Raw genomic sequence first — 72,089 nt, 5'->3', positions numbered from 1 at the left:
AATTTGTCTGTTTTCTTATTTTGATACCTAGTTCTTGTGGAGTGTCCACCAGATAAGACTGCTTAGACATGGATTTAAGGCAGTAGAAAGTCTTCATTCACCAGTTTGGGATCCTACTGTAGCACAGGGCCTTTCTCACGGTGAACTTTTAAGGAAAAAATTAAAATCTCGTTGACATGTTTCAGTTAGTAAGAACAGTTAGCCAGAGGTGGAACTACAGAAGCCAAAAGGCAAGGTTAGAGGCCTGAAGAACTATGTATGCTCTTTGTTTCCATTTTAGCTGCTAGTGCTACCTTTTCAATGTGTTGAATTTTACGGTCCAAATAGTACATCATCCTGGAGACAGTTGTGCTAGGGGACCTACTAAGATCTGGGGCCCCATTTATACAAAGCTTCAAACATCTGGGTCATGTAGGACATAAACTTCAAAAGGTAGATGAGGCGCTTGCCTCCCGTTTGCTGACTCATCAATAAACACTCTGTCTCTCTTTTAACATTACCAAGGTATTATGCCATAAAACTTTTAGGTTATTGCTGATATCATAGATGAAAAACAGTATCTTAAACCCATCATGCATCTGCTTGGGGGAATGGTCCACATGTCCACATTTTTATATAACTTGAAGATTGAGATTGTGAGCATTTTTTTTTTTTTTTTTATGCTCTGTAGAAGTATCACAACACTAGCCTGACCTGAGCTGTTTGGCATTTCATGACCCCACTGCCAGTGGAATTTCCCATTTCTTAATGCCACAGGGTGCTTTTCCCGCCTGCCCCACAATTTTAATCACCACTACAATGGACATCATTAAGACACTCACTGTCTAACTTCTTTAGCGATATGAACAAATATTTGCATTTCCATGTCTATTAGAAATAGCAGGGAAGGGGGTTGAAGAGATGGCTTAGTGGTTAAGAGTACTTGCTGCAGCCGGGCGTGGTGGCACACACCTTTAATCCCAGCCCTCGCTGTGGGTTTGAAGCCAGCCTAGTCTACAAAGCCAGTTCAGGACAGCCAAGGTTACACAGAGAAACCTTGTCTCGAAAAACCAAAATAATAATAATAATAATAATAATAATAATAATAATAATAATAATAATAATAATGATTTTAAAAATTTTTAAAAGACCAAAAAAAAAAAAAAAAAAAGAAAGAAAGAAAGAAAGAAAGAAAAAGAAAAGAAAAAGTGTACTTGCTGTTCTTTCAGAAGTCCTGAGTTCAATTCCCAGCAACCACCTGGTGGCTCACAACCGTCTGCAGTACGATCTGGTGTCCTCTCTTGGTGTGCATGAAGACAGTGTACTCATCTACATAAAATAAACAAATCTTTAAAAATAAAAAAATTAATTTAAAAAATAAAAAGAGCAGGGAAGGTTTCAAAGTGGCAATTATATTTAAAGGCACTGGTTGCAGCCAGCCAGCTAAAGATGCCACTCTCAGCATGCCACAGCAGATAATACTGAGCCCAGTATTATGTACACACTTGGGACCTGGAACAGTGCTATAGGACATCTCAGGGAAAGCAAGAAAGTACATTGTAGGCTGGCCTCGGCGCCTGTACAGGTCAGTGTGTTAGCTATTGGTGCAAACTCAAGCACTTCCCCGCCTTTGTTACCTTTGTAAATACTTTGCAGGAAAAGTGTCCTGGCCCTGCCTGAGGAGCTTCAGCAACCAGGCCTTTACCTTCTGTAAAGGGTATTTAAACCCACTGCTTTGGCTACTCAGGGTCCCGGGACTCTTTAGAGCTTGGCGGACCCTGGCGCAGAACTCTTCTGAGCTTGGCGGACCGTGGTGCATTGGCTCAATAAAATTCCTTTGCTTTTGCATCTTCTCTGGACTCTAGACTACCTGATGGCCATTTATCTCTAAATGTTTTCTTCTTTTGGAACAGTTGTTCTTTCCTTTTATCCTGAGAAGGTGCACACACCTGTGCTAGCTTGGGAGTGTGTTGTGTTTTCTTTGGGTCAGATGTTTGGGGTAGGGTGGGTGGGGTGGGGTCAGGAATGAAAATGAAGCAACTTCCTCTCTGAGTACCTTGACCAAGACTTGAGTCTACCTTTAAATTGTCTTGGGTCTGTAGTTTGTGGTTACGAGTCTGTAGGTTGTCTGCTTGTTGTTTGTGTCTGACCTGTCTGTCCCTGTTGCCTGTGTGTGGTGGCCTTATCTGTCCCATGTCTGTCTGTGCCTGGATGTCTGTCTGTGCCTGTGCATGCAATTATGAGTATGGCTGTGAGTGTGCCTGTCCCTAACAAAGGGCAAAGGGCTTTTCTCTGCAGTTACTTAAGTGCACAGAAAACACAATATGGGGAAAGATAAAGTTTTTGTTTGTTTGTTTGTTGTACAAGAAATACTTTTTTGTTGTTTGTTTGTTTTTTGAGACAGGGTTTCTCTGTGTAGCCTTGGCTCTCCTAGACTCACTTTGTAGACTAGGCTGGCCTCAAACTCACAATGATCCACCTGGCTCTACCTCCCAAGTGCTGCGATTAAAGGCATATACCACCATGCCTGGCTACAAGAAATTCTTTACAGAAATCTACAAGAAAATTTACTTCACTGACCTCAACTCTCCTCCCCCCTCCTTTCTGACAGCTCTCTTCTCCCTCTCACCCCCTCCCCTCTCATTCCTCTTTCTCTTTTAAAAAATAATTTATTTATTTTAATGTTATGAGCACTGGCCTTTTGTCTGCATGTATTTCTATGTGAATGTACCCAGTCCTCTGGAGCTAGAGATACAGAGTTGTAAGGTGCCATGAGGGGGCTGTGAATTGTACCCTGGTTCTCTGGAAGAACAATCAGTGCTCTTAGCCAGTGAACCCTCTCTCTACCCATCCACCCCCGCCATTTTTCTCTTCTTTAGAGGATTTTTTTTAAACCAACAAGAGGAAGGGGAGTTAAGAAAAAAGAGAACCTGTGTCCTCAAAGACCTAGATGGCGGTTTACACAGAAGCTCTCAAAACCACAGCATTAGCATAGAGACTTCAGAAATACCAGAAGAGTTGGGTACCATCCCAAACCTATTAAACTAGATTCTCTTAGAGAGAAGCCAGAAATAAGTGGTTGGACGCCTTCGTGGGAACCGCATAGAATCCAGAACCCAGGAGAAGTGTCTAAGGCTGTCAGTTCAAGCCTGTATAACATGTACAATCACATGGGAACAGTGACCCAGATGGGGCTGACCTCCGGCCTCTGCTCAGCAGAGCACTATGACACTCTTCATTTTCAGGCTTCCTGATTGTCTCATGTGTGCCTACTGATCTTCTGTACTCTGTGTTGTTTCCTCGACCTTTTCACGGGGACACGAAAGTTATTCAAAAAGTTGTATAGCAATATAGAAGATTAAAATATTGGGGTCGTGGTCTTCTGAAGCACAGATCGCGTTACTATCGTGGCTTTATCTCTCTTGCTACAGCTGTACTGGAGTGCAGCATCATAAAATCCAGCTGGGTAACCTGGCCCTCTCTTTCACTGGTTTTTAGAGCGTTCATAGCCGGATAGAACGACTACAGTACATTTCAGAACTTTTTTTTTTATCACCAGTGGAGGAAACTGGGTACCCCTTGTTTCCTCCTGAATCCTCCTCCAAGGCTACTGCTTATCTATTTTCTGTTTCTATAAATCAAATGTTGGCCAGGACACTTCATGTGAAGTCACACTCAGGTGTTTTGTGACCGGCTTCTTTTACTCGGGGTTCTGCTTCCAAGGCTCATGCACACTTCAGTATAGACAACTACCACTTTCCTTTGGTTATTTAATATTCTATTGTGTGAACGTAATACATTTTGTTTATCTATTGATTGAAGGACACTAGATCACACACATACACACACACACACACACACACACACACACACACACACACACACAATTTTGCCCAGTGTAAACACTGCTACCATGGCTAGGCACGGTGGTGAACAACTGTAGTCCCAGCATTGAGGGCGGGAGAGGCAGGCTGGTCTCTATGAGTTCGAGGCCAGCCTGGGCCCACAAAGCAAGTCCAGGACAGCCAAGGCTACACAGAGAAACCCTGTCTCAAAAAACCAAACCAAAACAAAAACAATGCTACCATGAACAATTGTGTACAAGTTTTGTGTTTACCCATTTTTTTTATTTTATGTGTGTGTGTGTGTGTGTGTGTGTGTGTGTGTGTGTGTGTGTGTATTATATGTACACACTAAGGATGATAGCTACATTTGCCTTTCAAATAAATACATCATTTTCCAAAGTGATTGTACTTTCCTGGCAATACTATGTGAGAGTTTGAATTTTGTGATATCCCCACCAAAATTTGCTAATGCCTGAATTTTAAGAGATAATCAGTATCATGTGTGTGAAGTGGTATCTCTTGTTTGTTTCTGGTTTTTTTTGTTGTTGTTTTGTTTTTGTTTTTTAAGATTCATTTATTTATTATGTATACAGTATTCCACCTGCATGTCAGAAGAGGGCATCAGATCTCATTGTAGATGGTTGTGAGCCACCATGTGGTTGCTGGGAATTGAACTCAGGACCTTTAGAAGAGCAGCAGTGCTCTTAACCTCTGAGCCATCTCTCTAGCCCTTGTTTCTGTTTTTCTGTGTTGTTGTTTTTTGTTTCTCAAGACAGGGTTTCTCTGTGTAGCCTTGGCTGTCCTGGACTGGTTTTGTAGACCTGGTTGGCCTCAAACTCACAAAGATCCATTAAAAGCATGCGTCAATGACTTTTTTGCAGCCTCCCAATTTTTGCATGGTGGTTGGGTGGTGGATTCTCCGGGAATGTTGGTTTGACCTGACCTTCAAGGGTTAACAATGTTAACAATCATCTTTTGGTTTTGGTTTTGGTTTTTCGAGACAGGGTTTCTCTGTGTAGCCTTGACTGTCCTAGACTCCCTTGGTAGACCAGGCTGGCCTCGAACTCACAGCAATCTGCCTGCTTCTGCCTCCCTTAATGATCAGTGGTTTTTTTGTTGTTGTTGTTTGGTTTTTTTGTGGCATTGGCAAATTTGTAATATGTAAGAGTTTCCTAGGCATGAAGGCATCATAGAGAGAACTGTTGATGCCTGGCACTGTGTATCAGGATCAGAGTCCCTACGAGAGCCCAGGAGAGGCAACTGCTGAAGGTACAGCCCGAATGGAGGGCTCCTTTGGTCAGCAAGCTTCCTATTTTCTGCCTGGGGAGCATGGATCCTCAAACTCTTTACCTGAGGAATGTCAGGTAGTCCTTATGGAATGTAGAGATTCAGCTCTCCTGATGAGAACCTGCCCAGCCAGCACCTGGCATTCCTGTAATACCTTTCCGTGTAAAGGAGACAACACTACCTTACACCTTCAGGCAGTGATCTATACGCACCATTGCTCACCCCAAATACAACTGATCTGCCTCCCTGAAGCCGGGCCCAGAAGTCATCATTTTTGTCCATACTAGAGGGGCTTCCAAACCCCCCTTACATCACCCCTGTTCCCTTTGCTTTTGTAGACCAGGGATAGGGAGGGTCCCAGGCCAGTTACAGTGGAGACCCCAGCATTTTGGGATGTCCATGCAATAGGTTGGCTCACCACCAATGACAGCAGTGACTGCGGCGTGAGCCTGACCCGACCCTAATTTTTCATTTAAAAATAAGATGCCAGGCAACAGATATTAGACAAGGAGTTTATTAAGTAGCATGGGGAGAGAAGGAAAGGAGGGGAAGGGTACCCCAGAGAGAAACAGAGACAGAGAAATTGAGGAAGAGAGAGGAGGAGGGAGAGGTAAGAGAGAGAAAGGGAAGAGATGAGAAGAAGGAAGAGGGGGTGAGAGAGGAAAAAGGGGTAAGATGTGAATGGGGTAGGAAGAAGAGAGGTAACAGGGAGGGGTGAGAGAGAGGCAGCGGTGGAGGGGGTCGGGGGGGGGAGAGGTGAAAAAGGTAGAAAGAAGATCGGTAAGTGAGCCACAAGGAGGGTCTGCCCTTTTATAATCTTGGGCAGGGCCACACCCAGTGGGAGGTAGGCAATGACATCACAGGTAGGCAGACTGCTGCAGAATCCTAACACAAAGAGTCCAGCCGGGAGCCGGGCAGTGGCGGTGCACGCCTTTAATCCCAGCACTCGGGAGGCAGAGGCAGGCAGATCTCTGTGAGTTCGAGGCCAGCCTGGTCTACAAAGCAAGTCCAGGACAGCCAAGGCTACACAGAGAAACCCTGTCTTGGAAAAAAAAAGGCCAGCCGGACAAGCTGCCGAGGACAGAGCTGAAGGACGGGCCATTTTCAGGGACTCAGAGTGGACTTCAGACATCAAACACTGAAGTTTTTATACCGTTGAATTTGGTTTTACCATAACTGTGTCCTGGTTCTTCCCTCTTGGGGTAAGAAAATGCCTAATTTATTTTTAATTTTTCAGGAGCTCACAATCAAGGGACTTTGAATGTTCTAGAGAAATTTTGGACGTTTAAGAGGCAAATGTTTTAAAGAGTCTGAAATACCAAATGTTTGAATTTTTAAAGACTGTAGGACTTTTTAAACATTATTTATGTTTTATATTGTGATACGAATATTAATACAAGATCTTTGGGATGAACAGGAAAGGAAAAGTTATGACTTAACACTAATGCTTTTGTGTGTCAAGTTGGCACAGGATCAATCATCCTGGCTAGTTCTATGTCACCTTGACACAAGCTGGAGTCATTTGGGAAAAGAGAGCCTCAGTTGAGAAACATGCTTCCATGGATGTACCTGTAGGCAAGACTGTGGTGCTTTCGAAAAAAATATATTATTGATAACTGATTTGAGAGGGCCCAGTCCACTGGGCACTGGTCCTGGATTATATAAGAAGGCAGGTTGAAGCCAGGTGTGGTGGCACACGCCTTTAATCCCAGCACTCAGAGGGTAGAAGCAGGTGGATCGCTGTGAGTTCGAGGCCAGTCTGGTCTGCAAAGTGAGTCCAGGCCATCCAAAGGCTACACAGAGAAACCCTGTCTCAAGAGAAAAAAGAAAAGAAAAGAAAAGAAAAGAAAAGAAAAGAAAAGAAAAGAAAAGAAAAGAAGGCAGGTTGAACAAACCATCAGGAACAGGACAATGAGCAGCATCCCTCCAAGGCTTTGGCTTCAGGTTCCTACCTTAGCTTCTTGCGCTGTAATAGAGAATTGTAAACTGAAATAAACCCTTTTCTCGCAGATTGCTTTTGGCCAGGGTGTCTTATTGCAACAATAGAACTCCAAACTAAGACAATCCCTTGTAGCCAAATTAACAATACGCCTTGAGATCATTTAATAAGATGCATTCAGTCTGCTATCATACCATCTACTTGGTCTGTTTACATTTAACTTGCCCATTCTTCCTATTCCTTGGATTTCCCATGTAATTAACTTTTACCAACTAAGTTAAACACACAGCTTTAATCTTAAGGGGTGTAGTCTTCCACACCCCAGCCCAGAATAATGTACGTGTATATTGTGGTAATCGTTGCTACAAGAAGCTAACAGGTTTAAAAGCAGCCTTAAGGAAAACAAATGCACCACAAATGTTGAAAGCAGTGTGTGGATATAGTTTGATAGCATCTGGCTGTGGTTTTCTCTCTCATCTGAAGTTTGTAGCTCCAAGCCTTCATGTTGGGGACAGTAGGCCATATGGCCAGTGTTCAGCCATCTTGTCAGAGCCTGCACCTTTAGGCTTCTATTTCTCCAGCAGTCTGTCATTTACCAGAAACCAACTGACCCTGTCATGGTTCGGCAGTTAGACACCTGTTGTGGTTTATTGTGGGGGACGGTCACTCTAAGACCCCCAAGCTCATAGTAAGAGCTACTCCATTCTGGCTATAAACTAGCTTTTCCAGTAAGAGTACTGGTAAAATCAGATTAAAGGCCAGCTACCTGCAAGCAGCAGTTCCGGGAACTTTTTCCTGACTAACCAGATCTTTTATAACTTCCTTTTCTCTCTGGAATTTCTCCCTCTTCTGGGATTATAGCAGCAGTAAAGGTAGACACCTGCTGGATCATTCCAGAGTTAGGTATCCATAGCAACCTTCACTTACACAAATACCCATGCCCCCATGCCTATAAAAATTCTGTGAAATTTTTCAATAAACAGGGCTTGATCAGAATCCAGAGTTGCCCTCATTTCTTTGTGTCTCCCCACTTGTCTGCCCCCTCCACAGGTACTCATTGAAGACCCCGTGGGCCGGGACACCTTCAGATGTGAGAACATATCCTGGAATAACTGCAGAAACCAGAAGAGTAAACTCTTTTTATTTTGAGACAAGATTTTTCTGTGTAGCCTTGGCTGTCCAGGACTCACTTTGTAGACCAAGCTGGCCTTGAACTCACAAAGATCCGCCTGCCTCTGCCTCCCTGAGTGCTGGGGTTAAAAGTGTGAGCCACCATGCCCAGCAAAACCAGAAAAATAGAAGAGACCCTTGCTGGAGTGGGAGGTGGGAGTGCACTAGGGAAAAGAGTAGCAGGGGAAGTGGTGAGTGAGGCACAAATTTGGGAGAGGAAAGGGAGATCAAAGAAAGAGAAGGGTAAAATAACAGTAAGGATGTCTGGAAAAGTCATAAATAATCATAGTACTAAGTAAGAATCTACCCCCCCCAAAAAAAACCTCAACATAAATATTTGTATAAATATACATATACAATTTAAATAAATATTTCCCACCTGGGCTGATGATGCTCCCTCCAGGAGCCAAAGATCATCTAAGAAAAACCTCAACACCAAACATGATAAACCTTCTTTTAAGTTGTTGGTCAGGGTTGTCCAAGAAACCCACCCCCAAACATTACAGACCATTGTGCTTGCCCTGAGTTCCCCAGAGAGGTGGACTGTAAGTCTCTAGTGCTGAAGACATCACATCCCCGGGCTGGAACTGATTTAAAAGCCACCACCCTGACGACTGCCTTTCATGGTACCAGAAGGTGTCCTACAAGCTTCCGAAGGAGAGAAAGAACAGCTGTACCCAGCTTTGATGCCTATGAACCACCACATGACCAGCCTGGCACAATGGCTATAGTACGGCACACATACCTTGGCAGTAACCAACTGTTTTCTAATCGTACTTAAGACCCATTCAACAAAAGGGAGGTCACACTTGAAACTGAAAACCTAAATCTGGTGAGGTCATGAATCTTGAAGGAAAAGCTATACCTATCCCTTTAATAAACCAGCATAATCCTTAACTACATTCTAAACACGTGTCTTTATACCCTGTGGTGGTTTGAATAGGTATGGTCCCCATAGGTTCATGTGTTTGAATGATTGGCACTTAGGGAGGGAGCACTATTAGGAGATGCGGCCTTGTTGGAGTAGCTGTGCCTTGCTGGAGGAAGTGTGTCACTGTGGGGGTGGACGTTGAGGTCTCCTATGCTCAATCTATGCTCACAGTGGCACACAGTCCCTTCTGCTGCCTGAGGATCAAGATGTTGAGCTCTCAGCTCCTTCTCCAGCACCGTGTCTGCCTGCACGCTGCCATGCTTCCCACCATGATGATAATGAATTAAATTCTGGAACCGTAAGCCAGCACCAATGAAATGTTTTCCTTTATAAGAGTTGCCTTGGTCATGGTGTCACTACAGCAATAAAAACCAGGCTAAGAACCGGATGTGGTGGCACACACCTGAAATCCCAGCACTCTGGGAAGCAGAGGCAGGAGGATCTCTATGAGTTCGAGGCCAGCCTGGCCTACAAAGTGAGTCCAGGACAGCTAAGGCTACACACAGAAACCCTGTCTCAAAAAACCCAAAAAACAAACAAATTAAGTAAGAAATACCCACAGGTGAGGGTAGTCCTGACCTCCCTTCAAGGAAACTTGTCTTTGTAGCAGATGAAGACCATTACAGAAACCCACAACCAACCAAACATACAGTTATGGAGTCCAGTCCCAGCGAATACATCCACAAAATAATTCCTACACCTAATGTCCAGGGAACACAGCAGAAGACAGCGCAGAAAGCTTGTAAGAGCCAGAGGATCAGGGAGTTCACTGTGAGATTGTGTCTCCTAGTGATGGCAGAAGCTACACCCACCAAGTCTCAGCCACAGGACTACCCAAACATGAGCTGAACTAGGACAGCAGCAGCAGACGATGCTAACTTGCATGCAGGAAGCCTGTGAGGCCTCACCCCTACAGGAAGAAAACTGCAGACAACTAGGCAACGCTGAGAGTGGGAGGGAAAGTCTTCTCCGGGGAAGAGTATACAAATTGGTTGTTCAGTACCGAATAGCCAGCCTCCAAAACATACACACAAGCAACATTTACAGGTTGTACGTAGAAATCTATATCTATATACATATGTGCATGTAACAATAATTAGTTGGGGGGGGAAGCCCATGAATTTGAAAGAAAGCAAGGAAGGATATATGGGAGTATTTGAAGGGAGAAGATTAAAAGGGGATGTGATTTAATTATATTTTGTTTTATTTATCCTTGGGTTTTCGAGACAGGGTTTCTCTGTGTAGCCTTGGCTGTCCTAGACTCACTTTGTAGACCAGGCTGGCCTTGAACTCACAGAGATCTGCCTGCCTCTGCCTCCTGAGTGCTGGGATTCATTATATTTTAATCTTAAAAAAAAAGAATTTCTCTTAATCTTCTAAAGAAAAGGAAGAGAAAGAGAGATGGAAGGAAAGAAGGGGAAGGAGAAGGAGGTAGGGAGGGGGAAGGGAGAGGAGGGGAGGAAAAGGAGAAGAGGAGGAAAAGCAGAAGAGATGGGAGAGGGAGGGAGAGAGAAGGAGTTGGAGGAAGAGAAGCCCTCTAGATTTCGGGGAAGTTGAGGCCTTGCATCAGGCAGGCTTGCTAGCTAAGGCACTGAACAGCCCCCACCCCCACCCCCCAGCAGAGGACTAGCCAGAGAGAGCAAGACCCTTTCTGCACACTTTTGTTTTTATCAACCTTTTAAGATAATTTCTTCCTGTAATCCAGAATGGCTTCGAATTCCAGATCCTCTTGTTTCAGCCTCTCAGTGCTGGGATTACAGGTGTACAACACCATGCCTCAGCTCTCTCCGGATTTTTTTTTTTTAACAAAATATGCATTGTTATATGGTGTGAGGGTGTCAGATCCCCTGGAACTGGAGTTACAGACAGTTGTAAGCAGCAATGTTGGTGCTGGGAATTGAACCCAGGTCCTCTGGAAGAGCAGCTGGTGCACTTAACCACTGAGCTACCTCTCTAGCCCCCTTCCCCTAGCATTTTAAGGATCTGTCTTATAACCTTGTTGCTTCTTACAGCAGCAATGGCCCCTGCAGTTTTGCTTGACTTTCCTTTTATTGCATCCAAAAAAAAAATCCTTCTTGACTTATTTTTCTCTATGAGCCCTCCTTGAGAGTAAGGGAAAGAGTATATCATTAGCTGTAGGTCACACAACTCTTTTACAGGGGTCATCTATCAGATGTTTACATTCCAGCCCATAACAGCGACACAATTACAGTTATGAAGTAGCAATGAAAATAATTTTCTGGTTAGGGGTCCCCACACCACAAGAAACACATGAGGGTCACATAGGTAGGAAGGTTGAGAACCACTGCTGTGGCATCCAGTTCTTGAAGAATGTTTCTCAGAAGGGCGTCCTTGAAGAGAAAGGGGCATGGTTATCACCTACAACGTCAACTCTGAAAGAAATCTTGTTTTATACCCACAGCGCTCAGTGATCCCCGATCACGCACGCATGCACACACACACAGGTACATGTGTGCCCACTAAATCAGTTTTTTCTCTCCAGATTTCAAGTATATCGAACTTTTCCTTTTTGCCTTCCACACAATGCTGATTAGTGAACTACTTTCTCACTTACCTGGATCTTTGCTAAATGATGCTTTGTTCGCATATTTCTACTCCAGGACACAAGGATGCTGACATTCTGCTTTGCGATTTAGAATAGAATTAAAACTAACCTTGTTTGTTTGTTTGTTTGAGACAGGGTTTCTCTGTGTGTCCCTGCCTATCCTGGACTCACTTTGTAGACCAGGCTGGCCTTGAATTCACAGAGATTTACCTGCCTCTGCCTCCAGAGTGCTGGACTTACAGATGTGTACCACCATGCCCAGTCTCGCTTTTTTTTTTAAGCCCATATTTATTCCTATTTCAGAAAGCCTTGGGATCACCATTCCCCAACTCCTTGAATGTTTTAGAATGGTTTGAATGCTTTAGAAAGCTTGTTGTTTATTTGTATTTGCCCTGCAAGTTTAAGATTAGCTTCTTCAGCCCAATAAATCATTATTATTGTTTTTCCTTTTGATTTTCAATAGGATTTTGCTATGCAATTCAGGCTGACTTCATTCCTAAGATTTTTCATATCCTGGGATCACAGGAATATGTTGTGGAGGTTTGGGGTTATATGTAAACATGTTTCTGTTTTAATCCCAGGTGTGGGATATGGGATTGTTCCAGTTTGTCCACAGCTGATAACCTGAGAGGGCACATGATGTTCATCAGGTGTGAACTACCTCATTCAAGGTTGTGGTCTTTGTCAGTGGAGATAAAAGCCAGACCCAGAGAAAGAAAACGGGAGCTTCGAGAAAGAAAGATGCCCCAACCAGGGGGGGGTTCAATTAAAGCTCGGGAGTAGAATCACCTGAATTAAGGAAAAAACACAAGACACAAAGAAGGAGAGCAAGTCTGAATATTGATCAAACCCTCAAACTTTATTTTTCAAGCAGCAGTTTTTATAAGGCAGGAGACAGGGAAGCATATTGTTATGGCAACCCAGGTGGAGGCTACCTCAAGACACGGGGAATTCCAAGCAGGTCATAACATTCTGCCACACCAAATATTTTGCTCTATCTTTACCTAGTCTAACTGATAAACCACAACAGGGTGGCTCCATCTTAATCTTTTTTTTTTTTTTTTTTTTCATTTTTCCGAGACAGGGTTTCTCTGTGTAGCCTTGGCTGTCCTGGACTCGCTTTGTAGACCAGGCTGGCCTCGAACTCACAGAGATCCGCCTCCCTCTGCTTCCCAAGTTCTGGGATTAAAGGCGTGTGCTGCCACCATTAAGCTTATCTTAATCTTACATGTAGTCTAACCGCGGAACCACAAATGGGTCAGCTGGCTTCTGGTAAGTGACAGACTGCTAGAGAAATAGAAACCTGAAGGTGCAGGCTCTGACAAGATGGCTGAACATTGGCCATATGGCCTGCTGTCCCCAACATCAAGAGGTGCCTGGTGCTTCTCCCTGATGCTCTGGTTGCTGTTGATGCAGTGTGAAAAGAAGGCAGAGATATCTTGAAAGGAAGACTGGACTTTCCCCAAGGTACCAGAGGACCCTAAACAGCAGAAAGCAACTGAGGAAAACTACGCCCCCTCTCCCCACTAACAATCTTTCTCCCCTGCCTGGTATTGGGGCGCTGGAAGGGATTGGGGAGAAGCAGGGAGAAAGAGATTTAAAGAACCCAAAATAAGGTCGGGCGTGGTGACGCATGCCTTTAATCCCAGCACTTGGGAGGCAGAGGCAGGTGGATCTCTGTGAATTCGAGGCCAGTCTGGTCTACAAAGCAAGTCTAGGACCCCAAAGGCTACACAGAGAAACCTTATCTCAAAAAAACCAAAAAAATAAAAAATTAAAAAAACAAAAATAGTTGGTTAAAAGTACACCAACAGGTATATGCCACCAGCCCAACTGTTAAATCTGTATTTGTCTTGACTGTGTGCTCTTTTATTTCTTTGGGCAAAATGTATGCTGTTTTTAAATTGCTGTTTTAGTAGGATCTGTAGAAAGAAAAGAGAAGACATATGTGCATTCATTCTACCATGTTTAATCAAAATGTATACATATTTTCCCCTAAGATGTGTACGCATATATAATGACACTAAGTCACTGAATCTGTACCTATAACCTTAGGTCACTATTTTATATTATTATATAATTCTGTACATTTTAGTCATATAATATTTTATGCACATGTTGGATTCATCCAAATTTTGCTTTATCAAAACAATATTTCTATGAAAATTCGTACATCTGTCACCCTGTGTAAAGCTGTCTGTGTGAGCCGGGTGGTGATGGGCACGCCTATAATACCAGCACTTTGGAGACAGGGGCAGGCAGATCTGAGTTCAAGGCCAGCCTGGTCTACAAAGCAAATCCCGGACAGCGAAGTCTACACAGAGAAACCCTGTCTCAAAAAATGAAAAAAAGGGGGAGAGGGGCTGCAGAGATGGCTCAGAGGTTAAGAGCACTGCCTGCTCTTCCAAAGGTCCTGAGTTCAATTCCCAGAAACCACATGGTGGCTCACAACCATCTATAGTGAGATCTGGTGCCCTCTTCTGGTGTGCAGGCATATATGAAGGTGAAACACTGTAAACTTAAATAAATAAATCTTTTTTAAAAAGCTCTCTGCGTGACTTTCTCTTAAGAAGGTGAAAGAGGAACAGTCATTAAATGTGCTTTCTTCAGTGCTACAAATAACAAGCTGATTTCCAATAGGGTTGAGCAATTCATAATACCAGCAATGGGTAAAGGCCCAACCACCTTTATACTTTTATTAACCACCACCCCACCCCCCGCGGTACTATCAATGCTTAAAATTTATGACAATCTAGTTGGTTTAAAATGGTATCTCAACCCCCAGGAAACATGTGGCTCTGGCACAAATCATCAATGATGCCAAAGCCATTGCAAATACATCAAGATGAAAGAAAAAAAAAAACTGTATGCTCACTGTAGAAAGATCCAGGAGTCACCACCTTGTCTCACTGACTAAGTTTGGCATCATCGACTATTGGGCAGTTGGGAATTACAATCGCCCTTGTATTGTATGCTATGCTATGCTATGCTATGCTATGATATGATATGACATGACATGATATGACATGACATGACATATGACATGACATGATATGACATGACATGACATGATATGACATGACATGATATGACATGACATGATATGACATGACATGACATGATATGACATGACATGATATGACATATGACATGACATGACATGACATGACATATGACATGACATGATATGACATGACATGACATGACATGATATGACATGACATGATATGACATGATATGACATGACATGATATGACATGACATGACATGATATGACATGACATGACATGATATGACATGACATGACATGATATGACATGATATGACATGACATGACATGACATGATATGACATGACATGACATGATATGACATGACATGATATGGTGATATGATCGTAGGGTGTGCTGTGACATGACAGCCTGTAAAATGACATAAACACCATCTACACAGCTAGGAACAGTTCTTGCCTGACATTTTAACTTGGCAATCTAGCCCTTCTTAAAGTTTCCATTTCATAAGAAGGAAAGGGGATGAAGTGACTTTAAAAACAACAGACAAAAAAAAAAAAAAAAGAAAGAAAGAAAGAAAGAAAAGAAACAGTCAAATCTAGACTATGAGGCTCCCCACATTTGGCTTGCTGACTTAAAAAGTTCCTATCACGTGAGAGGAAAGCACCAGTGTTAGTCTATTTTCCGTTACTGTGGTAAAATGGTCAGTGTGTAATGAGAAAGCGTTGATTTGAGCCCCTGGTTTTAGAGGCTTGTGGTCCACAGTGGGTCCCCCCACCCCCACATTGTGGTGGACCAGTGGTGAGGCAGGCAATCAGTGCAGGAAACAGTTCCTAACGCCTTCCAGCAACACAAAGCTGGCATCAGAGGTGTTCAGGGGACGGTTTATGATCCAAATTGTCACACTGTTTCAGATTCAATGATGTGAACACAATATAGCAAAGTGTTCTTTTTAGGCTTTCTTTTTTTTTTTTTTTTTTTTTAATTTATATGCGAGTGTTTTACCTGCCTGTTTGTACACTACATGCATGCTGGGGCCTGAGGAGGACAGAAACTAGAATTACAGGTGATTGTAAGTCACCATGTGGGTGCTGGGAATCAAACTTTGGTTTGGTTTGGTTTTAGTTTTTCGAGACAGAGTTTCTCTGTGTAGCCTTGGCTGTCCTAGACTCACTTTGTAGACCAGGCTGGTCTTGAACTCACCTGCCTCTGCCTCCTGAGTGCTGAGATTAAAGGCGAGCGCCACCACCGCCCGGCTTAGGAATCAAACTTTGGGAGCCACCTCTCTATCCTCCCAAACACACTTCTTGGCTGAAAATTAACAGGGATAAATGAAAATTTGGAGGATTAAAAATTTTTGAACCCTGGAATGGTGGTACATACCTTTGATCCCAGCACATGGGCGCCAGAGGCAAGAGACAGGCAGATCTCTGAATTCAAAGCCAACCTGATCCACAGAGCGAGTTCTAGGACAGACAGGGCTACACAGAGAAACCTCATGTTGAAAAACCAAGAGAGAGGGGCTGGAGAGATGGCTCAGAGGTTAAGAGCACTGGCTACTCCTCCAAACGTCCAGAGTTCAATTCCCAGCAACCACGTGGTGGCTCACAACCATCTACAATGAGATCTGGTGCCCTCTTCTGGTGAGTAGGCACACATGCAAGCAGAATACTGTATAAATAAAAAATAAAATTTTTTAAAAAGATTTTTAAAAAACCCGAGAGAGAGAGAGAGAGAGAGAGAGAGAGAGAGAGAGAAACAAAAAGAAGAAAAAGAAAGAGAAAGGATATTATTAATCTACTCACATAGGCACGTAATAAATATTAATAAACATGATAACTATAATAAGTATAATTGAACAATAAGCGCCAGCATATGTACAGATATACAATGTTAAAACTGTGCCATATTTGAGTTAATAAATGCTAAATCAGAATAGATGAAAAGGGAACAATTGTACTATCCTTTACAACTTTAAAAAAATAAAAGATTTACTTATTTACACAGTACATGTCTCTCCATTTACGTGTGGATGAGCTTTTAAGTTTTCAATCCAGAGCTATTCCACCTTAAAGCTAAAACCGTATGAATATTCACCTGCAGCTCTTTTAATAGATGGCCCCAGAATGGGTTTTTGTTTGCTTTTTCCGGCATAATTTTTTGATTGATTATTTGGGAATTTCACACTCATTTCCCAGTCCTCCAAGGTCCATCCCCACCCCAATGCCCTCGCCCCAAAAAAGAAAAAAAAATACACCAAGTCTAACTTGTGTTGCCCATATACTCACTGGAGCATGGTCAACCTCCCAGTGGCCAACCCCTTAAAGAAAGCTGAGTCCTTTCCCACCCCCACCCTCCTTGCCTTAAGCCATCAACTGTGAAGAGCTCCACTTCCGCCTCCCTATCACATTTTTAAAGAGTTCTCGTCAATAGCTTCCTGTCTAGACTGTTTCTGCTTGGGATGGGGGTGAGGTGGGGGGACAGGTTGTCATAGAAGCCTTCTATGTCTCTCATTCTCAACTTGAGTCTGAAGTCATCAAGAGCACGGCAAAAGATGCTCCCTGGTCGGTTACAGGCAGCAGCAGCAGCAAGGATCCTGGACTCCCACATAGTGGCTGGGGACAACTTGGACCACGGATATCCACAGGATCTCCAGTGGCAGCATGGAGCACTGGACCTCAGCATGGGCTCCAATGGCAGTACAGACCATGAATATCAACATGGCCCTCAGCTTCATCACAGACCACAAACATCAACATGGCTTCTGGCAGCAGCACAGACCCTAGACATCCGAAAGGCCCTTAGTGGTAACACAGACCATGGACACCAACATGACCTTCGGCAGCAGCATGGGCCATGGGCTTTCGAGGAGGCCCGAGTCAGAAAACACGTCAGTCTTCATCTCTCTCCAACATCCTATCATTGCTCAGAGCCAGGGTGATCATAGGACTGGGCGGACCTTGCGTGACCTCCAGGCTGCAGCCCATCACCCTGCCAGCCCTACTGGACAATGCCTTTTCTCACACCTGTCACAGCTGTCCCATCTCTAGTTCCACCTCTCTCTACCACGCATGCACTGCTCTGGTCCTCCATCTTTCCCACCTCTCCATGTGGTCATTGAAGTGGCTTGCAAACTGCACCGTGTCCCCTGATATATTCTCCCCCCCCCCCCAACAGCTTTTACATCCAAATAGTGCAACAAGTTATTGATCTGGTTCAAGGATTCTGATTTCTGTAACACCATAAGTACTGGATTATCTCTGAGACTTTTCTGGGATATCCTGTTGTTGGCTAGAGTCCAGGTGATATTTTAGCTGGCCCTCAGTGCCAGTTGCTCACGCGATAAGCATTTGTGCTTACAGCCTATGGGCAGCCCCACAGGCCCTGGAATTGCTTCCTAGCAGGGGAAGCAGCATCTTAGCCCCATGCTGCACGCCTGCCTAAGGGATAAGGACCAACCTTCTTCAATAATGACACGTTCTTTGTCCTCTGTCACACTCTCCACTGCACACGGCTCTACTCTGCTATCGTTCCTTCCAATTTTCTGAGTCCACTTTTTAGAAGCATCCTCCCATTAAGACCTGACTGTTTATTAATTTACTTATGTATTTAAGTTGTTCGAGAGGTACTGTGGGCTCTGCTGACCCCATGGAGTCCTCCACCACTGCATCTCCCCCTCGGAGCCTCCCAGGCTCCTTGGAGCTGCTCTGAGGTACCATGGGTACTGGCCAGCCCTACAATCTTGCTTCCAATTCTAAAAGTGTTTTAGAGGTAGGAACTTTTTATGTGTTTCTCATCAGCACTAGGGCTCGAGCCTAGGGGCCCTTGCATGCTAGGCAAGCATTCCATCTCTGAGCTGTATCCCAAGCGCTTCTGTTCTTACCTATCTTACCTATCAGTCTGTACAGCCAGGCTTCTACCGTTACATCTCAACCTTGATCACTGGAAGATTCCATATCTGAGCCAAGAGATAGAAGACAAAACAAAACTGTTTAATGGACTGACTAATTAATGAGTGAGTCATGGGTCCCCTAAAATCTCAACAAGCTCTTCAACACATTTGTGCTAGCCTCTCTGGCAGTCTACTTAAAATGAGCAGGGTCCAGAACTTCCTAACTGGGAATCAGTAGCTTAGAGAGCAAACAGAGGGCATGAAGGGACCCAGTATAGAGATCCCTGGTGTTCCAGATGTTTCCTGCAAGACAGCACTTATATTGCCTACATCTAGTCCAGGCTTTTGTGCGGTACCCATGCCGCATGGTCTCTGTCGGCATATGTTAGCACTCTGGTCACAGTGCCTTTAATAAAAACAGGAGTGGGTGAGTGGGGAGGTCTCAAAACTAACCAAAGTCAAGGCTTAACACTGGCAGAATTGCTTTTATTTCTACCACTGTGAGTTACCCAAATAGATGTGCATCTAAATTCCCTGACAAATTAAGATTTTGTAGGTTTTAATGCAATATAGGTTTAAGGAAGAGTGAGTTAGCTAGGCATGGTGGTGCCTGCCTATAATCCTAGCTCTTGGGAGGCTGAGGTAAGGAAGACTGAGTTTGAGGTGGGACAAGACTCTCAAAAAATAAGCTAATACTACCATTTCCATGGTCCCCCAATATTTTTATGTTGAGAATTTGCTCCCTAATGCAACAGTGTCTGGAGATGGGGGCCTAATGGGAGGTGCATAGGTGGGGTGGGGGTGTGGGAGTGGGGGTGAGAGGTGCAGGTAGGGGGTGGGGTGTGAGGGTGGTGGGTGGAGGTGGGGGATGGGGGTGGAGGTGAGGGAAGCGGTTGCTCTTCTGCCCTCTGCCCTGCTCATGCACATTATCCCTTCCATCTAGAGAACACAGTCGCCCAAGGAACATGCTGCGACCAGAGGCCAAACCCTGACAAGACATTGCTTAACACCTAGGTCTTGGGTTCCCCACATCCCAGAACTATAAAAAATAAATTAACCAGGAGCCGGGTGTGGTGGTGCACGCCTTTAATTCTAGCACTTGGGAGGCAAAGACAGGTGGATACTGTAAATTCGAGGCCAGCCTGGTCTACAACGCGAGTCCAGAACAACCAAGGCTACACAGAGAGACCATGTCCAAAAAACAAACAAAAAAAATTTTTAATTAAAAATAAATTAATTAATTAATTAACCAGTCTCAGGTATTCTATGATAGCAGAACAAAATAAATGAAGACAGCTATCAAATTTGGAACCACTCTTCACACTAGAAGGATGTTAGTACCTTGAAAATCAAAAACAAAAACAAAACTGTCAAGGATTAGAATGCAATAAAAAGGCATTTTCTTTACTGCAGTTTTAGCCTTTAATTTTGGAGACAAGAGGTACACTAATTAGGAGTATTCTTAGATAAGAAACATTTATTTCACCGTTGTGGTGGTGCACGCCTTTAATCCCAGCACTCAGGAGGCAGAGGCGGGCCAATCACTGTGAGTTCGAGGCCAGCCTGGTCCACAAAGTGAGTCCAAGACAGCCAAAGCTAACACAGAGAGACCCTGTCTCAAAAAACCAAACCCTCCCCCAAAAGAACCATTTATTTCTAGCTGTAAGTTTGTTTGTTTTAATTTGAGGAGAAGGCTGTTCTTCTCACATGGTTGAAAGTGACCACTTTCATGGAGAATCCTTTGTTCACTGGTGTCCTGTCCCCATAGACAGGCCCACGGTAAGGGAAAGTCTCTCACCATGGCATCCTTACTAGTTTCTTTGGCTTGATTTGATGTTTTATTCCTGGAAGATTTTTCTCCAGCACAGGAAATCATTAGGGAAGTGCTGACTTGAAGGAAAAACAAGGATATGGCAAGGATGTTTACCTAATCAAGGAGGAAGCTGGCGTCTGCGGCCAGTGGTCAAAGGGGAATGGTGCCTCTGGCTTATCTGCCAGCGGACGATGCCATGCGTATGTCCCGTTCTCTTTCTTGGAAATGGTAATTGATTCAGACATAATGTGTGGATAAGAACTATCTCGATTGTGGGGAAAGGCTGTGATCAACTCCTAAAAATTCTTCACCAACAGCCTTCCCTCAACCTTAGAAGATGTGTTCAAAAGACTCAAGGGTACTCAAAATTTAAACACCTCACACCCAACCATTCATAACATTAGCCTTCAGCATCTCAACAGGCCTCGATTAAGATACCCTAAAATACATCGTGGAGATCAAAGGCGTCAATCAGTGCATAAAAGGCAATACTCCCTCAATGCAGAGGCAGCAAAGAGTGTCTTTGGACTTCTTAGGAGGAAGAGGCCTTCCTCTGCCTCCGATTGTCCACATGGCAAGGACATCACAGATATTTTTCTGACTCTACTGACAGACAAGCCATGTTCTCAAGAGCACAGCACTCATTTGATGGCATAGAGCAAAGACCCAACCCCATGCATCTCTTTCTCTGGCGTGGAGGCTGAGTCGCTCACCCCCACCTCCCACACCCTTACCCTCCTCCTTTCACTTGAGAATAACAGCAGTTTAACTGGTGAAACAAACAACAAATATGGAGCCTATAATCTTACAAGCTAGTGTTATCATTCTAAGAAGGTCTTTATTAGCTTTCCACCACTGACAATGGGTGTCCCCACCTGTCAAGCCTTTCCGTGTGGCTTTTTTCTCTGACATATTTTCCACTGGTTGGCCGGAACCTCTCATTTTGCCTTATCAGCTTATCTCTGCTTTTTAATTTCTCCTCCACTGTCTACAGTGAGAGGGTGTTTGCTCTTGTTCTCATTTTTAGTAAGCTCCTTCTCCTTCAAGCCGTATCTCTGATACAGAGACTTCCTGACTGACGTGCAGTGGGGGCGGGGAGTGGGTGGGGGGAGAGCATCCTCTTCTCTTAAATGGAAATCATACCTTACACATTTTATGGTAACAGTGGTAAAAGTAGTTCCTCTGCAAGGAGGAACTGTTCTCTTATGCTGTTCAATAACGCTGCCTAGCCAGCCTAGGCTAATATATGAGCTCCAGGGTCAAAACGGAAGTCTCCAGGGTCACAATGGAAGGCTTGGGAGATGGCTCAGTGCTGCTCTTGTACAGGACCTGGGTTCAATTCCCCACACCCAGATGGCAGCTCACAGCTGTCTATAACTGCAGCTCCAGGGGATCTGGCACTCTTACACAGGCGTACATGTAGGTAAGGCACCAATGCACATAAAATAAAAATAAATAAATACGTTTTTTAAAAAACACGACGGACCAGCACTCAGGGAGGCAGAGACAGGAGGATCTTTGTGGGTTCAAGACCAGCCTGGTCAACAAAGCAAGTCCAGGACAGCCAAGTCTACACATAGAAAAACTCTATCACACACACACCAAAACCAAATGCAAAAAAACAAGATGGAACACACACACATGAACACATATAAACTCACACACCACACACACAATAATAATAGTAACAATAATAATGAAAACACTGGAAAATGGAAGGTTCTCTCAAGTTCATTAATAAACAGAAGTAATGCTGTTAAATAAAATAGCCGTATTAGTCAAAGCAATCTACAGACTTAGTGCAATCCCCATCAAAGTTCTGATGACATCCTTTATTGAAGCAGAAAAAGATTAATCCTGAGGTTTTTATAGAAAAAAAAGACCCCAAATAGCCAAAGCAGTTCTGAGCAAAAGCCACATTGGAAATACCACAACACCTGAAGAATAAAACTATATGCCAGCCTTTCAGAATACCAAAAAATCAGGTCAATGATGACCAGACACCTCAATGTAAGACCTGAAACTCTGAAACAACCAGAGGGAAACACATCAAGAGTGGGATGCAGAAGAGGACTTCCTGAAGAGGACCGCAGAAGCTCAAGAAGTGAGAGCCAAAGTTGACCAGTGGGACTGACGTATTTCAAAGCTTCCTCACAGCAAACGACACAAACAACACAGTCTCCCAGCAGCCTGTGGGGTGGGAGAGGTTTTTGTCTGCTGCCCGCATGGCAGGGGATTACCCAAAATTTAAGAACTTAAAAATCTAAGCACTGCCGATGAAAGATGGCTTATGCTGGACCATGGTCCAGGAACACAGAGTAGTTCCCCAGATGGTGTGTTCCAATGGCATGGTAGTGAACGTTGTGCAGTAACAGAACAATTTCAAATATACTGGTGGGTACATTTAACAGGCATATTATAGCAGAACACAGCAAACTCTGCTACAGACCTGTGATGCTGAAAGCATTCTTTGGTGGAAATGAGGCTTCTCCTCATATATTCCAAAGAATCTCTACCTGGAGGTCACAAAAGATGTTAAGTCATGTCTTGGTTTGCTTTCTATTGCTATGATAAAGATGATGGTCAAAGCCCAGCATGGTGGCCTACGTTGTTAATCCCAACACTCGGGAGGCAGAGGCAGGCAGATCGCTGTGAGTTCGAGGCCAGCCTGGTCTACAAAGTGAATCCAGGACAGCCAAAGATACACAAAGCAACCCTGTCTCAACAAACAAACAAACAAACAAACAGATAGTGGTCAAAAACAACTTGGTAAGGAAAGACTTTGTTTCATCCTGCAGCTTATAGTCCACCATGAAGGGAAGTCAGAGCAGGTGGCACACCAGTGCCACTGGGGTTTTAAAACCTGAGGACACGGGTGAGGTGTCAGCGAAAGTGAAGAAGATGACCACCTGTTGACGGTCAAAGCAAGTGGCCCCCAAATAGCTCGAGCTGTCTTCATTTATACAATTGCGATCCCGCTCACCTGAGCAGTGACAGCAGTGGTTATTTCATTTAAAGAAATCATAGTGTCAGCACTACATAAACTCCTTCATTACAAAAGCCCCCATAGTTTCACTTCCTCCTTCCTGCCTCTGACTAGTTCAGTCACCCCACCCCCCAACCGTGTTTTGCACTACAAAGCACAATTTTAGCAAGGCAAAAATAAATATCTAGCCGGGCTTGTCCTGTGGACATTACCACATACCCAGCTGGCCAATAAGTGTGTTACATGGTCGTACAAGAGAACGTTTATCCATCTGTGGGTATAAGTCCATCCATCAAATAGCACCCCTTTGTCACAGTACTTCTTTATTGAAGACAGAGATGTGCCCACTGTACCAAGCTACCTTTCCTGACGTGCACCTATCAATTTCTGATGCCAAAAACCATTTTTTAAAGGTCTCTACTGATCAGATACAGCTTCCCCATTTTTTAAGTCTCTCCTGAGACTTCCTCAGAACAGTTAAGCAAACAGGACCCATTGCTCTCCACAGCTGCCACAGGCTTACTCAGTGTGACTGTGGCTATTTCTCTTGGGACATGATTGTGCCCCAAAATATCAAGTATTAGTGGTTAATCTGGAGGATAAATAGAGACAAAGAAAAGGGTTTTTACCCTTTGAAAGAGTATTGAGAAGAAAATAGAATCATGCACAGGGCTTTCAGCCTGCATGGCCCAGGCCTTTCCTGTGACCGACAAAGTGAAACTATTGCCATGAATATAAATAGCATAGTGAAAGCAAAGCAAGCTTGTAGCATATTCAATCTAGGTAATAAACACTGAGGCCACCAAAATTCACTACAGATCCTTGCCAGGTAGGTAGGGGTTTCCAGGGGCCTGGCCACAAGAGAGTCCCTGCCAGTGAAACGGATGCTGTGTGGCCACCACTCAGCAGGAAAGAACCCAGAGAGAGAGAAACTGCTCACTGGCTTGCTCTGCCTGGCCTGCACAGCTGCCTTTCTTATACAGCCCAGAACCACCTGCCAAAGAATGGCACCGTCCGCAGTGGGCTGGGCCTCCCACATCGATCGCTAATCAAGAATATGCTCCCACAGCCAATCTAAGGGAGGCATTTTCTCATTTGAGGTTTTTGTCTTCCCAGATAATCCCAGTTTTGTCATTGATGAAATCTAACCAGCATAGATTTATTAAATTAAAATCACAGGAGAAGGCATAGGATACCTTCTTATGTATTATTGGTCAGGGAGGCGTTAGAGTTCTCCAGAACAGCACTATCTGTTGATGTTGCCTTTGGTTACCCAACAAAGCTAAATGGTAAGACCCTATTGCTGAAGGTACCACACACTTTGATTGTGGAACATAGAGAAATCAAATCTCAGGCCAAGTAGGACACTCCCTCCCCACTGTCTAGCTTTCACAGTGCTGGAAGATGCTATACAAGTTGCTGGGGAAAAGACCTTACCCACCATTGGAACATGCATGCTGTAATACCAATCTACCAGGCAAGATGTGCCCACTGGTGCAATACTGGCAAGACTGTTATGGACCTAATTACATACTTTTTTTTTTTTCTTTTAAAGGTTTATTTATTTATGAGGCCAGGCGTGGTGACGCATGCCTTTAATCCCAGCACTCGGGAGGCAGAGGCAGGCGGATCGCTGTGAGTTCGAGGCCAGCCTGGTCTACAAAGTGAGTCCAGGATAGCCAAGGCTACACAGAGAAACCCTGTCTCGAAAAACCAAAAAAAAAAAAAAAAGTTTATTTATTTACTTATATGAGTACACTGTCTTCATGCACACCAGAAGAGGGCATTGGATCATATTACAGAGGGTTGTGAGCCACCATGTGGTTGCTGGGAATTGAACTCAGATCCTCTGGAAGAGCAGTCAGTGCTCCTCACCACTGAGCCATCTCTCCAGCTCCCAGCTGACATAGTTCTAATTGGACTAGAAGTTTGTTTCACAGGAGGGAATTTCATGTCTGGTACTGTAATGCTGGTCAAAAGCCCATGGCCAGGGAAACCATAGACGCTACAGCATAGTCTGATATTGGTGGTTTGCTAAATAATTGTGCTGTCAAATTGTCTTCTAAATGTTTGTGTTTATATCGGTGGCCCTGGGCTGTTCTCTGCCGTGGTCAGCTAAGCTTCTTTCTGCGGGGTTGGCACTCAACGGAGAGATGCATAAGTAGTCAGAATACTGAGGAGCGACTGGGCGCTCAGCCCCAAGTGGACATCTAAATCAACTCACCACCACCAAGGCTCAGGGAACAAAGCAGAAGGGAGGCAGGAAGCATGTGAGAGCGGCCGGAGGATGGGGAGGGATGCTGTGAAATGCTGTCTCCTGAACAAGAGCTCATAGCAGCTGTAGTTACCTGCACAAACCCATATAGGATCAAGCTAGCTAGAATTCCAGCAGAGGCTGGGTAAAGACCTCCAGTCTCCGCCCTTGATGAGACAGCATGGGAAAGCATTTCAATTAAGAGCAACCAAACCAACCAGCTTCCAAAACTGAATGTTAAAATAGAGCATTCCTCTCTACACCAGCTATCTCCATGGTCTGTTAGAATAACAGAAAGTCAACACAGTATATTTCCTCTGATTATTGGGTTCACTAATTGTTTACTATGCATATTTTATGCATACTTGTAATTATAAACCACAATTCTGTACTTAACACAATTATTTAAGCATTTCACAAGTAATTAAAATGCTCTTAAATTGAGAGTCTCAATTTAAAGGCTTTCCCTGAGGAGGGAGAATCACTCCTTTTTGGAAGTATGGCCACTTACAACGGTTTCCACTCCAGTGAAAGGCCCCACACCACACACACATGGGCAGCTCTAAAACCAAAAACCAAAAAACAAATCACAGAAAGGTAGAAGGATAGCTGGAAAGTGGTGGCGCACACCTTTAATCCCAGCAGTAGGGAGGCAGAGGCAGGCAGATCACTGTGAGTTCAAGGCCAGCCTGGTCTACAAAGTGAGTCTAGGACAGCCAAGGCTACACAGAGAAACCCTGTCTTGAAAAAAATAATAAATAAACAAATAAAGTTGGAAGGATGATATGTTGGGGAGAGCACGGGAGAGTTGAGGGGGAAGTGGTCAGTAGGTACAATACATCTTACTGTACACACGTATGAAATTATGAAAACACATTTAAAAAATAATGATGCAGAAAAACTGAAATATTTTCACAGCCTTCTTATCTCGTGTCTCACAAAAGGAGTCTCCTTTAGGGACTAGAGAGAGATCAGTGGGAAGAGAGCTTGTGCTTGCAGAGGAGCCAGCTGGTGGCTCCTAAACCATCCACAGCTCCAGTTCCAGGATCCAGCATCCTTGGCTGCCCTCTACAGGTACACACAGATACATGCAGGCCAAGCACTCATACACACAAAATAAATAAATCTAAAAAAAAGAAAGTAAAAAGAAGTCACCTGCTAAAATAGATAGGTGATAGGTAGATGATAGATAGATAGATAGATAGATAGATAGATAGATAGATAGATAGATGATAAAAGAAGCAGAAATAGCATGAGCTGGGATAATGGACCAGTGACCATATTATTCAGCAGCCCTTGACTGCACTGTAATCTATTTATTTATTGAGAATAAATTCCTATTTCACTGCAAGCTAATGGGATCTAAGTCATGTTATTTGCAACAGAATAGTAATAATCAAGAAAGTATACAATGTCGTGTTAATTTTTCCACCAAGCCAGGCACAGTGGTATATCGTCTGTAATTCCTGCCTTCAGGAGGTTGAAACAAGTGAATCCCAAGTTCAAGTACAACCTGGACTACAGAGAGAGTTTGTGGCCAGCCTGGCAAGATCAAAAGACCCTGCCTCAAAAACCAAAAACTGAGTAAATGAATAATACAATGAAAAATAAGTTTCATCACCAAAAACAAAAACAAACAACAAACAAAAAACTGTGCTTTTTCAGTATTTGATACTAAGTTTAGATATTTTGTTTGTTTATTTTATTTTATTTTTGGGTTTTTGAGACAGGGTTTCTCTGTGTAGTCTTGGCTGTCCTGGACTCACTTTGTAGACCAGGCTGGCCTCGAACTCACAGTGATCTACCTGCCTCTGCCTCTCGAGTGCTGGGATTAAAGGTATGTGCCACCATGCCAGGCTTGTTTGCTTATTTTTTGAGACAAGGTCTCTCTATGTAGCTTTGGCTGTTCTGGGATTCACTATGTAGACCAGGCTGGCCTCGAACTCACAGAGTTCTAGCTGGCTCTGCCTCCCAAGGGCTAGGATTATAGATGTGCACTACTATGGCCAGCTCTAAGTTTAGATCTTGAATGCCTCTCCAAGGCCAAGTGGGCAAGACGTGGTGCCCTGCCATGGCACTATTGGTAGGCTGTGAAATCCTTAGGAGGTGGAGGGTACAGAAGGCCATCATGGGGGTGTCCCCAAGGGGTGCTGGGTCCTAGCCTGTGCTCTGTCTTGCTTGCCTGATACCATGGAGTAGCTTTCTCCACGCACTGCCACCATGACGCGCTGCCTTGTCACAAGCCAACCAAACCAACCGGCTTCCAAAACTGAATGTTAAATAGAGCATTCCTCTCTACCCCAGCTATCTCCATGGTTTGTTAGCGTAACAGAAAGTCAGCACAGTATTTTTCCTCTAATTCCTGGACGCTAGGATTACTGCGTTCACTGATCGTTTTCTATGCATATTTTATGCATGCTTATAAGGTCGCATACCACAATTCTGTACTTTTACTTAACATAATTAAGCATTTCACAAGTAATTAAAAATTCCATATGGATATCACTATCGTGAATATGCAGTGTCATGTGATGCCATGGGATGGTGTTATGGTTCTAATGTTCCGTTACAGAATAGTTCATTTCTGGCTTCTCTGTGTTATAAATTATACTAGTAAGTACCGAGACAGTCTCCTAACAGGTAGGATTATTGTCTTCCTGTGCAATCTCAAGAATTTAAAAGATTATTTATTATATATAGTGTTTTTGCCTTCATGTACTCCTGTGTTGGGGACAGTAGGCCATATGACCAATGTTCAGCCATCTTGTCAGAGCCTAGGTTTCTATCTCTCCAGCAATCTGTCTTTTACCAGAAACCAGCTGACCCTGTCATTGTTCGGCAGTTAGACTAAAGATAAGATTTAGATGGAGCCACTCTGTTATAGTTTAGCAATTAGGTTAGATAAAGATAGCAAAATATTTAGTGTGGCAGAACGTTGTAACCTGCTTGGAATTCCTCGCAGCTTGAGCTAGCCTGCAGCTGGGTTGCCATAGCAATATGCTTCCCTGCCCAGTGCCTTATAAAACCTTCTACCTGAAAAATAAAATTTGAGAGCTTGATCAAAGACTTGCTCTCCTTCTTCGTGTCTTGTGTTCTGTCCCTATACAGGACAATTCTCCTGAGCGTTAGTCGAACCCCCGCTGGCCGGGACACTCCTGCACACCAGAAAAGGGCACCAGATTTTAATATAGATGGTTGTGTTGCTTTGGAAAAGCAGCCAGTGCTCTTAACCTCTGAGCCATCTCTCCAGCCCCCAAGAATATAATTATTAGGCAAAACTAATGAACATTTTTAATGTCTCTGATAAAATTCTGACTAATGTAAAGACTTGTAAACTAATAAAATAACCTCAGCAAGAATCCAAACTCATGTTTCATGCCTACTTTAAATATTGCTACTTTAGAATATTTAATTACATAATGGAAAATGGTAATAATAAAATATGTGCCTTTGTTCTTTCAACCTTTACTTATTTAAAAAAATTGTATTTGCAGCCAGCCCTGTGAGTTTGGGGCCAGCCTGGTCTACAAAGAGAGTCCAGGACAGCCAGGGCTCTGTGTAACAAGAGAAACCTTGTCTTGGAAAAACAAAAACAAACAAAAAATGTGTTTGTACAATTCAGTCATTCTCTCCTCTGTGTGACTTGTTTCCTCATACCCTTGCCCAAAAGTGGATTTATTATTATGTGTTTGGCCTATTCATATGCTAAGGACAAGAACTTGTCACACTTACTGCAAATAACTTCAAGTTTACTGGCTGTCTTATAGTTTTACACAATTTTTTAATTATTTTTTTATTTTTTGATAGTTTTGTTCATAAGTGGTAAAATTACATTATGTGTTCTCCTTCTACCCCTCCTCCAACTCCCCCCCTTCTCTCTCTCTCTCTCTCTCACACACACACACACACACACATATACACACACACATACACACACACATACACACACACATACACACACATATACACACACACGTGCACACACACACATACACACACATGCACACATACACACACACACATACACACACACACATACACACACACACACACACACATACACACACACACACACAGTGGGACTAGAGAGAGATGTACAGAGAGGGAGAAACACATGAACTAGTGAGACCATGTAGCGTCGCTTATGCATGCATGTGTGTAGGGCTGACACTGGGACTACATAGCCCATGCAAAAGCTCATCCCTGGGGAAAACAAATTAGCTGTTCCTCAGCAGCCACTGAGGCGTGGGGCCCCAGGACATTCCTCTTATCCTTGTTGGCATGTGAGTTGGTATTGTCATTTTGCAGGTCTTGTCTGGCCAGTTTTTTAAAAGCAGTAAAGCTACATTTTACATCACATAGTTCTATCCATCTATCTATCTATCTATCTTTCTTTATACACCAGTGGCTCTCAACTCCGTGGGTCTCAACCCTTTGGAGGTTGCATATCAGCTATCCCACATATCCGATATTTACATTACGACTCATAACAGCAGCAAAATGACAGTTATGAAGTAGAGACAAAAATAATATTATGGTCACCAGAACATAAAGAAGTGTATTAAAAGGCCGCAGCATTAGAAAGGTTAAGAACTGGTCTACAGTCTTTCATGTATTTTCTTCTCTGATCCAGATATATCACGGTCAGTTTTACTTAACTGTTTGAATGATTTTTTTGGGGGGGGGGACAAGGTCTTGCTTTGTACCCCTGGCTGTACCCCTGGCCCACTAGAGTGGGCACTAGGACTTGAGTCCAGGACTTCCTGTGTGTTAGGCAAGCACTTTGCTAAGTGAGGCGCGTCCCTGGCCCTATTGCAAATTCCTCCTGAAACTCTTCCGCATTTGTTCAGGTGCTTCTGAGAGCTTCCTGTTCCGCAGACTCTAATCGGCTACAGCCTGCCTGCTTGATCTTAGGCCAGGAGTGATCAGCCGGCTGCTTATCCCAAAGCCCACCCATGAAGTACTTTTCCTTTCTTTCTTTTTAGAAAACCTCTTGCTCTGCAGCCCTGGCTAACCTGGAACTCCGATGTAGCTCAGTCCTCACCATGTATCAGCCTTAACGAGGGCACACTTACGCTTGCTTCATCCCATTTCAAACCCTTCCTTCTTTCCATATTAAGAACCCCGTATTTCATTTTTAGTTCTTAATTTTTTAAAGTTTATGTTCCATGTTTAATTAAAAGAAGCCTGGCCATTGACTCAGCCTCACTCGGCTGATATAAACAAGCTTCTTCTGCAAGGCAGCCTTCCTTGTATCACACTACAAAGAAGCCCAGGGCCTCAGAGCCTGTCTGGCTGAATGGTGACTAAGACATTCCCTCATGTTTTCTGTGAACAGCCAGACTCTCTGTCATAATACAAGCCCAATGACTCACTTTCCGAGGCAAGAGTTTCCACAGGTCCTGATCGTTCAAGCAAAAGGTCCTGTGAACAACCTGGGGCCCAAGTGTCTCAGACCTACAGGGAAATGGCCACAGTGTCCTTGCTTCCTGCAGCATGGGCTCTTCTGAGTTTGAGTCTTTGTTACACCGTCTTAGAGCTGCGGCTTTGCATGTGTCGGCTTCTCTTACACTCAGCTTTCTTACCAGTCAACTTGGCCAGTGGCATTTAATTGATAAAGTGTGGTGAGGATGAATAATATTATTGGTATTTTTTTTTCATTGTCATATGTCTGGTATGTAGTAGGTGCTGAATATTTGCTGAATGAATACATGGCTTTGGCAAGGAAGCCAGTGAGAAAATGGAAAGTTTCAGAGGAGTTTCTAAGCTGGGTGATTAAATGCGATTAAATAAATAGAAATGATAGGGCCTGCGAGGGCCAAATGATCCTTTGTTGCTCCATTAACAGTATTTTGCGTGACCAGACTCTGGTAGACCTCAGCCCGGTCCCTGGGCACAGTCATGGGGTATTTCCTGGCACTCTATCTTTGGATGCAAATAAAAGAACTCACCCCAAGCTCAAAAAACAAATTATGTAAAAAATCTAGGAATTGCTGTTTCAGAAGATCCATGAGTAAAACATGCAAAAACCTTCAAAAACCAAGGAGATCTGTCTCCTCTCTTTCTCTCTTTCCTTCCCCTTCCACCCCTCCTTTTCCTCACATTTATTTCTCCATAGCATCTTTTCTCTACACTGTACAGTAGCAGCTAACTACTTGTGGGTTTTAAGTCTGCGTAGTGTATGTGTGTTCTGATCCACACTCAGGGAGGAATCTGGCTGACCCAGTATATTAATTAGCCTGTCTGGAGAGGCTATAGCACAATTCTACACTGGGTAATTTACAAGGCATAGAAAAATAGCTATTCATAATGGCACACAACTGTAATTCCAATACTTGGGAGGCTTAGGCAAGAAGACCTCAAGGTGGAAGTCAATCTAGGTTATACCTGGAAAAACTATTTCAATCACATTTTTCATTAGCTCAAGTTTCTGGAGAGTGGGAAATCTAAGATTATTACGTTGGTGTGTGGCCAAGTCAGTCCTTCTTACTGGCCTGCACCCCATAGCAGAAGCTGACACATGGCAGAAAGGCAAACGAACGAAGAGTGGAATGGACCCCCAGGATGGACGTGTAAATCCTGTCATTACAACAGAACCCGTGTGACTGAGTCACCTGGTTAAGGTGCTGCCTCTTAATATTCTTAACAAGGGCAACTAAATCTCAATAGGAGCTTGTTCAGCACGTTCAGAGTCTGGCACCAGGCCTACTTCAAGTGCCCACTTGAGGCCTTTCAAAGGCCTTTAGGAGAAGGGAATGATGCTATGTTTCAAGGGTGCCTGAAGAGCAATGGCAGGGGCTGGGAGTGGGTCAAGGGGGGGGGCTGGTGGGGGGGAGGGAGAGTGGCAGGGGAGGTCTGCCCACTGCTGAGGGAGAGATACTAGAGCAGCCAGCAGGTACCCACACACCACAGCCCTGCCTCAGACCACAAACAGAACCGCAGATTAACCTGCTTAACAGTTTCTTTTTAGAATATCATAAATGGGATCTGGAGAGATGGCTCAGAGGTTAAGAGCACTGTCTGCTCTTCCAGAGGTCCTGAGTTCAATTCCCAGCAACCACATGGTGGCTCACAACCATCTATAGTGAGATCTAGTGCCCTCTTCTGGTGCACAGACATACATGTAGACAAAAAACACTGTGTATATAATAAATAAATGAATCTTTAAAAAAAAAAAAAGAATTGTTATAAAAAAAAAAGAATGTCATAAATGCATATAATTTGTTTTCATCAGATCTGCCCCTTCTTCGTCCGTCCCCTCTAGCACCTCCCCTATACCTTCCCAACCATTTTTGCCTGCCAATTTCATAGGCTGTGTTTAAGCCCACAGAGTCCTCTTAGGACTTTCTCTATGTGCATAGGTGTAGGAGTGTCTACTGGGGCGTGGATGGTCTCTCAGGGGCCACATCTCTGAAGAAGATTAGTTCCAACGGCCCACAGATGCCCATTGCCAGCACTGTCTCAGTTAAGGGTGGGTCTCCATGAGTCTCCGCCCACCCACTGAGGATACACCTCTCATTCTACCCAACAATTCTTGGTGAATACAAAGTTAGTGAAGTGAAAAGGGTCAGGCATAGTGGCACGCACCTTTAACTCCAGCATGAGAGAGGCAGAGGGAGGTCGAGCTCTGTGAGTTCAAAACTAGCTTGGTCTACACCACGAGTTCCAGGACAGCCAGGGGTTGTTAAGAGAAAACCTCTTATTACTTGACTTATTTTTTCTAAAGGTTGATTTTATCATGTACACAGTGCTCTGCCTGCATGTACACCTGCATGCCAGAAGAGGGCATTAGATCACATTATAGATGGTTGTGAGCCACCATGTGGATGCTGGGAATTGAACTCATGACCTCTGGAAAAACAGTCAGTGCTCTTAACCTCTGAGCCATTTCTCTGGCCCCTACCTCACTTATTTTTAAAAATAATTTGTTGTTGAGCAGCGCAGTGGTGGTACACACCTTTAATCCCAGGACAGCCTACCGATAGTGCCCTGGGCAGAGCACCAAGCCTGGCACACTTGGCCTTGGAGGGACATTCAAGATCTAGCTTAGAAAATGGCATAGTGGTGCACACCTATAATCCCAGCATTTGGGAGGCATGGGCAGGTGGATCTCTGTGAGTTTAAGGCCAGCTTGGTCTACGGAGTGAGTTCCAAGACAGCCAAAGCTACACAGAGAAACCCTGTCTCACTGTCTCACAAAAGCAAGCAAACAAAAAGTTTGTTATTTTTATATAGTAAATTTTGTCCAAAAACATGTTTATTTACAGGAAAATATTCAAGAGGATGGGTAAACCTAAACTTGTAAAAAAAAAAAAAAAAAAGTGGGTAGGGGGGAAATAGACATACTTAAAACCTAGATATGTCCAAATATTCTAAGGAAAGCATTTCATGAATATGACTTGAGTTCAGAACCAAATACTTGCATTTTGGTCCCAGCAGGAGGGGTGACCTGTTAGTGTCTGGACCCACATCTGCATCCTTCTCAACCACTCCTGGCTTAGCAGGCAGCAGGGGCTGGCCTCCCTCCACCGTGGAATGTTTGGAACCTTCCACATTCTTTTCCCCGTAGTAGACTATTTCAGGGTTAGATTTGTTTTCTTTGGTTTTTCTCAAGTTCAAAGAAATCATATGACTTCCTAGGGCCACCCACTGTTCCCAAGTCCCTTCCTTTTCGCCAGAGTGTGAGCACATGTTGGATGTCCTATGCCAGCCTAGCCGAAGCAAGCCAGCTACCTTCCCAAGTGATTGCAAATAACGTTCTGAACAAAGTGCAAAACGGCAAACACTGAAGGAGCCTGGGAAATGAACAGGCATATAGGCAGACAGGGCTGATACCAGAAACCAAAGAAACACACACAGCCTAGCTGAGTGTCCCAGGTGTGTTTGTCTCTTCACCTCCTCCACTTAAGCCAAAGGTCAGGTTCTGCAACTGTGCATTTGAGACTATCAGGAAAGCTCCAGAAATCACCTTTGTAAACCAATGAGCCACGAAAAGCAGTCTCTGCGTCAGTAATGGTAATAGAAACAGCTGACTTTCTTGACGCACTTTCCAGTCTCCAGGTCCTGATGCCTCAGGGCTCCTGGGCCACCACACAGCTGGCCGGCTTCCACAGCGCGCAAAGAAAGCTTGCCCTTGGAAAAGAGAGACACAAGAGGGCAGGTGGCGCCTTTCAACCCGTTCAAGATAACCTAGGGTTTCTTTTTCTTCTCTCTTTCTGCTTTACTCCAAACCATCCCTGGATGCATAACACAGCACCAGCTGCCTTGTGTCCAGAAGAATCAGGAAAGGGTGGGTCCTGGGAGCTGGGAATGCCCGGTAGTGCCCAGGGAGGGTTCTTGGAAAAGAGTCCTTTTCACTTCGTAAAGGTCCCTACATAATACCTAGACTCAATCCCTCTGCAATCCAAGGTCACAGAGTAAATGCCACAGGGGACACTGCCAGGCCTCAGAACAGGAACTCAGGAGGGAACCACACGCACCCACAGAGGAGGAGACACGGTTTGTAATCTGAGCCTAAGCCAAGTTCACTGCCTGATCATACAAACAACAACATTTAAGAATTTTAAGGGAACCCAGAATCTTACTTCACAATAACCAAATGTGCTAGATCCAACACAAAATTCCAAGCCAGCCCAATGGCAGGAGGAATATGTAGGGACCATGGCAGCTGCGGGTCAACCTGGGCAACATAAGGAGACCTCCACTTAAAGAAACATCTTCGAATATGCCAAGAACCTGGGAAATCTTCCCAATATTCAGAAGGAGAGAGAGAGAGAGAGGGAGGGAGGGAGGGAGGGAGGGAGGGTGGGGGAGGGAAAGGGGAAGGGGAAGGAAGGAAGGGAGAAAGAAAGGGAGAGAGAGGGAAAAAGGGAGGGAAGGAGGGAGGGAAAGACAGAGAGACAGAGAGAGAGAGACAGAGAATATTACCAAAAGATGTGTTGGAGTTTGATTTCTTGTTGTGAGAAAAGCCATGACCAGCAGCAAGTAGGGAAGGAAAGCATTGGTTTCATTGGTTTCTGCTCACAGGTCCTGGTAACAGTTGCTCATGGAGGGAAGGCAAGGCAGGAGATGAAGCAGAGATCCTGGAGGGATCTTATGTCCCTTGTCTTTCCTTGCTGTTTTACTCAGGACCACCTGCCTGGAGGTGGCACTGAAGTCATTGTCACTGTGTTAGAGTCAATATGTGATTTTAAATATAGTAATGTTTCTTTTATGAATGTGGGGGCACATAGTGTTTAAAATTATCTTCTTAGTGGATTTTTCTTTCAAGGAGTATGTAGGATCTTTCTCTATCTCTTCTGATTGGTTTTGATATAAAAACTATTTTATCAGATATTAAAATAGCTACACCTGCTTGATTCTTGTTTCTATTTAAAAAAATAAATAAATAAACTTTCCATTCTTTTACCACGCGTGTCCTTGATGGTGAACTGTGTTTCTTACATCCAGCAGAAAGATGGATCCAGTATTCTAATTCATACTGCTAATTTGTGTCTTTTTGTTTTGTTTTGTTTCATTTCGTTTTTCTTTTTTTTTTTTTTTTTTTTTTTTTTTTTTAAATATTTATTTATTAGGTTTACAGCGTTTTGCCTGCATGTACACCTGCATGCCAGAAGAGGGTACCCAATCTCATTATAGATGGTTGTGAGCCACCATGTGGTTGCTGGGTATTGAACTCAGGACCTTTGGAAGAGCAAGCAGTGCTCTTAACCTCTGAGCCATCTCTCCAGTCTTCATTTCGTTTTTCAAGACAGGGTTTCTCTGTGTAGCCTTGGCTGTCCTGGACTCACTTTGTAGACCAGACTGACTTCGAACTAACAGGAATCCACCTGTGCCTCTGCCTCCCAAAGAGGCATGTGCCACCACATTCGGCTAAATTTGTGCCTTTTTGTAGGGGAATTGATACCATTAACATTGATAGTTATTACTGAGCAATGTTTAGTACTCATTGTGAAATAAATAAATCTTTTAAAAATGGGACCTCATGAGGCTGGGAAGCTTCTGTAAGGCAGAGGACACTGTCAAGAGAACAATGCGACAGCCTACAGACTGGGAAATGATCTTCACCAACCCTATATCTGACAAAGGTCTAATATCCAAAATATATAAAGAACTCAAGAAATTAAACACCACCAAACCAAACAACCCAATTGAGAAATGGGGCTCAGAATTAAACAGAGAATTCTCAACAGAGGAATATCAAATGGCTGAGAAACACTTAAAGAAATGCTCAACATCTTTAGACATTAGAAAAATGCAAATCAAAACGACTCTGAGATTCCATCTTACACCCATCAGAATGGCTAAGATCAAAAACTCAAGTATCAGCACATGCTGGCGAGGATGTGGGGAGAGAGGAACACTCCTTCATTGCTGGTGGGAATGCAAACTAGTACAGCCACTTTGGAAATCTATCTGGCACTTTCTCAGAAAACTGGGAATAAGGCTTCCTCAAGACCCAGCTATTCCACTCCTTGGAATATACCCAGAAGGTGCTCCAGCACACAACAAGGACATATGTTCAACCATGTTCATAGCAGCCTTATTTGTAATAGCCAGAACCTGAAAACAACCTAAATGTCCCTCAGTTGAAGAATGGATAAAGAAACTGTGGTACATTTACACTATGGAATGCTACTCAGCTATTAAAAATAAGGAAATACTGAAATGTGTGGACAAATGGATGCAACTAGAAATATCATACTGAGTGAGCTAACCCAGACCAAGAAAGACTCAGATGGTATATAGTCACTTATAATTGGACACTAGCCCAAAAGGCATGTCCCATTAAAGTCTTCACTTACCAGGAGATTGGGAAAGATGTGAGGACATCCTATTGGGACTCTATGTAAGACAAATATAGGAGATGGGGAAATAGAAGGATCCAGAAGATCTTAGAAGCCTACAAGAAGAACATCGCAACGGGTGGATCATGGCCCAGGGATGTCTGCTCAAAACTATTGCACTAACCAAGGACAATACAAATAGTAAACATGGAACCCCTACTCCGATCTAGCCAACGGACAGGACATTCTCCACAGTTATATGGAGAGTAGGGACTGACTCTGACATGAATTCTGGTGCTCCATATTTGATGACCTCCCTTTTGTGCAGAGCCCTGGTGGCACTCAAAGAAAGAATAGGCAGACTATTAAGATGAGACTTGATAGTCTGTGACCATAAAGTGGGGGAGAAGATCCCCCTCGATCATGGACCTAGGGGAGGGGAATAGGGTCAGGGTGAGAGAGAGGGAGGAACGGGAGGATACAAATGATAGAAGAACAACTGAGTTGTAATCTGAATAAATTAATTAATAAAAAAAGAAAAAAATCAGTTGCCCAATTTCTCATTGCTTTATTTAGTTCACATTAAAATATACTAACCTTTCTGCAAAAAAAAAAAAAAAAAAAAAAAATCCTGCTATTTTGCTGTCGTAGTATATTTTTCTTTCCTCTTTTGACTGTTATGAAATTATTTATTCCTGTGTCCTCCTAGGTATAATTAATCTTCTTTTCATTCTGAGGTTTTCCTTCTAGTGTCTTCTGCAAAACTGAATGAGTGAACAAAAATTGTTCTTTCTCCCTTGGATGTAGTTGATAGTTTTTCTGGGTAGAATAGTCTTGGCTGATATCTGTGGTTTTTTTCAGAGCTCATAGACCATCAATGCAAGCCCTTTTAGTTCTCTGACACTTCACTGAAAAGTCAAGTGTTATCCTAACAGTCTTGCCTTCAGATGTGGCTTCGTCTTTTTCTCTTACGGCTTTTACTATCCCTTCTTTGTTTTTCACATTTGGTGTTTTGATTGTTATGTGTCCTGAGGACTTTTTTTTTTTTTTTTTTTTTTTTTTTTCCTTGTCTTGTCTATTGCTGGGTTTGTTTTGCTTCTCATTCCTCTATGCATATTGTTATAGGTTTTGTTTTATCATGATGCCCCAGGTTTGGTTTTTTTTGGTTGTTGTTGTTTTGGTTTGGTTTTTTGTTTTTTGTTTCTTTGTTTTTTGGTTTTTCGAGACAGGGTTTCTCTGTGTAGTCTTGGCTGTCCTGGACTCCCTTTGTAGACCAGCTTGACCTCGAACTCACAACGATCCGCCTGCCTCTGCCTCCTGAGTGCTGGGATTAAAGGCATGTGCCACCACGCCTGGCTGGTGCCCCAGATTTTCCTGGGTGTGTTATGCCTGGCTTTAACATTTCCTCTGACTGATCTGTTTCTCCTACTTTATCTTCAAAACTTGAAATTCTCTCTTCTATGTCTTTTAATCTGTTGGTGAGGCTTACCTCTGAGTTTTCCCAGTTTGTGTTTTATTTCAGTTTGTTGTTGTTGTTGTTGTTTTTTCCTTTAGTGATACTATTTATCTGCTGAACTTTACTTTCATGTCTTGAATTATTTTTTCTCATTTCATTCCTTGTTTGTGTGCTCACAATCTTCATTCGGGGATTTCCCCTTTTAAGTCCCTGAACATATTGAGAATTGCTATTTTGAGATCATTGTCTTGTGTTTCAGCTAAATTGGTTTTCTCAAGGCATATCCCAGTAGAGTTGCTAGCCTCTGGAGGAGGTTCCTGGGAGGTTTTGTTTTGTTTTGTTTTGTTTCTGCGCTGGGAAATAAGTATCTGGAATTATGACATTTGCGATATTTGTTGGTGTAGTTATTTAGTGTTGCTTTTGTTGGGTCCATGTTTGGTTCTTCAGTTCCTCTTGCCCCACACTGGTAGGTTGTGGACCAGAATGATGCTTGGTTTTCAGTTTTGGGTCACTCTGGATTTTAGGCTTCAAACTGCCACTGGTCCCAGATATGAAGTTTCTGATAGAGTTCTGAGTTCAGAACCAAGAAGTGCGAGATTGGCTGCCAGCAGGTGGAGGAGAGAGCCTGACTGTGGAGTTGTCCTAAGGATGATTTGGGGACCAGCTCCATGAAGAACGGTAGAGGCAGAACTAAGGGTATCTGGCTCTAGGCACGATGGCAGCTGAAGAGGATGATGGTGAGCTAGGAGGGGGGATGGTGAGCTAGGAGGGAGGATGGTGAACTAGGAGGAGGGACAGACAGGTGTTGGAGGTTGGTCTGATGTATTTTGATGCTAATTACTGCTTGCTATCTCTGTGACCCACCTTGCCTAAGAACTTAACCTGTTTGACCAATAAAAGGTCATCACACCTGGGCAGGCAAATGGGATAGGCGTGGCTAAGGTTCCTGGGCTTGAGGAGACAGAGAGAATCTTGGGAAGAAGAAAGACTGGAGGAGAGGAGGGAAAGAAGGAAGGCCGCCATGGGTTAGGTGGAGGAGAAGCACATGGCCAGTGTGTATGGAGATTTGGCCCAGATGAAGAACATTAGCAAGTATTTGTGGTTATGGGTGGGAGGTAGCGTAATAGACATTATTAGAAGCAGGTGGCATGGGATTGGGACAGGTATCCTATACCTGCCCCACTATGGGAAGTAGTTTAGGAAATTAATATCTGCTCTGCCCCAGGTTAACTTAGGCTGTTTTAAAATATAAAAGGTGTCTGTGTTTTGACTGATTGCTATTGGGTTAGTAAATAGTGCTGTAACAACTACAGGCCTAATAATAAACATTATTAGGCCACACTGGAAAATTCACCACAATAGACAGGCAGCTTTGGATCTAACTACTCAGGAAAGACAAGACAGGAGGAGGGGAAGGAGCACACAGTAGCCTGCCTGGGTCCCAGCCAAGTGACATATTTCTATTTATTTTTGCAGGTCTTACTTGAGGTTGGATATTCTGCCACTTGAAACATAGAGTCCTAATCACAGCTTATCCCTTTCTCAATTCTAAATGTTTCTTCAGAAATAAAGACAAAAGTCATGCACAGCATGTAGTTCTACTTGTAACACTGGAATAGATCTTTATTTGTAGGAAACACTTTAAAAGACAAAGCCTCCAGCATCCTTACCAAAGGGGAGCATCCAGAACTTAAATTTGAAAACAAAGCAACATTTTCCACAGACGTCATTTATGCTTTTTCTAAACTTTTTTTTTTTTTTTTTTTTTTTTTGTTTTTTGGTTTTTTGAGGCAGGGTCCCTCTGTGTTAGCCTTGTCTGGGACTGGCTTTGTAGACCAGGCTGGCCTCAAACTAAGATTTATTTGTTATTATGTATACAATGCTCTACCTGCATATATACCTGCAGGCCAGAAGAGGGCATCATATCCCATTATAGATGGTTATGAGCCACCATGTGGTTGCCAGGAATTGAACTCAGGACCTCTGGAAGAGCAGCCAGTGCTCTTAACCACTCAGCCATCTCTCCAGCACTTTTTCTAAACCTTTAAAGTGCCTGTGTTAAACTGTTTTCTCCTAAGGGAAAGTTTACCACTATGAGTCACTTGTAACTCTTTTTTATAATTGACACAACAGACTTTCATTAATGGATGTCAACTAAATCATTAGAAAGTACCATTTTGTTTTTTTCCATTTTCAAACATCTCTTGGCCTTGGGGATCTGTTTTAAAAAATCCAAATCCAGGGCTTGAGGTGCAGCTCAGCGGTGAGCACTTGACTGGTGGGTGGAGGTGCTAGGTTTCATTCCGAGTACCATCGCATATACACAGGACTGCCTGAGGGATGCGTGTGCCCACTGCACACAGATAGAAGGAACAAATACCCATGGGCCTATGGGGGAAGCCAGGGAGGTCTACTCCCATCCTTAGTACACGCTGAGAACCAGGCTGCTGGGGACAGGCTATATGGCCAATGTTCAGCCATCTTGTCAGAGGCTAGGTCCCTATTTCTCCAGAAGTCTGTAATTTACCAGAAACCAGCTGACCCTGTCGGTGTTCGGCAGTTAGACACCTGTTGTGGTTTATTGTGGGGGATGGTCATTCTAAGACCCCCCCTGAGCTCATAGTAAGAGCTACTCCTTTCTGGCTATAAACTAGCTTTTCCAGTAAGTCTACTGGTAAAATCAGACTAAAGGCCAGCTGCCTGTGAGCAGCAGTTCCAGGAACTTTTTCCTGACTAACCAGATCTTTCACAACTTCCCTTTCTCTCTGGAATTTCTCTCCTGTAATTATAGCAGCTGTAAAGGTAGATACCTACCTGCTGGAGCATTCTAGAGTTAGGTATCCATAGCAACCCTTGCTTACGCAAATACCCATGCCTCTGTGCCTATAAAAACTCTGTGAAATTTTTCAATAAATGGGGTTTAATCAGAATCCAGACTTGCCCCCACTTTTTCGTGTCTTGTGTTCTGTCCCTATACAGGAAAATTCTCCGCCCGAGTGTTAGTCGAACCCCAGCAGACCAGGTCACCAGGCAGTGGGTGTCAAGGTACTCCTTCAAGGGCCTGCACTGACCGAGGCCTTGGGCCAAGTTTATTTAACCAGCTCTTATGGTAGAGATGGCAAAGGGCTTCGCCTCTGAGAGAACGATCTGTTTTATGTGTGTGAGCGGGCCTGGGTCTACTTGCGAGCACCATGTGCATGCAGTGGCGGCAAATGCCAGAAAGAGGTTATCTATCTGATGCCGCAGAAGTGAGATGACAAGTGGCCATGAGCTGTTCGGTGTGAGTGCTGGCAACAGAACCAGGTCCTCTCGAAGAACAGCAGGTGTTTTTAAACACAAAGCCCTTCCCTAACCCTCCCACCTACAATTTTCGAGAGCAGGAATCAATCCAGGAGCCTCGGTTCTTCCTCCACTTTGTCGGTACTCAAGGGGAAGAACATGGTCAGTTTCTCTGTGCTGTTGGCTTGTTTGTTTGTTTTCTCTGTGTAGCCTGGGCTGTCGTGGAACTCTCTTTGTAGACCAGGCTGGCCTCGAATTCACAGAGATCCGCCTGCCTCTGCCTCCCGGGGCGGGGGGTGGGGGATTAAAGGCGTGTACCACCACTACTCGGCTAGTTTGTCTGTGCTTCGTGCTTTAGGCTGAAATTACTTTTATGAGGGAGAATTCTTTGGGTGTTGTAAAACACACAGGGATCCTTCACCTCAGTGAGAAGGCTGAGGCTGTCCATTTGAATGGGGATTAGGTGCTTATAACCACAGGGCTCCTAAAAGGAGATGGCTCATTGGATAAACATGAGTATTGTAGAAACTCGGGAAGTGACCTATGAATACAAACGGGATTCCGGAGAGTGCTGGATTTGAAGCACTTATCAAGGACATCCGCAGGACTCAGAGAGGAAGGAAGCTCAGCCTCAGCAGGCGATTGTTCCTAGTCTAAGGAAAGCGTGTCTCACACACAGGCTTTCATCTGTGGAAAAACACAGAAGGGAGTTGGAGTGAGACCATATCAGAAAAGCTCCTATCCAAGTGGCCTGGAGGGACAGGGAAAAAGCTCCACGTAGAAGTGAATGGAATGTCCCTAGCTGGAAGGGTGTGAGCACAGAGAGAGGAGAGGGGGGGGGGGAGGGGAGGCTGTGCAGAGTAGGGGAGGAGCCAGATGGAGTAAGATCTAGGCATAGGTCCACTTTCTCTGAAAGAGCTCTACTGGGGAGAAGTCTGGATGGGTGTAAATTGAGACCCTCAAACGAGGTGGGTTAAGAGACGTCTGCCAACGCCCTCACCAAGCACGTGCTTTTGAAACAATGGTGCCATCCAATGGGAACAGATTTTACTCTGGCTTCACTCTTAGCTCTGCCGCCTTAACACAGGCGTGACTCCAGACACTCACAAGCCCAGCCTGAAGCCCTCAGCTGTAAAAAGAGTAGATGCTGCGTTTCATAAGTGCCTTAAAGGCCCTGTGTGAGCATCAGGAGAGACGGTGAGCACAAGACAGCATTGTCTACTTCTTTAGAGTCATGAGCGTGCTGTGAGGTTCCCACTGAATGTTACTTTCATTCTATTATTGCTACTAGGTAAACAGCGTGGAGACCAGGGAATGCTTCTTTTTTTCTGGACTAGGAACACAGAAATGATCCCCCCCCCCCCATAAAGTCACTTCATGGATGAACATGCGTGGCTAATATTCAGAAGCCTCCAACTAAACAACAAAATCAGTCCTTCGAACTATACGGAAAGCTAGTCATTGATTCTTGGGGGTGCTTAGGCTCTGAGAAGCTCTGAGTTAGCGGCCATCAGTTGGTATCATGGTAGAGAAGGAAGCCTGTGAAGGTGGAATCGTTGACGTTATCTGCGTAGAGTCCGTTATGGTCGCCTTCCCCGTACACCTGGAGCCAGACTTGGTCGCCCACCTCCAGGTGGAGGAGCACAGAGCCAGAGGCCTGGTCCACGTTCTTCTCCTGATACTGGTCGTAGGTGAAGAGAATAGCTTTGTCCTTCTTGAAGAGGCTCACCTTCACATCCTTCATGTAGACTGTGACGTGGTAGGCGAAGTAGTAAAGCCCGGCGATGTTGCAGTAGAATTTGCCAGTGCTGCCGTCATAATGATTCTGTTGGTTGTAGAAGATCTTCGTAAAACGAATGGGGACGTTGGGGACGGTGACTCGGGTCTCCAGCCCTACGCTAAAGGCTGACCGATACACATAAGCGCCTTCTCCGGGCTCTCCTTTCCTGCCGGGAGTTCCGGGAAAGCCCCGAGGCCCTTCAGCTCCGGTCATTCCGGCATCTCCCGTCTCACCCTTGGGACCAAGGAGACCTAGAAAAGTGAGATGAACTCTTGTCACTGCCGCAAGTCAAACCGCCCAGGCTGTTTCCAGCAAAAGCCACTGTTTCCAGCGCCTCTACCCACAGTCCATTTGACGGGACAAGGAAAGATGCTGTTCCACTTCCCACGTTCCCCAAAGCCTGCCCGGTTCCCATAACTTCATCTCTAACTTGATTTTTTAAAGCCTCTATGATTTGCTGGAGAGATAGCCTTAGAGCTTAAGAGCTGGCTATTCATCCTGAGGACCTGAGTACAATTCCCAGCAACCACATGATGACTCACAACCGTCTGTAATGAGATCTGATGCCCTCTTCTGTCATGCAGTCATACACGCAAATAGAGTGCTTATGTACACACGTACAAAAATAAATCTTTTTAACACCTCTATCAATTAGAAGATGAGTAAGCAAATTGATGGTAATATTTGGAACTTTCCAGCTAGATAATATGTCCTTCCTTGTTCATTGTTCCCTGCTTGACATATGACTGATCCGGCCTGGTAGAAGCTCTGAACTATTATTGATCAGTTGGGGATCAGCAGATGTTCTGATCATGATGTAGCCATCTATTTATTCATCCATCTCCTCATCCCTTCATCCCATGACTTTCCATACGCCCCCTCTTTATGGCAGAGCAGGCTTTCAGAAACTAACATCCTGTGAGTGTCTGCCATAGTTACCCTACCCTACCAATCCTTTGTGCACTGGCCAACCAACCACTGTGTTGCCTTCTGTCCCCTCTGTCCAGCTGTCCTCCCTCCTCTGTCTTCTGGGACCATCCTTTGAGGGGTGGCGCAAACCCTGCCCCCTCAGTGGAGCCTCTACACCCTCAGTGAGTGCCCTTCTTACTGTGCCTCACGCCTTCAGCATTTACACACTATTCGGCTGGCACCCCTTGACTAAACCAAGTGTTCTCTAAAAGCTACTGAGCACTCCAGGGGGTGCATGAAACGTGCCTTATAAATGCCAATGGATAGAGCAAGAATTAAGGCAGGAGGAGGGAGGAATAGGAATATGGACGGGGGCAGGCAGAGGGAAAGGGATGCAGACAGAAAGTACCACCTAGTCTCGCTCAAGGAGGACAACTGAAATTCTCAGATGCTTGTGAGCCACATACAAAATGTTTTGCTTCTTGCCCGTGTCCAGGCCTTAATTAATGACTGGTATCACATACCCTGCAAAGCCCCCCTTCCCCCCCTTACCCAGGACTCTTCTTTGTACCTGCATCTCCTTTCTCCCCCTTCTCTCCAGGAGTGCCGTCTCTGCCGTCACGGCCTGGTGTCCCATTGTGGCCAGGATGTCCTGGGATGCCAGCCATCCAGCCTGCACATGTTCCCTTGGGTGGAGGGACCAGGACTCCAGGTCCTTCGGTCGTGGCAACCGCAACTTCAGCATGGCTGGGCAGGGTTAAGAGGAGCAGGACAGCTTGCAGCAGTAGCATTCTGAGCCCTGGAATTGACAAGTGCGTAGCCATTGGAAGGCCGGACCCACAGAACCTGTATCATATTCCATCTACCTTAGGGAGTCTGCTCCAAAGATCTGTGCTCTTAACGCTCAACTCTCCCAGAAAAGCCTTTAGTGGCTACCTCAGTCCTTACTCTCCCAGAAAGCCTTCACTTAGGCATCTTTCCTCTCTGAAACATGCAACGCATAGCAAAAGCTCCTGCATACAAGCTCCTTTCATCTGAAGGATTGTAAATTCACCGACGGCACGGATGATCTGTTTCTAGTCTCCCCATCCAGAGCGCAGGACCAGACTCGCGAACATTCCAAGACCCCAGCTTTTCTGGTTGTTCCATTCAACCCTAAACAGCTTCTCACTCCTTGGCTCTTCTCTTCCTCCTCGCTTTCGTATTCACATACACACTCATGAGTACTTGTGTGCACGCATTCACACACACACACACACACACACACACACACACACACACACACACACACACTTAAGGAATTACAGGAGAAAAGCAACTCTAGTTCCGACGAATCTGTTTATTCTTTGAAAATGGATGAAGTCATTCTTTAGCTAAAATTCTTCTTCGTTTCAGTTTTGTCATTTTCTAGTTTTTATAATCATCACTTAAAATGTCTGAGATGCCAGTCCACCAAGTGGATATGGCAAAGATATCTCTGATTGCATCTAACTCAGCTGATAGTTTTAGCTTATTCCCACTTTAAAATAGTATTTTATATTCTGCAACAAATCATTTCGCATATTGATTTTAAAATAATACTGAAATGTCCTCAGGCAGGCAGCTTTTCTAAAAGCGTCATTCTATTATGATATGTTCCCGGATACAAATTAGTGGGCTCAGAAATGTAAACTTTTTGTCTGTTTGGTTTTTGGAGACAGGGTTTCTCTGTGTAACAGCCCTGGGTGTCCTGGAACTCACTCTGTAGACCAAGGAGGCCTCGAGCTCACAGAGATCCACCTGCCTTTGCCTCTCAAGTGCAGAGATTAAAGGAATATGCTACTATGCCCAGCTTAATCCTTTTTAAAAAAGACTCTCTCTCCTCTCTCCTCTCTCTCTCTCTGGTGTGTGTGTGTGTGTGTGTGTGTGTGTGTGTGTGTGTGTGTGTGTGTGGTGTGTGTGTATGTGTGTGTGTATGTGTGTGTGTATATGTGTGTGTGGTGTGTGTGTGTGTGTGTGTGTGTGTGTGTGTGTGTGTGTGTGTGCGTGCTACATGTTTATAGAGGCCAGAAGAGAATGATAGATCCTCCAGAGTTGGAGTTACAGGAAGTTGTGAGCTGCCCACTGTCAGTGCTGGGAACCGAACTCAGGTCCTCTGAAAGAGTACTAATGCCCTTCTCTAAACCACTGAGCCCTATCTTCAGGCCCCTCTTTAAATCTTTCAATACACATGCCAGCATTACATGATACCATGTTGCCACCCAGTGGAGTGCTCGTGTGTGCACCGAAGGCCCTACCTCAGGCCAAGCACGCAGCTCAGTCACAGAGCACCTGCCTAGCACGTGCAGGGACCAGGGGTCCATCCTCAGCACAGGAATAAGCAGGCTTACCTGATTCCCTCTTGCCAGCTCTGGGCATTCTCAGTTTTAAAAGTATATGTCTAGCTAAGCAGAGTAACGCATGCCTTTAGTCCCAGCAGGCAGATTTTTGGGAGTCTGAAACCAGCCTGGCCTATATAATGAGTTCCAGAACAGCCAGAGCTACATGGAGACTCTGCCTCAAAAACAAAACCAAAAATTATATTGTTGTTTTAGTTAAGTTTAGTGAGCAAAATAAATGGTTTTCATTCTTTAGTTGTTAATAAATTGTACATGTAGAGTCAGGCATAGTGGTGCACGATTTTAATCCCAGGACTGGGGAGGCAGAGGCAAACTGATCTCTGTGAGTTTGAGGCCAGCCTGGTCTACAGAGTCCAGGACAACCAGGGCTATTACACAGAGAAACCCTGTCTCAAAAAACCAAAAGAAATATAAAATTGTACATGTGACTGAAAGGGCTATTTCTTAGTTTCCTCATTACGTATATCTATAAGTGTTCTGTCAGCTAACTTACTAGGGTCACAATGTGTTTTGTCTGCACTATTGTTTCTTTGGTCTGTTTTGGCGTTGAGGTTTTTTTTTGGGGGGGGTGCAGTATTTCAAGAATAGGTTGCATGGAACCCAGTCTGGTTTCAAACCCACTATTGTTGGGTTCAATAAGACCTTGGGCTCCAGATCTTCTCATCGCCACCTCCCAAGTATTAGGATTACAAGGAACAGACACAACATAGGCTTCCCCCCTTATTTATTTTTTTCAAAGATTTATTATTTATTATTATGTATACATAGCTCTGCCTGCATGTACATCTGCAGGCCAGAGGAAGGTATCAGATCACATTATAGATGGTTGTGAGCCACCATGTGGTTGCTGGAAATTGAACTCATTGAACTGGAAGAACAGTCAATGCTCTTAACCGCTGAGCCATCTCTCCAGCTCCGCCCCCCTATTTATTTATTTATTTATTTATTTATGTGGATTTTCAAGACTCTAGCTGTCCTGGATTTGCTTTGTAGACCAGGCTGGCCTCAAACTCACAACAATCCACCTGCCTCTGCCTCTTCAGTGCTGGGATTAAAGGCATGCGCCACCGCACCTGGCTTCTTTTACCTCTTTTAAATAGAGAGTCCAGGCTGGAGAGATGGCTCAGAGGTTAAGAACACTGGCTGTTCTTTCAAAGGTCCTGAGTTTAATTCCCAACAACCACATGGTGGCTCACAACCATCTATAATGAGATCTGGTGCCCTCTTCTGGCCTGGAGGTGTATGTGCAGACAGAACATTGTATGCATAATAAATAAATAAATAAATAAATAAATAAATAGTCCTAGTATGTAGCCCAAATTACTCTCAAACTCAGGGCACTCTTCCTGTCTGGGCCTCTCTGGAACTGGGATTACATGTATACTAGCATGCTCCAGCTCATTTGTGTCTGGCTGGCTTTATTTGGAATTTGTTGCTGCCCCCCAAACCCCACTCCTCCGCCCCACAGTGCTGAGACTCAAACCCAGGACCTCACCTATACAAGACAACTGCTCTACCACTGAACTACATCTCACCCCTTATTAACATCTCTTCAACCAATTTGTGTGAGTTTGTGTCACCGTTTTGTCTCTTTGCATCACACTGTTACGACTTCTCCGCTAGTGTGCAAATGGTTAATCCTTGTTGTTAGGTGTGCAGAGATCTTAGTGTTTATTTGATCAGCTCTGTTGATGATTCCTTTGCATCTGAACATTAAACAGTTCTTATCACAGCAAGGATTTGGTTATATCTCATTTCTTTCTATTTTTCGTCCCATTCTATATATTTAAAATATTGCTCTGCTGGTTGGTGGTGGTGCACGCCTTTCATCTCAGCTTTTGGGAGGCAGGGACAAGTGGGTCTCAGAGTTCCAGGACAGCCAAGGTTACACAGAGAAACTCTATCTACTAAAATAAATAAATGAAATGAAAATATTTTAAAACATCGCTTTTTAGCTCTTCTGTAACTTTTTAAATGTTGCTGTAAACTGTGGTGTAAGATCGTTTTAAATTCACTTTTCCACTCCCTATTGCTCTGACACACCATTTATCCAAATATGCGTCTCTAGTATAACTGTATATAGGAACTGAAACTGGCAGGTGTGAGCAGGAGAAGGCCAGCTGCTACTGCTTGAGTGCTGCTCATGGCAAGCTGAGGTCTGCCCCAGACTGGCTCGCAGCGTCTCTGTGTGCCTTTGTCGCCATCTACTGAATCCGGAGTGTTCAGGAGCAGAGTCTCAACAACTGGGCCAGATAAAATGAAGCAGAGATAGGCCGGGTGGTGGTGGCGCACACCTTTAATCCCAGCACTCGAGAGGCAGAGGCAGGTGGATCTCTGTGAGTTCGAGGTCAGCCTGGTCTACAGTGCGAGTGCAGGACAGCCAAGGCTACACAGAAAGACTCTGTCTCGAAAAACAAAACAACAACAAAAATGAAGCATAGCTAGTTCCCAGAGTAAAGGGCACATTAGAGAGGGAGGAGGAATGACACCAAATGTCTCTCTTGTATTTAGGAAGAATGCTTGTCCTGAAACTTTTTTTATTGCAGTTAGTTAGCTAGTTAGCCAGTTAGTACATTGGTTGCTTAATTAGCAATGCATCTCTCTCTCTCTCTCTCTCTCTCTCTCTCTCTCTCTCTCTCTCTCTCTCTCTCTCTCTCTCTCTCTCTCTCTCTGTGTGTGTGTGTGTGTGTGTGTGTGTGTGTGTATGCACAGAAGTCAGAGAACACCTTGTAGGAGTCACCAACTGGGTCCTGGGGCATGAACTCAGGTGATTAGGTTCAGCACTTTTACCAGCTGAGCCGTCTTACCGGCCAATGCTCTGACACTTTTAAGACTGACTGTCTTGTGTCAACTCTGCCCTTTCTTCTTATGGCTTCAGCAAGCAAATTCCTGAGAACCTCAACTCTGCCTTTTTTTTTTCCACCCAGAAATGAAGAAGAAAAAAATTCCATGAAGCAACGATCTTTTCTGTAGGGAAATAAGAGCAAATTCAGAATGTGTGAGCTAATGCAGGCAGTTAGGGAAGGTCCAGAAGATAGAGGGTGGCCCAGGACTTACTGCAAATGCTAGGAAGAGAGGCAAAGACAGACTTCTGGAGTTTTCTGATGTTCCCTTTCTGCTGAAAATTCAGTATCCTTTTTCAGCTTAAAGAGCACGTTCTTACCCCACAAGTCTACGTTCTCACTGCTTTGCTTTACTCATAGATGCAGCTGTTTCCGGATCCCCAAGAGTGGCATGGGGCAGAGGTACCAAACAATACATACACACCCTCAGCTGCTTCCTTTGGTAAGATTTATTTTTATTTTTTAAAATTATTCGAATACGCATGGGGAGGTGTGCACCTGTGAACAGGCACCCGTGGAGGGCAAAAGGCACTGGATACCCTGGAGCAGGAGTTATGGACAGTTGTGAGCCAGGTCCTTTTCAAGCAAATAGATGGAACTAGAAATGATCATCCTGAGTGAGCTAACCCAGGCCCAGAAAGGTACACATGGGATATACTCACTTATAATTGGACACTAGCCCAAAAGGGATGTGTCATGAAAGTCTTCCCTTAGCAGGAGATTGGGATAGATGTGGGGACTTTGTATTGGGACTCTGGGTAGAAGTACGGGAGAATGGGGAACTAGAAGGATCCAGAGGGTCCTAGAAACCTACAAGGAGACCATCAAAGCTGGTGGATCCGGACCCTGGGGAGTCTGCTCAAACTGCTGTACTAACCAAGGACAATGCATGCAGTAAGTCTAGAACCCCTATTCAGATCTAGCCAATGGATAGCACATTCTCCACAGTTGTGTGGAGAGCGGGGACTGACTCTGACATGAACTCTGGTGCCCCATATTTGACCACTTCCCCTTGGTGGGGAGGCCTGGTAGCACTCAGAGAAAGGATAAGCCGGGTAGCAGGATGAGTCTTGATCGTCTGTGACCATATGGTGGGGAAGGAGGTCCCCTTCTGTCACAGACCTAGGGGAGGGGAATAGGGTGAAAGAGGCAGGGAGGGAGGAATGGGAAGAGACAAGTGAGGGGATAACAATTAATATGTAATTTGAATAAATAACAACAACAACATGTCCTCCATGCGTGCTCTTAAGTGCTGAGCCATCTCTCCAGCCCCTAAGCATTCAGGCGCTGAGGACAGATCCTAATTGAAGAAGGCTTCATTTTCACCTAATTCTGGATAACCAGTGAAGGACAACTCAGAATGCCTTTTTTTTTTTTTTTTTTTTTTAATTAAAAACTCCTGGGGGCTGAAGAGACGGCTCAGTGGTTAAGAGCACCGCCTGCTCTTCCAAAGGTCCTGAGTTCAATTCCCAGCAACCACAGGGTGGTTCATAACCATCTGTAATGTGATATGGCGCCCTCTTCTGGCTTGCAGTAGTACATGCAAGCAGAGCACTGTATACATAATAATAAATCTTTAAAAAAAGAAAGACCTCCTACTGTTCTTTCTGTAGACAAAGCAATTGTTACACTTTGATTTTGAAAGGCTTCTATTTCTGTAGGGGAAACGCTGCTGAATGGAGCTGAGTGTCGGGCTTAATCTACAGCTAGAGCACGCTACCAAGGGAACATTTTGGATCGGTCCTGAAGCTACACAGCGAGGGCCAATGTAGTGATTCACATTTGGAACCTATTTGTCCTGGAACTTATTTGTCATCACGGCCATTTCGGAGACAATATGGGGTAGTCGGGGAAACACGTGCTCGGCTACCAATGATCTGTTCTCACCCTGTACGTGTTTGTCAGAGGACTAAATGACATAATCCACAAACCTTGCATTGTGGGGTGTCCGGAATGACGGTCACTTAGGAGCGCACTGATGTAGGGGTGAGGAAAAGGGCGGCTGCTGAGTGGCTAATTGATAACCCGAGACGCCAAAACTAAGCGCAGAAGAACCGGAAGTGGAGCCCTGGCCTAATAGCAGACTCCGACATAAACAGAAAAGACAAACTTGTTGCAGTCACATACGCTGCCTTTTAGGGAAAGGGTGAGAGGCCAGAAGACTATGAAGCAAATGGCCTGGCTTCCCAGTCCCCTCCTCATTCTGTCCCCATCTGCCTCCCTGGCTTTAGGCTCTTTGCCTAGAAACGCGATTTCCCAATATTTTCACAAGACCCAGTTGGCAGAAACTGTGGAGTATTTTATAAGCTCCCAAGATGCTATACACATACAAGAGAGAAGGGAAGCGGTTCACTTCATCCAGGAGGGAGACTTTCATGTGAGACATCTGGGCGTCAGAAAGGTTCGGCTATTTCTGCCCAAGGACAAGAAGGGAGCAAGGTGGCATCCGAAGCGCCCCTGCCCCTGGCCTCTCCTATGCTTGCCTTCCTAGGGAACCCCACAGGAGTTATGCACAGGGATGCCCGCCATGTTCCAGGGTCCCTAAAGGACCACAGTATAGTGAAGTAGATGTGAAATTCCACTTTGACCTGCTGCCATTTCAGCAGCAACAGCACAATCTTGTGAAGTGCAAGACTGGGGGTTTCTGCTGGGACTGGCAGAGATGGCTACATTGACAGAAGAGGTCACTTAGTATGATCTCAACACCCACTCGGCAGCCAGTAAAGGCAACAGAGCACATGAGAGAAACCCCGCGGCCCAAAGTGGCCCCAGGAGTTCTTTCCATCCCATCGTCGCTTTTAGAAACAGAAAAGCTGTGTATTTCCTACATCCTCATAGAACCTCTCCCTCCGCTCTCAAAGCCCTGTCGTGTCGGTTATTTTCACCTTCGTGAGACTCCAAGGACGGGAAATGACTTGCACAGGACGTGGAGTGGGGATGGTGGGGGGTTTGGGAGGACGGGGGGGGGGGGGGGGGGGGGGACGGGCGGAGGGAAATTGAGAAAGCAGGGGAATGAGCCTTGAGAGAATTCCGACCTACAAACCCTTATGGCTTGCAGCACTGCCTCTAACACTAGCCGCAGAGCTTGGGCCCAGCATCCTAAACTGCTAGGGTGAGGAACTTGAGAACACTTTTTACATTGCTGACAATTCTGTGGAGTAGCAGCTTCTTTGTTTGTTTGTTTGGTTGGTTTGGTTTGGTTTGGTTTGGTTTGGTTTGGTTTTTCAAAATGGGGTTTCTCTATGTAGCCTTGGCTGTCCTGGACTCACTTTGTAGACCAGGCTGGCCTCAAAAATTCACAGAGATTCGCCTGCCTCTGCCTCCCAGAATGCTGGGATTCCAGGCCTGCACCACCCCGCCCTGCTAACGAGTAGCATTTTCATAAGACACTTTTTGTTTGTTTGTCTTTCGTTTTATGAGACTGGGGAGGGATGTGTGTTCCCAGCTGTCTTGGAATTCTATGTAGGTCAGGGTGGCCTTGAACTTATGTCGACTCATCTATCTGCCTCCTGAATGGCAAGTTTAAAGGTATATACCATCACACCCAACCCAAAGAGCATTTAGACTTTATCTCATTGAACCATCATATAGCCTTCTCGCTGTGCTAAACATGAGAATCTGCGACTTGAATAGGCCAAGATATTAGCTTAAGATCATGCGTTGAATGACACGAAATAGCCATTCTTGAAAAATCAAAATGGTCGCTGAAGATAAAGCTCAGAGGTGGATCACTTGCCTAGTGTGTGCGGAACCCTAAGTTCAATTCTCAGTAGCACAAAATAAAATACAATAAAACCGTAAAATGAGTTAATATTGGCAATAGTACAACCCAGTCACAAACGGCAGAACCAGGAGCTGGGCCACCTCAGGAAGGTTTCATGACAGACAGCCTTTGTACAGCTGTTAGGGTCGCCAGGTCTGTAATGCGCATGCGCGCACCCATAAACACGCTCTAGAAACTGGCAAAGCAGAGTATCCCTCCATGAAGTTTTTGGGATGAGCTCATGATTAAAGCTTTTGCTTTCCAAACGCTATCCTTGCGTCTTCAGAGTCCGCGGGGGGCAGGGGGGAGGAGGGGTGTGCGGGAGGGGGGATGGCTACTGGTCCTCTGGATTGACAAGGAAATGGAGAGTTGGGCATGTGGCACATACCTTTAATCCCAGCACTCAGGAGGCAGAAGCAGGCAGATCTCTGTGAGTTCAAGGCCAACCTGGTCTACAAAGTGAGTTCAGGACAGCCAGGGCTACACAGAGAAACTCTGTCTCGAAAAACAAAACAACAACAAGAATGAAAAACCAAAAACAGACAAGGAAATGGAATGTTTGTCTCTGCGACTTCCTTTTAAAAAGACAAAAATGAGGGCTATGGGCAATGGCTAAGTAAAAGGGTGACAACCTAGGCGGTTGACAACCTGAGTTCAATCCCTGGAAGCCACATAAGAAGCGAGATGCAGAAGCATGCATCTGTATTCACAGAACTGCTCGGGCTCATCCCAGAGCTAATGGGCCAGGCAGCCCTCAGTACCCAGAGTCTAAGAAACAGAGAGACCTACCTGCCTCAAGTAAAGGTGGGAGAAGAGAAATGACTCCCAAAGTTGTCCTCTGACCTCCACGTGCCTGCCGTAGAATGAGCGTTCCTGCACACACGCAACTCCTTTGCACTCATGTGCACACAAACGCACCCCAATAAACAAATAAATTATTTTTGGATGCTTGGGAGACGGCTCAGTTGGTAGAGTGCTTTCCGTATAAGCATGAGGCCCTGAGTTCAGACCCCCAGAACATATATGAATACCTGTCACCTTTAACCTCAACACCAGGGTGTCAGATGTCAGAGACAAGAGCTTCCCCTGAGATCAATGACCGCTCAGTCTAACCTTCTTCATCAGGCTCCAGGTTCAGTGAGAGACTTTGTCTCAAAAGATAAGGTGGAGGCTAAGAAAGACACCTCACAGGAGCGACACCGCCGGCTTCCCCATGCGCATGCGTACATGTTTACATACGAGACAAGAAGCAAAGCCCTGTGTCTCTTCTATTTTATTTATTTGTTTATTTATTTATTTATTTATTGACAAGGTTTACAAAGTTTCTCTGTGTAGTCTTGGCTGTCCTGGACTCACTTTGTAGACCAGGCTGGCCCCAAACTCACAGTGATCCGCCTGCCTCTGCCTCCTGAGTGCTGGGATTAAAGGCGTGTGCCACCACTCCCAGCTCCTGTGTCTCTTCTTTAGGATCCCTCAAGACACGGCGAGGGAGGCATCAAGGACTTCTCATTAAGCTTTGGGAACCAAACTGCTCCGAGATCGAAGCTACTCTCTCAGAATAGGCTCCTCCTCCTATTCTGCTAGTCCTCTTGCTCCCCAAATCACTCTTACCAAGTTACCTGCCCCCGTTTTGATGGAATCAATAAGAACTGAGATGGTTTGATTTACCTGTGAGGCTTGATTTAAAAACCAGTTCTCAGCCGGGCGTGGTGGCGCACGCCTGTAATCCCAGCACTCGGGAGGCAGAGGCAGGCAGATGGCTGTGAGTTCGAGGCCATCCTGGTCTATAAAGTGACTCTAGGACAGCCAAGGCTAACACAGAGAGACTTTGTCTCGAAAAACCAAAACCAAAACCAAAACAAAACAAAACCAGTTCTCAACAAACCTTTGATCCCTGCTGTAGGAAGCCAGCGAGGTAGATGGATCTCTGCGAGTTCAGTAATAGCCTGGTCTTTGTAGTGAATTCCAGGCCCGTCAGGAATACAGAGTGACACCCTGTCTCAATTTTTTTTCTCTCTCTCTCCAGACCAGGGACTTAAATATCATGACACACAATAGACTGCCTTGACTTCCAAACCCCTCCTTCATCTCTACCACCAGGGTTCCAAAGCACTGTTTATGGGGGCAAGGATTGAGTTTGGCAAACACCAAGCAGGTCTGATGCCTCTGTCAGAAAAATATCTTTCAAAATACCGCTAGCTATCCAGTCAGGTGGTGGTGGTGTGCACACCTTTAATTCCAGCATTTAAGAGGCAGAGGCAGGCAGAATTCTATAAGTTTGAGGCCAGCCTTGTCCACAGAATGAGTTCCAAGTCAGCCAGAGCTACACAGAGAAATCCTGTCTCAAAACATAAACAAAGGTTTTCTGTCCAGATTGCCACAATATCCCAGGCTTTTACCTCTTTGTGTCAACCAGTCCCCTCAAGCAGCCCCTAACATGTCTCTGTGATGACAGACATCCCCCAACTCTTCAGACGACATCCGGACAACACACATCCTTCTCACCCACACTCCTGATACAGCACTCTACAGCTTGCTGCCCACACACACCTGCTGAGTAGAACTTACTGGTGGAAATGGATTCTAAACTCAAGTCCAAGGTCTGACCTCAACTTGGCTTCCTCGAGCTGCTTCTCTGCCTACTTCTGTCACCTTAGCTCATAAAGCTCAGAAGAAGCAATGTATCCCCCTTTCCCAATGGAATTTCATCTGGGCTATACCCCGCCCCACACACACACCTCACTAACTCCAAGTGGTCATTCCGAGTGGTCATTCTGCTGTCAAATGAACTGGGCAAACGTCAGGTCAGTCTCAAGCATTTGGGCCAAAAGAGAGAATTCTTTCTCTCCTAGAGCCTTGAAGAACTAAAGAAGAGCCCGGAAGCTTATCTGCCCCCAACCACTGCTTCCTTCCTCTGTGCTTCCTCTATATCTATTCTCACGCTACGTCGGAAAGCAAAATCTAAACACATCCCAGCCAGGATTGGGCATTCATACCCAGCCAGCCAGGAAGTTAGAATTGTTCTTACCTTTGGTGTGGTCTGAGAGAAATGGCTGGCTCTCATGAGTCTGGTACTAAGGGGGACAGGCAGTCTTCATCTCACCATTGGCCAGCCCAGTGAGGGCCAGTAGCCAGTGGGTGGGCCCCTTGCCCCTGGCAAGTTGCTCCACCCGAGGGAACCTGGCTTAATCCAGCTTGGGTTTGGGAAGCCAAGTAGAGCTTCAGTCAAGACCTCCCAGGCTTTGGCCACCCTCTCCCGGAGCCCCGGATGGGGCAAAGGTAAATACAATAATAAGACCAAGATGTTTCTGCATGTAGTAAAAAATATCTTCAAGTAAAATGAATTGTTCAGGGGTCAGGAGACCTCCCTCTGCCAGAAGTTTGCCTCAGTAAGTCAACAATATTAATTCTCATAGCATACTGCTCTTTGTGTGTAACTAAACATGAGGCTGTGTGGTTCAGACATTTAAGGTTTCAGCAAGAAGGCTGAGGAACTGCACCAGGATAAGAAATAGAAGGCATCCTCCACTTGCTGGCCCAGATCCCAAACTGAGGAAAAACCAGGCATGTGAATCCTCACAGCTGAGGTACAGGAAAGCGCCTGGTGTGCTGTGGGGTAAGTCCAAGACTCTTAGCAGTCCTAAATTCTAAAATCTGTGGTCCCTACACAATTCAAGCCCAGTGTCACAGAAAACGTACCTTGACATTGGAGCGCCATGAGTTAAGATTTTTCTGGTTCCGAATTTCAAGACAATGCTTCTGAAAACTAAGTTTCTGTGTATAGATAAGCCTCCTTTCCCAGCCCCCTAAGTATACACCTCTTCTGTCTATCATAGGGAAGAGCAGCCCTGTGCACTAGCTGCTCCTAGAAGGGTTAACATTGGGAAGGCAATACCTTGGGATCTCTCAGAAAACTCACGTCTTATTTTTGGAAGCTCAGAGATAGTTCTCAGGAGCACAAATCTGATGGATTAAACCATGATTCTAGAAAGAGCTCTGGATGCAGGCAGCAGCTTCAATGAGACACTCTGAGGCAGAATGCTCCCAGACAAGGCTGGGTAAGTGTCTGCTGCCCCCAGCTATCACCTTCCACTGGCCACACAGTGCCTAAGACTCTTGCCTTTACTGGTGGATAGGACTAGAAGTCTCAAGCCCACCAAGAAAGGAGACCAAATAATGCTCTTCCATCTTGTCTTCCTATTAATACACAGATGTTTTTAGAGAAATCACATTAGGCCATGAAGATTAAGGACATGAACCCATTTCCAGATCTGTTAGGGGTGAGTCTATGGCGCTCGAAGTTTCCCAAGCAAATTGTACCAAACACAGGAGAGAGAGTTACTACCTTTACCGTAGCATTTCTCTCTCTCTCTCTCTCTCTCTCTCTCTCTGTCTGTGTGTGTGTGTGTGTGTGTGTGTGTGTGTGTGTGTGTGTGTGTCTTTTGCTCCTTATTGGATGCAGACATGCTGTAGCAAGGGCTTTGCCTACTTGAGGTTATGTTCCCATGCCCCTAGAGCAATAACTTGTACAAAGTAAGTAAGAATCAATGTTGAATAAAGGAATAAATGAAAGGCTGTGTTCAGGCTTCCCTTGGAGATAGCTCGGCTTGTCTCCCACTCAACCAAGAATCCAGAACCCAGTACAAGTGAGAAACACACACCCAAGGCATGAAGCTGGATCTCTCTGACCACAAAGGGCCTTGTGGCCTTCACCTCTCCTCATCTGTATCCTCCAGGGTAGCTTTGGGCCCCTGCCCCATATAAGAGTTCTTCTGGTTTCAGCAGATCCTAACTATTGCACAAGATGAAGTGACTTTCACCCCAAAACCACACCAATACTTCACTGGATCTGATAGTCAGCCAGCAGCATTGTGAAAGCCTGCCATTGTATGAGGCCTCAGGAGAATCCGTCACCCACCACAAAGGGCATTATGTGAAAAGAAACACTTGCTTAGAGACCAGAAGTGAAAAACATTCAACCACAAGTGTCTTTTTCTTTGCTTGTTTTCTTTTTAGAGACAGGGTTTCTCTGTGTAGCCTTGGCTGTCCTGGACTCACTTTGTAGACCAGGCTGGCCTTGAACTCAGGGATCCACCTGCTTCTGCCTCCCAGTGCTGGGATTAAAGGTGTGTGCCACCACCACCTGGTTTTATTTGTTTTCTTATGAGAATGTTATTTGCTTTCTTATGATATTCTGACTGGTGTAAGATGGAACCACAATGTGGTTTTGATTTGCATTTCTCTGATAGTTAGTGTGTCAGATAGAGTAATTTGGAAAGAGAACCTCAAAGTGAGGAAATGCTCCTACCAGATTCCCCCATGGGCAAGCCTGTGGAGCATTCTCCTGCCTGATGATTGAGATAGGAAGACCCACTCCATTGTGGGTCATGTCACCTCTAGACAGGTGCTCGTGGGTGGCATAAGAGAGTAGGCTGGGACTGGAGAGATGGCTCAGAGGTTAAGAGCACTGACTGCTCTTCCAGAGGTCCTGAGTTCAATTCCCAGCAACCACATGGTGGCTCACAATCACCTACAGTGAGATCTAGTGCCCTTTTCTGGCCTGCAGGCACACATGCAGGCAGAATACTGTGTACATTAAAAAAGAAGAAAAAAATCTAAGAAGAAAAAGAGAGTAGGTTGTGAGCGAGCCACGAGAGCAATCTACTGAGCAGCATCCCTCCAGAGCTTCTGCTTCAGTTCCTGCTTGCAGGTTCCTGCCCTGACTTCCTGCCCCAGCTTCCTGCCCCAACTTCTTCAGTGACGTGAGAGTTATAAGCTGAAACAAACCTTTCCCTCTCCACGTTGCTTTGGATCGTGGGGTTTGTATCAAAACAGTAGAAACTCTAACTAAGACAAACCACATAAAGGCAGAGCTCTGGCAGATGGTGGGGAAAGCAGATCAAGAAACCAGGGACCCCTGAATAACTCTGTGGAGTATTTCTTCCCATATGGCCTAGATGTCACAAGACATAGAAATACACGTTTAGTCCCAGCACTCAGGAAGCAGAGGCAAGCGGATCGCTGTGAGTTCAAGGACAGCCTGGTTTACAAATTGAGTCCAAGACAAGCAGACAGAGAAACCTTGTCTTGAAAAAAAAAGAAGAAGACTGAAGAGATGGCTCAGAGGTTAAGAGCACTGACTTCTCATCCAGAGGTCCTGAGTTCAATTCCCAGTAACCATATGGTAGCTCACAATCATCTATAATGTGATCTAATGCCCTCTTCTGTCATGCAGGCAAGCACTGTATATATAATAAATAAATAAATCTAGAAAAAATATTAAAAAAAAAAGAAAAGAAAAAAAAAGAAGAAGAAGAAAAAAGAAAAAGAAAGAAAAGAAATGCATTTTCTTTTTAAGTCATCTGATCATTGGGTCTTAGTTATAGCAGATTACTAATACACATGACTTTGTACAAAGGAAAGAATTTTGCCTTCAAAGAGTTAGATAAATAATAGGATTTGGTTGGGTGGTTTTGTTTTGTTTTAGTTTGGTTTTGAAGATAGAAGGCTTCTGGTAGAACTCGGTGGTTGAGGTCTTACCTTCTATGTGCAAGGCTGGAACTAGATCCTTACACGAGGAGAGAATAAGAAAAGAGAAAAATACAGAGAGCAAAGGGAGAGGAGAGGAGAAGGGAAGGGGATGGGAGGGAATTTCTCTGAGCCTAGGTAGGTGTGTGTGTGTGTGTGTCTGTGTGTGTGTATGTGTGTGTGTTTCATCACTGATCTCTTCTTCTGGATAACTGTTCTTGGTAACAGAAATGTGTCAGCCCAGAATATGTTTTTTTCTGCTTGAAAGTCCACCCTGTAAAAGACTTGGAACTGAACTCAGGTCACAAACACCCCGTGTAGTCAGTCATTGGCAGGCTTTCTATTGCCTTGAACCCATCTTCTCTGGTGGATACCGCCTAACAACTTCTAAAAGTTTTAAGAGACTTCCATCTCATTTTCCTGTGTTATTTTTCATTTAAACAAATAGGAGAAAAAAAAAACTGTTGCCATTCTAAAGCCCCGTCTTACACATTAGGCTTTCAGTCTATGAACTTTGGGGGTATGCTAGCATTCAGAGCATAACCAAGCATGGATGAAAAAAAAATGTACCCAGTGGGTAATTCCCTCCCCCACCACTCCCCTTCTGTCTCTCTTTCTATGTCTCTGTCTCTTTTTTTGTCTCTCTTTCTGTCTGTTTCTCTCTCTGCCTGTCTGTCTCTTTGTACACACACAATTGAGACACACAACATGAGTTTGTATTATAAGAACTGTGAAAATACATCATTATCGACTGTGTGGACTACACTCTTGACTTGATTGATGTGTCCATATTAACACAGCAAAGAACTCTGTATGTTTTCCTGATATGTTGAGTTCTAAAGCTGGGTTGGATCCTGTCAGACTAGGACTAACGGAAGTGGGAATAAAGGAAAGACAAGTGTCTCCAGAAACAGAACAGTTCTTTTATTTTCCTTGTAACCAGCCACTGCGCTTTATTGCACATATTTTATTTTTTATTATTTTTATTTTTTAAATATTATTTTTTATTAATTCATTCATATTACATCTCAGTTGTTATCCCCTCCCTTGTATCCTCCCATTCCTCCCTCCCTCCCACTTACCCCCTACTCCCCTCCCCTATGACTGTGACTAAGGAGGACTTCCTCCCCCTGTATATGCTCATAGGGTATCAAGTCTCTTCTTGGTAGCCTGCTATCCTTCCTCTGAGTGTCACCAGGTCTCCCCATCAAGGGGAGTTCTTTTAACCAGCTGTGAAGGGGCCGCAGTCTCCTGTGGATGAGGAGGATGTGAGCATGTGCTGGGGGGAGTATTTAATAAGAAGGAAAAGGAGGAGGCTTTTAGGTAATTTACTCTTTAGATCCAAAGAATTCCCTTTGAGGATGGCACACCCGTGTGTATTTGGACGCAATGGCCCACGCCTGTCATGACAGCACTCAGAGAGGCAGAGGCAGGCGGATCATTGTGAGTTCGAGACCAGCCTGGTCTACAAAGGGAGTCTGGGACAGCCAAGGTTACACAGAGAAACCTGCCTTAAAGATGGCACACCCCACACCCTAGTCTTTCAAAGCTTCCTTAATGTAGCTTGAGGAGAACACAAACGGTTCAAGCCAGCACTCCACACACCCCAAGACACCCCAAGAGTTTTCTCGCAGCAACTCTCCTCTGGCTTTGCATCTCTATGTGCTTGTGGTGGATAGTTATCCGTACGTCACAGCTGGCTGGTCTCAGCTACCTCCATCTCTACAGATGTATGAGGAAACAGGGGTGAAAAGACGTAGAGGACAAAAGAACACGCAGATAGGAGAAGGAAAGAGCTGGGAGGAACGAAGGCTCTAGAGCTCTCAGGAACAGCAGGAACTCTGGTCTCCTGCACAGCTTCCCACTGTCTGCAGACTCCCACACAGGACTGGGTGGTACAGCCTCAGACACATTCCGGGCCAGCCTTCCATGCCTGTGCTGTCCCGGGCCCTGCAGCCCAGCAGACCCTCCAGTCCTGTCCTCCCTGCTACCCATGGTGCCTTTGTGCTCCTGTCCCGAGCACATCCATTACCAAAAATCAGGCCACATCCTCGCTTATCACCTGGAGAAAAACCGCTTAAGTCCATCTCAGACATCATCACTTCCTAGCGCCCCCCGAGGATCTGTCACATTGTGCTGTGCTTCCGGGTTTCTGTGTTTGTCTGCAGAAGTAAGATCTTCTCATTCATTGTCATACACCCGTGGGCTCACCTGGAGCCAGACTTCCTCTAGGACAGAAGTGCGCTGAGAACAAGTGCTGAGCCAGCGAATGTACAGGCATAACCGCTCTGACTGTCAAAGTGGGGCCAGGAGTCACAAGAGCCCGTGGTTAAATATTTAAGGAGAACTTGTGTGTGTGTGTGTGTGTGTGTGTGTGTGTGTGTGTGTGTACACGCACACGCGCGCAAATAGTCCAAAAAATCTGAAACATATATTATCACAAAAGATACTCAATTGTTAGGGAAGGGGACAGAAAGACACAGCCTCATGTTCAGGAAATTTTCAGAGTTGCTCTGTGGACAGTAGATGGTGCAGAGGACCTCCTTAACAGTCTGCCTTTTAATCAGTGAGATTTTTTCCTTTTTTTTTTTTTTTTTTATAAGACAGGGTTTCTCTGTAACCCTGGCTGTCCTAGACTGATTTTGTAGACTAGGCTGGCTCGAACTCACAGTGATCTACCTGTCTCTGCCTCCCAAGTGCTGGCACTGCAATTTTTAAAAAACATTTATTCAATTGTTTATTTGTGTGTGTGTGTATGTGTGCACATGCATATGTAGAAGTCAGAGTACAATTTTTAATATTTTTTGTTTTATTTTTTTGAGACAGGGTTTCTTTGTATAGCTTTGACTGTCCTGGATTTACTTTGTAGACCAGGCTAGCCTCGAATTCACAACGATCCACCTGCCTCTGCCTCCCAAGTCCTAGGTTTAAAGGCCTGCGCCACCACCGCCCAGTTCATTTTACAATATTTTGAGGAGTGGGTTCTCTCTCTCCATCTAGTGGGTTCTGGGGATCAAGCTCCAGTTGTCAGGCACTGTGGCACACACCTTTTCCTGCTAAGCCTTCTCCTCAACTCTGATCTCTACCAGTTTCGGGGCCGCTATCCTGGCTAGTTTTATGCCAACTCAACATAAGCTAGAGTCATCTGGAGGAGGGAAATTCAATTAAGAATATGCTTCCATAAGATATGGCTTTAGGGCATTTTCTTAGTGATTGAGAGAGAGGGCCCAGTTCATGGTGGGTGGGGACATCCCTGGGCTAGTGGTCCTGGGGTCTATAAAAAAGCAGGCTGAACAAGCCATGCGGCCCAAGCTAGTCAGCAGCACTCCTCTATGGCCTCTGTATCACCTCCTGACTCCAGGTTCCCCGTTTGAGTTCCTGTTCTGACTTCCTTCGATTATGAACAATGAATGATTTGGACATGTAAACCAAATAAACATTTTGCTCCTCAACTTGCTTTTTGGTAATGGTGTTTCATCACACCAGAAGACATTCTAACTAAGGCCACCAGCTAGTCAGAGCCGGGCATAGTGGCCCACACCTTTAATCCCTGCACTCAGGAGGCAGAGGCCGGTAGATTCCTGTGAGTTCGAGGCCAGCCTGGTCTACAAAGTGAGTTCCAGGACAGCCAAGGCTTCACAGAGAAACCCTGTCTCAAAAAACCAAACAAACAAACAAACAAAAAGACAACCAGCTAGTCAAAAGTTTTCTTTTCTTGGTGGTGATGGTTTTGGGGAGTTTTGTCTTAGTGTTTGTTGAGATAGAGATCTCTCTAGATAGACATGGATGACCTAACTGGTGAGTCTTCTGCTGGGATTGCTAAGTGCGAGCCAACATGCCCACCTTGCTTTCTTGAGTTACCCTTTCTTGAGAGTCCTGCCAGGTTATTCCTGGCCCACTCCTACCCAGAAACTGTCAGGAGACTGAAGAATGCACCAGTTCCCACATCTAGGAAAAGCTTAAAACAAAGCCACCTAATGATTCCAAATGAACCAAATTCAAAATTAACCCTAAAACTTCGGGGGCACACGCCTGTAATCTCAGCGCTTGGAAAGGCAGAGGCAGGTGGGTCTTTGTGAATTTGAGGCCAGCCTGGTCTACGAAGTGAGTCCAAGGACAGCCAAGGCTACACAGAGAGAGACCCTGTTTTGAAAAAACAAAAACAAAAACAAAAAACAAACAAAAAAAACCCCAAAGCGCTGGGTTCCATGGATGTGGTAGCCATGCCTGTACTCCTAACACTTGGGAGGTGGAGTCAGAAGGATCAAAAGGATCAAGGTCACGCCCAACTACACAGTGCGTCTGACGTCAACCTGGACTCTGTGAGAGTCCATCACCAGGTTAACTCAGTTGTTAGCTAATCTAAAAAGCAAACTCTCTCCAAAACTGATGGCACTAGCTATCAAGCTTGGATTTACCATGTCCCAGATGCCTTCCCTGCCCCCCTCTCTTCTCTAGATGGTTGGAGCTGGAGAAGGAGAGGGACATGGGCTTCTGGGTCCTGCAAGCCTTTAGTTAGGATGCTCTCCTCAAGAGACACAGTAGGCACTAGCATCAGTGGGGGCTCCAGGTCCTCCAGTACTCTCTCAATACTCCCATAACCAAAATTATAGCCCCTCCAAAAGCACTAGCACACACCTCAGAGTGCTGCACACAGCTCCCACAGGGCAAGCCTCAAAGCCACCTGAGCCATGGTGGCTCCTCCTCCTCAGGGGGACAGCACCCTCGCAGTTCTGAAGCTTCATCTCTGCTCACACTTCCTTTTGAGAGGCTCCTCCCCCTGCCCCCAAGACAGGGCTTCTCTGTATAGCCTTGGCTGACCTAGACTAGCTTTGTAGCCCAGGCTGGCCTCAAACTCACAGCTCCTGAGTGCTGGGATTACAGGCGTGCACCACCATGCCCAGCTTGTGAGTTTTATTCTTTAAAGCAATCACAAAACAATGATAGCTGCTTCTTATAATTGCACTCTGCCTGGTACGCTAACCTCTTCTCTTTTTTTTTTTTTCATTTACCATTTTAGTTCTCCAATAGCTAAGTAACAGATTTTTGTATTATATATAACTATAGTTGATTATAAATGATTATAAATGTATATATACATATATAATTATATACTAAATTATATACATATATATGTGTATATATATATGTATATATATATAATTAGCACAGTGGCAGTTTATCTTTATCGAGCTATTTACCCAAGTAATGACAGAGGATGACTATGATTTATTAAATTAGCCTGGAGCAAAATACTGAGCAATTTTTACTCCATCCTAAACCTCCAAGCTACTCTAGCTCCCTCCCAGCCAAAGTCCCCATCATACTTGCATTGTTTAATCCTTGCCTGGCTCCAGTTCACTTCTCCTGATGCTTCCTGGACCTCTCCTCTTGGCTCAGTCTCCTACTTCCTCTCCTTTCCTCCTCCCCTTACTGGACCAAGATGTCCCACCCTATTCTCTCAATTGCTCAGCTTTGGCTGGTCAGTGTTTTATTGGCAAGGTAGAGAACAAATGGTGGGCATGTTTACACAAACTTCAGACAGGAGATACTTAGAATAAACATTACAATGTCATGTCCAGATTGAGACCAGATAGTTGGGTAGAGAAGTCAGCATTTGAATGAACAAGGGTAAACTTTACACAGGGCACTATAACATTATATGAACACAGAGTCAGTTTGGTGTGCCCATCAGTGACTGGAGCCTCATTAGTAGGGTATAATTGGACTCACAGGCTCTGCATCTAAGGAGTCAACCAATTATAAATACAAAATGTTTTTTTAAGTTGCATTTTGGGGCTAGGGAGATGGCTATGAGTAAAAGCACTTGCCAGGAAACCTGACAACATTGGCTTAGATTCCCAGAGCCCATGGAAAAAGCTGGGTGCATTCTGTGGGGTGATTGAAGGTGGAACCAGTAGAAAACCCCAGAACGTTCTGGATGAGATAGCCTACAGTGTTCAGAACAGAGGTAAATAGGACTGACACCCAAGATTGGCCTCTGATCTCCCCACACATGTCATCGAATGTTCTACTCTAACACAAAAATATGCACACTCAAATACACAAAACAAATATTTAAATTGGATCTAAACGCATGCAGATTTTTTTCTTATTATTATCAAACAACGTAGCCCAACAAGTATTTGCATAGCATTTACATTGTGTTAGGTATGTATGCACTGTCAGGTTGAGCACATACATGGGAGAATGTATACAGGACATACACAAATACTACTCTGCACAGGGGACCTGAATATCAGCCACGTGTTCACAACTGCTGTCTAACTGGACGATTCTCAAGACGTGGGGAGTTGGGGCCAAGGTTGCATTCTCAGAGTAGCAATGGGGAAATGCCCACTGGGCGATGCTGTCACTCACACACTCATCACTGGGTTCCCAGCAGGAGCACCAGCAAGAAGAAGGTGCTGGGTGGCATGATAATGCCAGGTGTTAATGGGGCAAATCCTGAGAAGAGGGGGGAAGGAGCTGAGGAGAGAGCAGAAGGCGATGAACGGCAGTGGAGGTGGGGCGGGAGGGGGGTGAGTGGGGGGGGTGAGTGGGGGGGTGAGTGGGGGGTTGAGGGAGGCAAGGAGGAAGCTACACTCACGGCACTCTTCTTTCCATAGTTTCTGCTTGTTCCACACCTCCTGGATGGGATTCCCATGGGGACACGCTCCCTGCTGAAGCAGCCTTGAGGAGCCACACGGATGATGTGAGGCCCTGGGGTTCCTGTCAATAGCAGGTATGGCTGTCTCTGGGCTCCTGTTGCCCCAGGCCATCTACTGTTACCTGTGCTTACAGGTGGGAGGTGTCTGTGGTCTTCAGGCAAGCATTCCATCTCTAAAATGATGTGGTTGAGACCTTTTAACATGGTTTTTATACTCCCACCTCGCTGAAACTTGAAGAACTCCACCACTGCCCTTGTGCATGGCAGCCTTCCCTCCTCCCTCTCTTTCTCACTATTGTTTCTTGCTCATCCCTTTGGTGGCTTCTCTTCCTCCTCCTCTTTCTCCTCCTCCTCCTTCCTTCTTTTTAAAGACAGGGCTTTTCTGTGTAGCCTTGGCTGCTCTAGGCTTGCTTCATAGACCAGGCTGGCCTTGAACTCACAGAAACTACCTATCTCAGTTTCCCTGAATGCTAGGATTACAGGTATGCACCACCATGCCTGGCTCTTTTTGGCATTTTCTACCAAGTGTTGCTGCTCTTCCATTTTGGAAGTCAGAGGAGGGAGTAAGTACATCCAATTTTTCTTGCCAATGATTTGGTTAATTAACTTATTAGTTACTTGTAGTTATTTGTATTTGTCCTGGTTATTTGTGCCTACCTATGATAGCTCTGGCACTGTGTCAGGAATAGCACCCATTATCAAACACTGAGTAACGCTAGCCTTGTACCTGGTGGGGTATCCGGTGCTCATTCAAATGTAATCTTCCCAACACAGCAAGGATCTCACCCCAGTTACAGATGGGGAAGCTGAGACAGCAAGCTTCCCTTAGGTACATTCTATAGCTGGATTCTACAAGATCCCTGCGTTCTACTCCCACCACCACTGCTAGGGAGACAGATTAGGGAAGCAAGCATTTGCATAAAAGATCCCAAGGGTTGGATGGCTGGAGAGATGGCTCAGTGGGTAAGAGAGGGCACTGTGCATGCAGAGGACTCAAGTTCAGTTCCCAGTGTCTGCAAGAGAGGGATCCGACTGCCTCTAACCCCAGCTTCAGGGGACCCAGGGCCCTCTTCTAGCTCTGCACTCATGTGCACTGACCGACACCCACATGCACGTAATCCTAAATAAAACAGGCTCTTTAACAAAAAGTACCCCAGCAAGGGCATCCCAGAACTGAAGGAAACACAAATGGAGGCTTCTGTTCAGGAATGATCTACAGGGCTGGGGAGCCCTGGAGGGTGGCCATAACTGGAGAGAGAGGCATTCTGGGAAAAGGATGACTGGAGGATGGGCACTGAGCAGAAATGTCCTGGAGTTGGTAGCAGAGGCAGTTGCCTCACCCAGCAGGTGTGGAGCTATGAACAACTTTCACCTAATACCTAGAGGACCCACAAGCTCTTCTGGGGTAAGGACTTGCCAAGAACGCAGTGGGGGAGGGGTGAGCAGACAGCACCTTCTGGAAACCCCTTCAGAAATCCCAAGGGATGTGGGAGGCTCTGAGGGCAGCTGGACAGAGTCCTGTGGAATTGAGCAGGCGGGCTGGCTGAAGTACTCATCCTGGTAAGAATGAGATGTGGTTCAGGGTGGGCCCTCACCTCTGTCCTCCAGCTGTGGCTACAGGAAACACCAGGACATTTCTCTTCAGGGCACTCGGGCTCTAGAGTTTCTTTACAGCAGGCAAGTGCTGAGGATGGGGTAGGGGTGACAATCTTACTATCTGTGAGGGAGACATAGAGGGGTGGAGAGAACCCCTGTATGAACTGAAAGGACCATATCTCCAGGGTCAGTAGATTCAGTATCCCAGATGCAGCCAGACACCACAGAACCACCACATATAACACTCCTCTGTCAAAACAATTTTATTTTGCAGGAAAGGAAACTGACTAGGAAGAGTCCAACAGCCAGTCAGTGAAACATGGTGTGAACACGGCTGAGACTTTCCCCAGAGGGTCAGGAGGCTCTGTTCTTATTCCTAAGGTGAGGACAACTCTATTTGGATGTGGGAAGATCACAGACCGCATGTGACCGTGTCTGGCACCTCACAGAAGCTGGGAAAGGCAGCTAACAGTAACAAGACCCAGAACCATTGATATGCTGCTTCTCCTACCACTCGGGGGAGATGTGGCTGCCAATGTCCTCATCCTGGGAAGTACAGATGGAGAAAGCCTTAGAGTGCAAAACACAGGTCTCATGTACACAACCCCTAACAATTCAACCTTGTAGCCAGGCATGGTGGCCCACGCCTGTAATCCCAGCACTTAGGGAGGCAGAGGCAGGTGGATTGCTATGAGTTCGAGGCCAGCCTGGTCTGCAGAGCAAGTCCAGGACAGCCGAGGGTACACAGAGAAACTCTGTTTTGTTGTTGTTGTTTGCTTGTTTGTTTTTAAATTTTATTTATTTATTACACATACAGTGCTCTGCCTGCATGTACACCTGTAGGCCAGAAGAGGGCACCAGATCTCATTATAGATGGTTGTGAGCCACCATGTGGCTGCTGGGAATTGAACTCAGGACCTCTGGATGAGCAGCCAGTACTCTTTCAACTGCTGAGCCATCTCTCCAGTCCGGAGAAAACCTGTCTTAACTGCCCGGGCCCCCCACATCCCACCCCACCTCCCACCCTCATCAACCTTAATACACCAACATTTTAAGAGTTTGCAATTTTGCTTTTGTTTCATTTGTTTGTTTTTCGAGACCCGATTTCACTGTGTAACCTTGGTTGTCTTGGATCTCAATTTGTAAAACAGGCTGGCCACAAAGCCAAAAGAGATCCGCCTGCCTCTGCCTTTCAAGTGCTGGGATTAAAGGCGTGTGCCACCACAGCCTGGAGGGTTTGTAATTTTTTAAGTGTTAATAGTTGGATTTATGATTTTGCTCAGTGTGTTGGGGAAGATAAGACACCCAAAGGCTCCGGGCTATTTCTGGTCTAGAACCAACATATATGTGCGGAGTGTCAAGGGAAGAGGTTCGCTAGAGCGCCCCCTCTCTTCCCCATTTTCCCGGCTGCGACTACAATCTGCCTTATGCCCCTGCCGCCACGGCTTCCCTGCCGTGATGGACTGTACCTTCAGAGCTTTCCTTCAATGAAGGAGCACGGGGGAGGGGCGACGAGAGGACGCGGCATCAGGAGAGCCCTGGGTGACCTCTAGGTCACTCTAAGATTTTGTAGCTCCAAAGTACAGATGTCTTGGAAACCTTGGTTCGGGAGCCTAGGGTTTGGACTATTGAGTTGATGTTTTCTTTTCAAACTTCAGCTGGTCGGTTCATAAGTGAGTTTGGTAAAGGTTTAACCTACACGAATCTGAAAACGTTTGGTAAATGACAACGAAAGCAAAACCATGACCAAAGTAATTGTGGTCCGGTCTGGCTTTTCTCTTCTTTCCCACTAGGTGGCAGAATGAAGCCACAAATAGAGTACGTTTGCAAGTCTTTACAGGTTTAACCAAGTTATGTTTTTGTTTGGTTCCTTCTTTTATCTAGCGGGAAAGAAAAGTAAAGGTCGTACATACAAACACAGGACAGGGCCCTTTTATAGAACATAAACAGCACATTGACCGAGCTAGCTGGAGCTGCCTTAAAGACCCTTCTCATGGTAGCATATACCTATAGAACTTAGGAGTGAGGCAGGAGAACGAATTACAACACTAACCTGTGTTAAATATAAATAGCGAGTTTAAGGCTGGCTTCGAATGCATAGACAGACCATGTCTAAAGAGACCCCCACCACCTTCTCAGTCCTTGTCTGTCTGCAGCTGCTGTGAAGGCGTTCTCCTTTGGAGGTAAATGGACTGAGCCTTCATACCAACCCAGGGAGGCTGCTTTGCCCACAGTGCTACACTTACATCTCTAGCTCACTTGACCTTTACGAGGGAGACAGCACACTTCCACCTTCTCCTTGTTTGGTGAAATTTAGAATTCAGGGCTTAGGGTAAAGATGAGTGGATGAGCAGGCGCCTAGTACATATGAGGGCCTGATTAAACATCCACACACAAAGCAGGAGGAGGGGCAATTCAAGGCACAGTGTGTTAAAGCAGCCTACCCAAAAAGCAGAGCTGAGCTTGAGCCTGGAGGAGCAGTGTTTCATTCACTCTTTATTAATTACTGCTGTTGTTTTCTTTATCTCCTACTTCTGAGTGTTAAACTCACTGGGCTAGGTACCTTGGGACTGGCCTACATTCCTAAACTGGATCCAGATCCTTTGCAAAGTTTTCATCTGTGAACCCAAACTTAAACCTGTACATATCTCGAAGCGAAGCAGGCAGATCTCTATGAATCTGAGGTCAGCCTGGTCTACATAGTGAGATCCAAGACAGCCAGGGCTACATAAAGGGACCTTGTTTCAAAAAAATAAGTAAGAGAATAGATAATAAATAACTTTGTAATAAGCTAAGAAAATAAATTATTGGCCAGCTACGTCTAGAAACTTGGGGTTTGTCTCCCTCTATTCTTTGTGCCAGACCATTCAGGCTGAGGAAGACCCGGAAACTGCCAATGTAAGCCATGACCACCTCCACGTATGTAAGCCCTGGAAGCAAGTAGGAGGCCACCCACTGGGATGCTGGAGGCACGCATCACCACTGGAGATCATCCACGTGACTTTGGGAAAGTTGGTGTGAGGCATTACCACTCAAGGAGGAGCCAGAGCTTCTGCCCAATGGTCACCCTGGATAAATCGGGGATATTGGGCAGTGCTAAAAGAACAACAACAGAGACCGGGAGGTGAAGAGCAAGGAGCACTGGCTGCTCCTCCAGAGATCCTGAATTCAGTTCCCAGCAACCCCGCGGCGGCTCACAGCCATCTGGTGCCTTCTTCTAGTCTGCAGGTACACATTCAGGCAGGCAGTACACTGGTACATAATAAATAAATAAATCTTTTTAAAAAAGAGAAAGACCGGAGCTGTTGCCATCATTGATGCCGTGCTGTGCGATGGGGTTGCTGCAAAGGTCTGGGGGAAGGGCAAGCTCCCTAGACTGCCTGTCGGGGTGACGGGTGGGTTCTTCAGCAGAAGAGCTTTAGAGTAAGA

The 72,089-nt window shown here is 45.0% G+C and overlaps 1 protein-coding gene across 1 annotated transcript; it reads right to left on the bottom strand.

Moving 5' to 3' along the window:
* Positions 1-43,590: 43,590 nt before the first annotated feature.
* On the bottom strand, positions 43,591-57,045 carry Adipoq (adiponectin, C1Q and collagen domain containing). Its single transcript, XM_051150778.1, has 3 exons — positions 56,895-57,045; positions 45,454-45,681; positions 43,591-44,224 (listed from the first exon to the last, which is right to left on the bottom strand). The coding sequence occupies exons 2-3, from the start codon at positions 45,671-45,673 to the stop codon at positions 43,704-43,706; spliced, it is 741 nt and encodes a 246-aa protein (XP_051006735.1). The 5' UTR covers positions 45,674-45,681; positions 56,895-57,045; the 3' UTR covers positions 43,591-43,703.
* Between the last annotated feature and the right edge of the window lie 15,044 nt (positions 57,046-72,089).

The sequence above is a fragment of the Acomys russatus genome, chromosome 8 (genome assembly GCF_903995435.1).
Source record: "Acomys russatus chromosome 8, mAcoRus1.1, whole genome shotgun sequence".
Classification (NCBI taxonomy): domain Eukaryota; kingdom Metazoa; phylum Chordata; class Mammalia; order Rodentia; family Muridae; genus Acomys; species Acomys russatus.
The sequence above is the reverse complement of the archived record's forward strand: the minus strand, read 5'-3'. Positions and strand labels throughout refer to the sequence as shown.

Excerpts from the sequence above, each read along its gene's own strand:
- Adipoq (XM_051150778.1), bottom strand. The coding sequence starts at position 45,673 with ATGCTACTGCTGCAAGCTGTCCTGCTCCTCTTAACCCTGCCCAGCCAT. Across the intron at positions 44,225-45,453 it reads GGGGGAGAAAGGAGATGCAG|GTCTCCTTGGTCCCAAGGGT; the intron begins GTACAAAGAAGA and ends TCACTTTTCTAG.